This window comes from Rhinolophus hipposideros, assembly GCF_964194185.1.
Source record: "Rhinolophus hipposideros genome assembly, chromosome: 12".
Taxonomy (NCBI): Eukaryota; Metazoa; Chordata; class Mammalia; order Chiroptera; family Rhinolophidae; genus Rhinolophus; species Rhinolophus hipposideros.
The window spans coordinates 40924634-40996722 of NC_138058.1; positions in this window are offsets into that span (position 1 = coordinate 40924634).

The window sequence follows — 72089 nt, forward strand, 5'->3', positions numbered from 1 at the left end:
ACATACAATTGGTCAACAGATATATGAAAAAATGCTCAATTTCACTAGCTATTAGGGAAATGCACATGAAAACCAAAATAAGATATCACCTGTTAGAATAAGATATCACCTGTTATCAACAAGACAAATAATAACAATGTTGGAGAGGTTATGGAGAAAAAGAAACCCTTACATGCTATCCGTGGGAGTGTAAATTGGTGCAGCCACGATGGAAAACAGTATAGAGGGTCCTTAAAAAATTAAGACTAGAATTACTAGAAATCCCTCTTCTGGGTATCTACCCCCAAAGTCTGAAAACATTTTTCCATAAAGATATATGTACCCCTATGGTCACTGAAGCACCATTTCTGGTGGTCAAGACATGGAAACAGTCGAAGTGTCCTTCAATAGATGATTGAATAAAGAAGATGTGGTACATATATACAATGGAATACTACTTGGCCATAAGAAAAGATAAAATACTGCCACTTGCAACAACATGGATGGATCTTGAAATTATCATGCTAAGCGAAATAAGTCAGGCAGAAAAAGTCGAGAACCATATAACGTCACTCATATGTAGGATATAAAACTGAAAGCAACAAATGGCAAGACAAAGAAACACAAACTCATAGACACAGACAACAGTTTAGTAGTGGTTACTGGAGGGTAAGGGGGGAGAGGAGTGGTAGAAGAGGGTAAAGGGGGTCAAATATACGGTGATTGAAGGAGAACTGATTCTGGGTGGTGAACACACAGTGCAATATATAGATGATGTAATACAGAAATGTACACTTGAGACTGAGATAATTTTACTAACCAATGTCACCACAATAAATTCAATAAAAATTAAAATAAAAAGAAATTCCAATGCTTAAGTGCTTAATTTATGCTTAATTATTCCAATGCTTAATTTATTTTCTTTGCATTTTTTGAAAGGTTTGCCTTGGCCAAAAATTGAGTAAAGTATTCCAATTCTATATAATGGTTGAAGTGTTCTTGGGGATTAAGTAACAGAAAGAGTACCTGAGGATTAACTTATTGTGTATTTTATTTAAATGACTCTGGCAAAATCATAAAGTAGAAATAATAAAATCAAATATTACTTTGTTATAGCCCTGTATATCAGTGTAGCTGTTTATACTTCCAAAGCACTTATCTACTAGATGTTTCACATTTTTTAATTCTCGTAATGATCCCTTGAGATCTAGACGGGAAGTGCTCATAGTCCTACCTTACGCAGCGTGAAACTGGATATACAGCAATCCTTGATTGAACATGGACAAAAATTCAGGTACTCAACTTTAAAAACAATAATGATATTTCTGTTATACTTCTTTAACTTCCATTATATCATGTTAAAAGAAGGAAGAATAACTAAAGCAAGAGCTGCTTACACATCACACACTATATTAGTAGCTTCATAAAAGTCATCTCCGTTAATTTTCACCCTAATGCTTTGAAGTGGCTGATAATTATTTTTACATTACGAGTTTTAGGAATATGGATATTAAAATTCAGAGAGGTTAATTAACTCGCCCAATGAAAACCGCTAGTATACAGCAAAGCTAGCATGCAGCATTAGGGTTGGCTAATGTCAAAGACTACTACTTTTCAGGGGCATTATGCAAACCTTTCCGTTGACCTATGATCAGCAAACTTCACTCCTTTCCAAAGTTACCTGTTTATTACATCTTTTCTGGCTTCTCTTTGCAACTTTTCTCTGCCAAGTGTGATCTATATGCTGGTGTTGACAACCTAGATAGTAATTATCCTTTGCTGGTGGCTGTGGCAGTGCTTTTCCCATGAATTACATCTTATTCAAAACACTGTGAGGTGCTAAATTAAAATTTGTAAATACCTCATCTAAAGTCTAACAAAAAAATAATAGTGGATTTTACCTAATTAAGAACATTGTAGAATTTCAATTTCACTTACTATAAAATACATCTATAACTTAGAATTGATTAAGATTACACATTTAAAGTGTCAGGCACACAGTACACGTGGCACATAAGTTTTTCAGGTTTTTCCCCCTTTTCTTGCCTGACACAAGATGCCAGGCATATAGCAGTTTTCTCCTGTTTTCCTTTATTCTCCGCCTGCCTTTAGGGGTTCAGAGTAAAAATTCTATGTGTTGTTAGTTATTTGGGCTCTTTCTTTTTTCTTTTCTGTTTTCTAAACAAAAACAAAAACAAAGCTTCATCATATCGTGTATTATGAGGTCATTGTATAGATTCCCTTAGCAATAAAAAATCTGTCTGATAAATTTGATCTTGAGATGCTTCCAAACATAGTTTTTTTAGAAAATATGTACTGCTAGTGTTCTTTTCACAAAAATAGAACTTTTTTCATGCTTTGAAAATATTCAGTACAGCCTTGATTGGAGACTATTCTTAAAATATGTGAATATTATATTTGATTTACATCTCTAATTCAATCTTTGAGATTGCAGTTGTACAAATGTAACTGGAATGTTAACCTGGACTTGCAATCTTGGAAAGCTGCTACAGACCAGTTTTTGCCACCTGTTTATTTAGTGAAAGCATTTCTCAGGGTTGCCCTTCACTTTGTGGATATAGCTTTGTTTTAACATGTTCAGAAATTTCTCAGATTTGAAAGCCTTTCTAAACCTACCTCTATTTTCCTGAGGCCTATCTGCATCATTTTAGCCCAATGGATCACTCCTTCTAACTATATATAGAGGGTGCCAAAGAAACATATACACATTTTAAGAAAGGAAAAAAAAACCTATTAAAATTGTAATACTCAATATATACTAAAAACAAAAGATGAATATAAGTCACGTTTGACTTCTGCAATTACAAGAGGTCCTCAAAGTGGTTACCATCAGCATCCAGACACTTCTGATTATGGTGAACCACTGCCTGAGCAACGATGACCAAAGTGTCTCCTTGTATACAGTTTTTTGGCACCCCTCATATTTAGTAATCTGTACCACACATTGTATCACTTAGTTCTTTCTAATTACTGCATGAAAGTTATCTCCTCTCTCTAACTAGACATACATGTTTTGGGTGTTCTGTGAACTCTAGAGCTAAGCCTAGTATTAGAACAATTACAAGGCACCTGTGATGTATCTGTTTTATGGTAAACTAGAGTCATTGGGGAGGAATTACTATGCAAGGGTGGATTTTCCTCTCTAGTTTACGCTGTTTAGTTCCACGTTGATAAAGAACAGAAAATTAATTTTTTCTTTTGTACCAGTTATTATCAACTACAGGTAAATGGCTATGCTGGAGAGTTTTAGAGACTCCAGCAGGATTCACTAAGTAGTGCCATGATTAATTAGCAATCCCTTCCTTAAGCACAGAAAGCGGGGATAGGGTAAAAGATGGAACACATGAGTACCATTTTATTACACTATTACCATTTATTTTTTTTGGTTTTTTTCATATTTTTTTCACATCAGTTTTTATACAGGGGAGTTAAAATTATTAACTAAATAAATGGAATGATATAAAAGCAAATATAAGTAAACTATTTCCAAGCAAATCATCAATGCTTAAATCTGAGTAGTTACCTTTTAAACATATGCATTCCTTATAGACAGAATCAAATACCAAGAAAGAAGCCATAGAGGTATGATTTAAATATCCATACTGGTTCTTCCCTTCTATGCGTGAAGATGATAATATCATGCCTTTTGAGATGCCATAGAGAATGAAACCATTTTTTGTATCCCTTTTATAGTCTCTTCTTTTTCCTCCACAGGGTACTGAATTACTGAGACATTTCACACTTTTGTGCATAAGAAATCTGGATCATTAATTCATAGAAACTTATACTATGTAACAGAACATTTTTTCACTAGTGGATAAACATTTACACACACATTCCCCTCTCTCTATTATCCAATAATTTACCTCCATTTGGAATAATTCCTTGTTTTACCCAACATGGCTTAAGACTTCCCCAATAATCACAGAAATCTCCTAGTAACCACAACTATTTATATACACTGGGGATTATTGATTTGGTTATCTCATTCCTGACAGGTTCAGGTTCTACTTTCCTTTATTTCACATCCACCCCTTCCTCCCCATTATCTGTGACTTCAGTGCCAACACAGACACATTCCCAAATTCTTTTCATAGTCATTATTTTCAACTTGACGGAAAATTCTCCCATATATATGTCATTTTCTCCAAAATGGATGGGGCTAAACAAGTAGATCTGGGAAACAGAAAAACTGTGAATCAGAATCTGGCTTGTCATTCAGAATTCAACTTGAAATCATTTCTTGCAAAAAGTCTTTTTTGTGCTTAACCAGTTTCTCATGAGATTGTACTATTTTCTGTTCTTGCATACTTTTGTAAGACTCTATGCTTACCTGAATCAGCACATATATTTTATGTTTATTAGTTTATGAGTTAGCTCTGAGTGCAGGGGGAGAACATCTCATTTATTTTTGAATTCCCTGTATCAGTCATAGTACATGGCATATAGTAGTCTCTGTCTTTGTGGTTTTAGAATAACATTGTAACCATGGGAAAATGAGACATACTTTCAATGGCATAAGTAAACAATAAGTTTTATATCACTAAAATAATTTTATTCTAAACTTCAGTTTTGTTTCACATGAGAATATATACCAATACTCTATAAACCAGCACTTTCATTTTTATAATGATAATAAAATGTTTACAAGCACAGAACTATTTTGCATTGCTGGGATACTTCTTCTTTATAAAGCCCCAAGTATTTTATAGCCAATGATATAGCACTCTAATTACAGTGTTTTGAGGGACAAATAATTTACTAACAATTCCTTATAGCTCGTTAGCATCTGGAACAGAATATTGTAGTGAAGATCTGTGAGACTATGGAAACCAACCATCTCTTCTAATTAATAAGACTATGAAACTCCAGAGAAGTGGCAAAACCTACTAAGGTCTTACAGTTGGCTAGTTATAGTGTCAAGACCAAACCTTATATTTCAAATATAAAGGAATATAAGTTCCATGAATCTCAAACTGCCTGCCATTCCTCCACCTCTGTGTAAAGTCATTACAGGAGGAAGATTTGCATGAACTAGAATGACCTATGATGAGGAATATACTACTCGGTCTATAATAAGACGTACTAAGAAGTACCCTATACCCAAAGGGAGAATTTAGCAAGCTAAGTAGTTCCACGTCTATGAGAGATACATGAGGTTTACAAAGCATACTACACAGAGGTTAAGAAAGATTTCCCTGAACAAGTGAAGTACATTTGAAGAATGAACACTTATTAGTATTAAGATGGGAGGGAAGAATATTCCATGTAGAAAGAATAATATGTTCAAAGACTCTTGGGTGGGAGAAAAGGAGGCTATTTCAAGTGACTGAAAGATGGACAGTACAACTAGAAAGTTGTGAGAAGGGTATCACTGTTCCTAGTCCTTTCAGCAGACAGAGCTAGGAAATACATGTATGTATACTAATCTATGCATACACACATTCACATTTATTTCTGTACCTACCTGTTTATACATTTGTAAAATGTGTACTCATGCCAACACCTCAATTTCAAACACCACAAGGTTTATCCTAGCTTTCCCACTTTCTTTATCTGTAATTCTCTTCTCTGACACTGAGAAACAGTGCTCTCAGTATATACAATATATTTACTTATTTCTTGAACCATAGTATTTAGTTGAAGTATTTTCAGTTTCTAAATGAAATAATTGTGTGTAGTTCTTTTTTGTCTTTTGCCTTGTGATACGCAGGCAAAATATTATTTTCCAAATTAACTTAGGTTAGTTCTCTGATTCCACCCCATCAATGTGATTAAATTAATTATCAGAAGTAGATTTTTAAAATTACAGTTCGTATTTCATTTTTGAATTCTTCCCTCATCCCCGTCATCTGCTTTTTAAAACTTACGTACTATACAATTCAATCTTTGCGGTAGACAGTTCAGTTTGTTTCGGAAAATTCAGATTCCTGTGCCCACTACCACAGCAGGATACAGAAAATTTCCATCACCCCCAAAGTTCCCTTGTGTTCTCATTTACAGGCACCTCCTCTCCACACTCCCAACAGATGAGTGATTGTAACTCAGGAAGGGGACACTGGAACTCTATGGCACAACCTGCAGCTGCAATCTACAGGCAGAATTTTTTCTTCAGGAAAGCTTTAGCCTTTCTCTTAAGGCCTTTCTAGTGACTGAATCATGTCTACTCTAATTACCTAGGACAATCTCCCTTACTTAAAGTCAACTGTTTACGGACTTTCATCATAGGTACAAAATACCTCCACAACAACACCTAGATAGCATTTGATTGAATAACTGAAGTCTAGCCTAGCCAAATTGAAACAAAGAACAAAACATCATATTTGAAGCAAATTAAAAAAGATGGTGCAGGAAACGTTTGCCTTATGGATATCTCCTCTCTTTTTCTTAATAAAAACACAACTAAAATATTTTATTTTCTCAGCCAATATTATAGTGAGTGTGTGCAAGAGGCAGGATTCAGACCAATAAAATATAAAAGATCATATGGATTGTTTCCAGACAAGTACTAAAAGAAGACAGGCTTCTTTGGCACACATATCCACTTTGCCCTCAGTTCCATAGCCTCCCTATCTCCTGGACATGGATAAAGTTGTAGGCTTCATAGCATCCATTATGTATGTATAAGAAATAGGATGTAAGATGCTAAATCTAAAAAGAACATGGGGTTTCTGATAAATCATGGAACATCCATATCATTCTTGGACTACCTACTTTTGGACTTCACCAAGAGAATACAACTAATCTTGCTTGAGTTACTGTTCTTTGGGCTTTACATTACAAAGCTAAATGGTGCTCATATATGCAAGTTTAAGCCACATATATTTGTCTATAACCCAAAATTATAATCACATACATCTAGATAACCTTATTTTTCAAATAACATGACAAAAATATTGAAATCATCATGTAGTTTAAAATCTATTGGAACTTTATTTTCACTCTTTAAATAAAATACTTAATAAGAAGTAACCAGACAACATTATTCAAGACACACAAAAATGCACTTCAATAGAATTCTGAAAAACTTAACTAAATATACAATTGGACAACAAGTGGATAGACTATTTTCAAGACATAATTTGTTGTTTTCATGGAATTAGAAATTCGGGTTACTAAGGAATCACAGTGATCATTTAGATGCCACTACTTATTTTACAGGTGAGGAAACTGCACTGAGACATATGCAATAATGGGTTCCCTGCCACACAGGTCATAAGCAACAGAATTAGATTTAGTTCACCATATGTAGAATTATTTAAAAGTAATTATTTCTATTGTATCAGAAGAAATCATCTTAGTTTAAAATATAAAAAAGGTATTAAAAAGATTATACTTAGATTATACTTTTTTTTTTAGGAACATTGCGTCTTCATAGAAATCTAAATTTCACTTAGCTCTAACAACTTTACTGTATGCTTGAGAATGAAGTTTGCCATACAGGGATAAAACAAAGGGTAATTAATAATTCATGGATTACATAAGCAATAGTCAAGAATTAGAAAACAAAATATCTTGGATAATTCCGACTTGACATAACTTCAACTGTCAGGTCTATTGCTGTTTCCTTAAGGTGGATTTTGAAGAAATTATCCACAGTTACATAATTATGTCTTTTTACTTTCTGTACTGAGCACTTTTTGGATCTAAGCTTATATAATCCCCAGGAATCACAACATCTTTAGAAGAAAAAGAATTCCCTATTTGGAGGACTTGTAATTGCGCTCATGATATAATAAAACAAATACGCTGCAGTTGTACTGCTCCAATTGATTCCCCAAAGAGTAAATGAACTGGTTAGAATAATTCACTGTTTTTATTTTTGTGTGTATGTTATATTTTTGTATATAACATTCTACTCTAATAAAAAAGGCAAGGTTAAATTATTGAGTAACACATTGTTTCAATAATAACAAAAAAAGATAGTCTAAGCTTCTCACTTACAGATAGAAAGTTACAATCTAAAATAATAAAATGTCTTCTCATGGCAATGTAGAAAGAGGGAGAAACAGGAGAGAGAGTGTGTGATCACTAAAAAATATCTGGGTGTCTGCATTTCTAGCTTAATTATTCTTCTATTAAATCATAGGACTCATGAATGGCTATTATCAACCTACCTACCTTATGTGTCAAAATTTGTATGGTGATATCTGTACCTCAAAGAAATATACGAAAGAGGATAACTTTCAAAGTGAAATAATGATTTGAAGTAAACTCTATTTTCTAGAAAGCTTAAGTTGCATCTGTACCCTGTAAATATCTCCATGATACTCATCTAATTCATTTCCCCAGAGTTGTGATACTGGATTCAGTTTATAGCTATTGTTTTTTTTTTTTTTTTTTTTTTTTTTTTAAGTTTTATTAGAATATTTCCATATGTGTTTGGGAATTTAGAAACACAGATAAACTTGAAAATCATTTGGCTTTCCTAATTTCAGTTGTCTGTCAGTATTCTTATTCCTTTGAAGAGTGTCAAATTCTTATTTGTTTTTCCCCAATTCTGAGTTTGGTTTCGTCTTCAACTATTTAGATTCAAGTAACTCTTTTATCAGACAGGTCACTCAGTGTCCAATAGAATGAATGAGAGAAAAGAAGACATAAAGGAGTTCTAGCACTGTTGCTGACACAGTTTGAGATTGATCTGATCTGCAGAAAGAATATTCTCCCTCTCCTGCGAATTACCAATTTAATTTCTGTGGCTTATGATACATAGGTATGACTTAGAAACCTTCAACAAAAAGATGGATGATTGACTACAAGCAATAGTTAGAAGAAAACATATTCAGCTGTTTTCTCATTTGTCTCAGTTTTCGTGGCAGTTATAGATTTCCTGGGGTTCAGAAATTACTTTAAAGCCAGTTTTGATAAAATAAGAGCAAAACATCTGTTTTTCTATGAAAATTTTTCCTGGATTGAAAAATAATTTTATTATTATGCTTAGTTTAATTTTTATAAAATTAAATAGTTGGTTTCACTATCAATTTTTTGCAGAAGAGGTGTCAAATATTTTATACAAAACAAAATGCGTTTTATTTAAATAACATTTACTATATGTCACTGTAATAATCTCTTTCAAATATCTATTCAATATACACAATAAATCATTAAGGTAGGTATTATTATCATCCCACTTTTACACCTGAGAAAATAGCTAAATAAATAATGTAATTACTGAGGTCCTACTTATGTGTACTATTTGAATTTATTGTCTTACTATAAAATTTATGATAAAAAATGAAATATTTGATAAAGCTCCATTGGCAAATGGCTGGAAAAATAAAACTGTTCCCTTTAAGTTTGATGAGGAATTTTTAGCACATTGTAAGTATTCTTCATTTATTTCTTAGCTTAATTGGTATTTGCACTTCACAGTAGAGCTATTTATCTGAATAATAATGGGCAAAAATAAGATGTATCTTACTGCTTCCGGGTGAACATGGAGTATGTCTCTTATATGGAATGCAGATATCTACACACATAGCAATGTAAAAAGTGATTATAAATTACTTTGAAAAAGAGTACCTCTCGAATTAGCATCCATTACAATAAGGGAAAACTGGGAAAAGACTACTAAATAATTGATGTGTCAAAGATAAAATTTGTAATGGAATTTATGAAATATTTAGAAGTGAAAGACAACAAAAGCATTTCATAAATAAATTTTGGATTTTACTAAGAAATATTTAGATGGTTTTCTGACCAAAAAAGCATATAATAGAAAAGACAATAAATTAACATTAAAGAAATACATATTCAAGTAAAATGAAATTTAGAAAACAAATTTCATACTATACTCTAAAAATACACAGAAATAAAAGTGTAAAAGTAGAAATTAATGCATTGAGAAAAAATATAAAATAGTGAGGATCAAACAAAACTTGAAGATTCATTCAAAAAAGATTTATGATTAAAAAAAATACATTTAAATGATAGAAATTTAAAAAGGGAACATACTTATAAATCAATATACAATAGAGATTAGAATATCATAAAAGAATATTCTAAATAAATGTTAAGTATAGTTAAAAACTTAGATGAAATATACAATTTAAAAGAAAACATAAAATTTGCCAAAATTGTCTCAAGAAGAAATTAAAACTGAAGTAAACTTATGCTCATTAAAAGAATCAAATTAGAATAAAACATTACAAAAATAAACTAAAGTGGTCTTGAGAATCTTCAGTTAAGTTTGACCAAAGTTTAAGGAAATTCCAATCTCTCATTTATACAAATTATTAGAGAAAATTGAAAAAGATATCTTTCTACATCAGTTTAAGGGGCTTTTTGAATAATAGCAAAATTTGAAAGAATGTAAAGTGAAAGAAAAATCAGAAGCCAATCTAATGTAAATATTTGCAAAATTAATAAATCAAATAGCAAAGTTAAGCAATGTCTAAAGAATATATTGATTTAAAAAAGATTATTATAGGCCCATGAATATATTTAAAGTAAGTATATTTATTAATGTAGTTCAACACCTTAGGGAAAAAGAGAAACCTACAGTCATTTCAATAGGTGCAGATAAAGTATTGGCTGTAATTCAATATCTGTCACGTAAAAATTTAGAAAAAATGAATAATTTCTTAAAATAAATTTATTTTTCCAATATGTGACATAGATAATATTAGTGAAATATGGCATGCTTTGCTTTTAAAAAGTCACAAAGTATATGTCCAATGTTCCATTTCTATTTATCGTTGTACAAAAATTCTGACCAGGTTAATAAAAAACTGTATCAGAAAGAAATTTTCAAGATTAGTAGAAATTATGATTAGATGTCTATATAGACTCTCAAGAGAACATAAAAAGAAATTGGAATGTACAACTGACTTCAGAATGATGATTTAACTCTTACAAGAAACAGTCAGCTGCAAAAATTGCAATGTTTTCTTTGAAACAAGATATGCCTTAAATGTGGCAAAATGATACTTGATTTTTTGGTGAATACAGTGGTGTTTGTTTAAATATTCTCTCTATATTTCTTATGTTTGAAATAGCAAGGAAAAAAAAGAAAAATCACAATTATTTACATAGGTGTCTATGCTTTCTGAAATGACCATCCCTGTTTACATATTTAAAATTGGATTGTACATTAAAATTCATCTTATGTGAGCCTTTTAAAATTTAACTATTAGGTAAATAGGATAGTCAGAAAGTAGACTACTCGTATTTAAAATATGTTGAGATGGACTACTAATGATTTATTCTCACCTCTGATTAATTAAAGACAAACAAACAAAACAAAACACAAAAAGCCCTCCATAATCCTAGTCTTCCTGCTGTAGGGAGAGAAAAATGCCATTTTAGATTTCTAATGTACAACAAAGAAGCCAAAAGAATTTTTGAGGGGGAACTATAGAATATATGTGTACCTATACACCATATACCTATGATGTGATATACATCAGTGATATATATCTTAAGAAAATAGTAGATGACTAAAAAAGTAGTTGACTATAGTTTCACTTTGAAATTTTGAAATAATTTCCTCATACAACTTAATGTGTGGTGACAGATTTACTTTGCTGTAAAATGCAGGATATGTGCCTGATAATGGAACTACCTAACTGAGATGCACATACTAAGTTAAACATATTTAAGTAAAAAGTAAGCACCTCATCACGGTATTTATATGCTTGCCAATTTTGATCTATATTGTAAAACATTTTGATGCATAAGGAGCAAAAATGTAATCTAATTACACAGAACACCTTGATTCTATCATTTTATGCCTGCAGTCTTACCACTCACAACTTCCATATTTTAAACGGAGACATTCTCAAACAATGATGTATAGGTTGATCTATAAATTTATATTTCAACTTCAACTTTCTATTAATTTGGAAACTACTTACAATGAAATAATTGATGTGACATTAGCAAGAACAATCAGAACTGCTTTTGCTTGAAATATCATTCAACATTAGATCAATGAAAGAAATTTTGGTTCTATATAGTTGTAACAATAAAATAATAAAATCTTGTGTTTATAAAGAGTAGCTATGTGAGAAATCTTATTCTTTTCTCTATTAATTAAAAAAAACTCTATAAAATACATCTTTATTTTGAGCTGTTGGTGAACATATAAACAAGTAGACATTTAAAATGTTTTCACTGTTAAATTTGATATAATTTGTTAAAATTTCATCCATGCTTTCTATTTGATCCTTCAATTTACTTATAGGAAGTTTATTTGATAAGATTACTCAAATGCATCAACATGGCTTTTTTCTACAACACTGTTCTAATTAGTTTATTGAGACCAGCAAATATGGAAATAATGGTATCTTAAGGCAGAAGCTGTATTGATCCATAAGCAAATTACAATGAAAGATGAGATGCAATAGATTAAAGGTGGAGATGTCTTAAATATGTAACCTGCAGCAGGAAGGGAAAAAGTCCTCAACACTGCAGTTATAGCTCTATCAATAGTATCCTTTTGTGTGGCTCTTTAATAAAATAAAAAATAAGCACCTATACCAGGGCTGCTTACCACAAAAAGGACAAACCCGGCCCAGTAGGTCACTTCACTTATAGCAGGTTTCACTGCTGACATGCCTACCTTAACAGCCACTTCAGTGGCTCAGAGCTCTACTTCTGTCTTCATCTTTTTTCAGGAACTGCCTTTCCACTACACTGTATTTGTGTGTGTTATGGGTTGAAAATTGCATTCCCTGAACATTTGTGTTCAATGTGACATTATTTGCATATAGGATAGTTGCAGATATAATTACCAGTTAACATGAAATCATTAGTGTAGGTCTTGATCCCATATGACTGGCGTCCTTACAAAAAGGGGAAATTTGGAGACAGACACATGCACACAAAGAGTATGCGAAGACGAAGGCAGAGACCAAAGGGATGCTTCTATAGTCAAGGAATGTCAAGAATTCCCAACAAACAAACACAAGCTACTAGGTAAGAGGCATGGAACACATTCTTTCTCACAGTCCTCAAATGGAACCAACCCTGCCAACACCTTGATCTCGGACTTCTAGCCTCCAGAACAGTGAGCCAATACATTTCAGTTATTTAAGCCACTCATTTTGTGGTGTGTTGTTTATGGCAGCTCAAGCAAACTAAGATAATGCATTTTTAACATCTATTCAATCTCTAATTTCCTTAATCAGCCTGCGTGGGGAATTCAAGTTATCTCTGTAGGTACTAATTATTCTATAGTTTTATATATTGACTTCTAACTTGCATAATGCTTGGTTGCCTGCCACAACACAAATTTTCTCGTAAGTCTTGTTTCTTTTAGATTGTGATTTTTGTGAAAACTCACATTCTTTATTCCAACCATTTATGAAGAAAAATTTCAAACATGCAGTAAGTTTAAAGAATTATTATTTCATATATAAATGGAATCTAAAGAACAAGATAAACAAACAAAACAGAAACAAACTCATAGATACAGAAAATATTTTGATGGTTTCCAGATGGGAGGGGGATTAGGAATGGGTGAAAAAGGTAAAGGGATCAAGAAGTATAAATTGGTTACACAGTAGTCATGCGGATGTAAGCTATAGCATAAGGAACATAGTCAGTAATATTGTAATAACTATATATGGTGTCAGATGGGTACGGTGTCAGATCTATCGGGATGATAGATGGGAGGGAAGTTGGAGGCAGAGTGAAAAAGGTGAAGGGATTAAGAAATACAAATTGGTAGTTACAAAATAGTCAATAAAATATAAAGTAAAACATAGGAAATATAATCAATTATATGGCAATAACTATGTATAGTGCCAGGTGGGTAATAGACTAGTCAGGGATGTCACTTCTTAAATTATACAAATGTCTAACCACTATATGTGATGTAATGTACAGCATAGAGAAAGAATATAATCAACAATATTGTGATAGCATGGTACAGTGTCAGATGGTTGCTGGACTTATCATGGTGATATATGTGATGTAATGTACAGCATAGAGAAAGAATATAATCAACAATATTGTGATAGCATGGTACAGTGTCTGATGGTTGCTGGACTTATCATGGTGATCACTTCTTTAGGTATATAAATTTTGAATAACTATGATATACACCTGAAACTAATAATATTTACATTAGCTACATTTTAATAAAAATCTTTTTAAAAAGAAAAGAAAGAATCAATTAATGAACATATATACTTATTGTCAGTAGTCCATTATTGTTAATATTCTGCTATGTTTATTTCATTGCATTCCTCTTCATCTATCCATCAATTTGTCTTAATCATTTGAATGCACGTCCAAGTAATGTGAAGATATCTGTACACTCCAACAACAAACACTTTATCATGCACGTTATTAGCTGGAGTCCCATATTAGTTTTTTAAAAAAATATTGCACAAATTCCAGTGCACAATTAGATGAGCTTTGGTAAGTACAGGCATACCTTGGAAATATTGCAAGTTAGGTTCCAGACCACTGCAATAAAGCAAATATCACAATAAAATGAGTGCATGTACAAGTTATGTTGGCATTTTACTATAGTCTATTAAGTGTGAAATAGCATCATGTCTAAAATCCAATGGTCATACTTTAATTAAAAAATACATTATTGCTAAAAAATGCTAACCATCAACTGCGCCTTTTCGGAAAAACAGTACCAATAGAACTTGCTTGACATAGGGTTGCTACAAAGATTCAATTTTGTATAGGAAATGCAATATCTGTGAAGTACAACAAAATGCAGTACAATAAAACAAGGTATGTCTGTACATATTTCTGTGTAACCCACATATTCATCAAGATATAGAACTTTATCATCATTTCAGGAAATTCCTATGTTAATTAGTTTTAAACACTCTGATATCAGAGTCCAAGACTTCTGTGATTTGGGTTTTATAGAACAGTTTTGCGGGTTCAAGAACCTCATGCTAATGAAATCATACAGTGTATATTCCTTTGTGCAGATCTTATTTTATTTAGCATACTGTTTTCCAGATTCATTTGTGTTATTTTGTTACCAGCCGCTCTTTTCTTTGACAAGTAGTATTCCATTGTATGAATACACTATTATTCCATTAGTTGTTCACCTACTAACGGATGGTGGGGCTGTTTCCCTTTTATGACTGTTAGAAAGCTGCTACAAAATTTCTTATGTAAGCTTTTTTCCCTCAAATTTAGAAATTTTTCCTTTTATGTATCACGCTTTTGGTGTCAAGTCTAAGAACTTCTGTCCACCCTTGATTCCCAAAGATTGTCCCCTATTTTTCCTAAAAGTTTTATAGTTTTATATTCTACATTTAAGTCCACAATCTATTTCGAGTTAAACTTTATATAAGACGTGGCAGTTTGTTCAAGGTTAAGTTTTTTGCCTATGGATGTCCTATTGCTCCAGCATCACTTGTTGAAAAGGCGATGCTTCATCCATTGAATTGCTTTTGCATCTTTGTTGACAATCAGTGGGCTATATTTGTGTCGGTCTCTTTCGGAGTTCTGTGTTCTGTTCTGTTAAACTATATGTCTATCTCTCCATCAATAATACGTGGTCTTGATCACTGTAGCTAGACATTAAGTCTTGAATTTGGGTAGACTGATGCATCCCACTTCATTCTTCTTTTGCAAAGGGGTTTTAGTTACATAAGTTCCTTTGCCTTGCCATAGAAAACTTAGAAAAACCTTGTCTATACCTACAAAAAATTTGCTGGGATTTTTATAGGAATTGCATGAAATCTGATTATCAATTTGAGGAGATTTGACATATATACCATATTGGGTCTTCCAATCCATGATCAATATATGTTAATCATGTATTTAGATTATTTTTGAGGTCTTTGATCCAAATTTTCTAGTTTTTACCATACATCTCCTGCACATATTCTGTTGGAGTTACACCTAAGTATTTAACTTTTTGAGTGATAGTAAATGATATCATATTTTTAATTTCAGTGATCCTGTGTTTATTGCTAGTATATAGAAATGCAACTGATTACTGTCTGTTTACCTTGGGTCCCTGTGACATTGATGAACTCACTAATTAGTTCCGATTATTTTTTAAAATTCTTTTGGATTATCTACATAAATCATCATGTCTTCTGCATACAGACCACCTTTTACTTCTTGAACTTTCACATTCCTCTCTTTAGATTCCCCAAGAACCGAAACTCTGACTCACTAGGTCTCTGTCATCACAATTTTCCACATAGGGTTGAACTGTCTTTTTCAGAATGTAACTTTTCCTATTTTAAGCCTCTACTATTTTCTCATCATCTTCATGCATTCTCCATTTGATTCTTATCCTGTACTGGAATCCAGAGATGGTTATGATCATTTTGAAATATTTATTTTGTTTTTACTCAGACATCAATTAATTAAGAAAAGTAAGTTAAAATGACAACTCTGAATTCAATTTACTATTTTTGAAGCCCATATATGGAGTTTAATTATAAATCTTATATTATTTGGGCAATTACAACAATACCCTTAAACAAAAGTGAGTCAACTTGTCCTTTGTCATATCATTAGAATTAGTACCCATGGGGGAAAAAGTCTTTGACCAATGGGAAGAGGATCTGATGAATAAATTACTCTGCATTCATCTTTTGAGACAGACTTCTTGAAGAGGAAAAGTATTCTTAGAGTCTCAAAGAAGGCATTCTGTAATATCAAGTCATAATTTGAGCTTGATTCTAAGCAGTATTTAGTTAGTAATAAATCCAGTTATTTGTTTTTTTCTCCTTCTCTCACTCCCTTTTCCTCTCACTTCTGCTTTCTTGGGATTGCATTCCCTAATAAAGTAGCAAAATATAAACTTGTGTTTAAGGCTCTACATTTTTTAAGAAACATATGACTACAAGATACAGCCTATTGGAAAGTGATTGCATACGCACAGGAAATTTTAAATTATTTTTAATATTATATAGGACTCATTCAATCTAGGGGTGATATTTAGTCTCTCTCTCTCTCTCTTTCTCTCTCTCTCTCTCTCTCTCTCTCTCTCTCTTTCACATGCACACACACACACACATATATACATATACGAAGGTTGGACAATTAAGTTCATGAACTGACCACCATGCGCTTACAAGCGTGTGTGTGGGGGGGTGTGTGAATGGGTGTGAGTGTTGACACGTGTGTACCAAAGAGTTGTAACTTTATCATTGACGCCATTACTCAGAATGGTTTTGAGCACCTAGGAAGATAAATTATTTGAAATAGCAAGTTTAGAAGGGAGAGTATCTTCATTAACACTCTCAATATGCCAGGTGTCGTGTTGGATGTTTTCATACTCGTCACTGCTTGCATTGACATCTTACAGTCATTCTGCAAATTGGAGGAATTCAGTCATTGCTTTCAGTTCATATAATTTGTGGTGTGTTTTACAGCCTTATTGTCAACATTCTTATTTTTCTCCCTTTTATATGCCTAGCTACGAGAGAATTGTACCTCCCAGTCACATTGACATCACATTTGCCATATGCCTTGATTAAACTAATGAAATATGAGGGTCAATAACAAATCACACCTGTAAACAAAATGTTTAAGAGCCTGAAGAAGGTTTTCCATATACCCTCCCTCTTTTGCAAACTCTACATAAAACAAATTCACAACTCGCTCGTAAGGGCCATATAGTGTGAGCTAGAAATAAACCTCTGTTGTTGTGAATTACTAGGATTTTTAGGTCATTTGTACTGAAATATAATAGACTATTCTAACATATTCACTTAATAAATGGTGACACAAACATTCAAATGTTTAGGTCTTAAACTGAGAAGTATAGAATAAATATGTTGTTCTCAAAAGGCATGCAATGTCATTAGGGATACAAGATCAGAAAGATAAAATACAAAGGAAAATATTAGGAAATCCAAACAAAATCCTAAATGAGGGAAATAGTCAAGAGTTGTAAGAGGATTTCAGAGGAGACAGTGATTTTTAATTATACTACCGTTATCTTCCCTGTGCTATTATTTCTTCTTTTCCATACCCTAAACATATATTTTATTTCATACATTTATTTCAAAAATAAGCACATTCTCTGTCTGTATCTTTTTATTAATTATATGTCAGTCTCACTATATTGATATATACATTATAAAAATAAAGATATATCTTATATATTTTAAAACTACAAAGGTAAAATCAGTATACCATCCTTTTGACTTATTTGTTCCCTACTTAAGATTCTAACAATTGTACTTCTGTTACGACTTATAGACTCTGATTATGCATTGAAGAGTCATGATTTTGGTTGTAAGAAATAATGCCGGTACTAAGCCCAAATATAAATTATTATTTTAGTATCAGGGCCTCAAAGAAAACAAGGAAGGCCAAGTTTGGATAAGCTGCCAAATTCAAGGATGTGCTAGAGAGTCAAAAAATATGTATTCATTTTTTTGGCTTCATAAAATATGTATATATTATTACAGTGTGGCCAGTATAGGACCTGACTTCCACTAAGATTACAGAAAGTAGGGACTTTTCCAAAATGATATATTAGGTTTGATTGAAGGACAGAGCGGAGAAAAAGTCAAGTTCTAACAATAGTCAATTAAGATTTCTATAATCCCAGTTATTGCAATTTATGCACATTTTAGCTTCCTCTGCTAGGCATATCGCGCAACTTGCATTCTAACCCATTGAATGTTACTCTAATAGCTCTCACTCACTTAATCCACTTCAGTAGGTATAACAATAGTAACCATATATACATTTTTCATAGAGCTAATAAGAAATGATGAAACAATAGTTCAGGTCTATGAAAAATTAAACTTCCGTACCAGTTACTACTGTTCAATGTCCATTTAGATTGGTCTCACATATAACAGAATTAAACATCACAAGAATATTTACAAAAATAGTTTCATAATGCTTGTAATATAATTCTCTGACAACACTTAAGGAATGATCTTGCTTAACCTGAGCATTGAGAAACCAAAGTTCCATTAATTCATCTGCTCACACTATAGGTTAGATTTATCATATTTATACTGTAGAGAGGAAATTGACAGGACTATTCTTCTTCAGTTACAATTCTTTATTACTTTTCTCTAAAGATCAGCATCACTTTTTTGTATATTATTAAAGACATCAATCTAAAAATACCTGAAATGACTCTAACAATTGACTTGCTAGTGTGGTGGTTTGCTCAGCTGACTGATCATGTTAATTGGATTAGTGAACTACAGAAATTATCCTTAGTTTTAATGTGTACTCTGAATTTGACAGTTTGCGACCTCTAGAAAATCAATTTAGTATGAAGGAAGATGGGCCATTTTCACAGACAAAATTAGAGGAACTAATGTAAAACTGAATAGGTTATAGAATAAAATATTCTCACCCATGGAGTTCTTTAAGGACCTAGATATACCATTCCTAGGAAAACCTTTAAATGGAGTGTAATACAGTAGAATAGTTTACTCTAAAAATTTCGGACATGTCTTACTAGAATACTTTCTACTATGTTATTTATTTATTTATTTATTTATTTATTTATTTATTTATTTATTTATTTATTTATAATGTTATTTAGATTGGGAAAAAAATGTAAGGACAACTAGAACATAAATATAAAATAAATTAGGGTTTTTTTGAGAGTTATGGGGTGCTGCATCGTTTAAGAGACTGGAGCTGTACACACATTTCCATTCTTCCATGTTCTTAGTGCATGTTGATTAGAGTCTGTAGTGAAAGTTTAATAGACGAAGCTCCTGATGCCTTGGGGAGTGATTCAGTTTGGAAAAAACAAAAAAACAAAACAAAACAAAAAACAAACAAACAAAAAAACAAAAAAGAAAAACACATAAGGAAAACCAGAAGCTGAATAACTGCAAATCAGAATGGCAATGTTATAACATTGATAATCAAGGTATCAAAAGAGAAGCAAGATCAATAGTTTTGGAAGAGTCTTCCAATATATTTCCTAGTATTTTAAAAGGTCCAAGTATTCCAAATGTGTATTTTTTACACAAAATTGCTTTAATATTTTTTTTTTTTTTAAAGAGGCACCGTCATCTCTGACCTAGTTTGGAAAACACCCTTAACAGGTCTTCTCGCTTCCACTCAGGTTTCAAGACAGCACATTCTACAGTTCAAAAGTCACAGGTCTCTTTATATAGCGGTCTCTTTATTTATTAAAATGGCAACATGATCATGCCATTTTTCTGTTTGCCATGTCATTTTGAGTAGGAACAAATGCCTCATCAGATGTTTCTCTCCTGTCTCGTCCCTTACCTACATACATGGTACTTTATTTCCACACTGTAGATACGCTGGACTTCAGGGATTTCTAAAATATCCCCAGTCCTTTCTGCTGCATGAACTCTGTACATCCACCCTCACCTCACTCCTCGTGTTAGCATGGTTAACTCCTATCCTTCAAATACCAGTTTACATGGACTTAGTCAGAGGAGCCCGTGCCTACTATTTACTCTTAAGTAGCTGCCTCCTGCTATCCGCCCTCAAGAACTATGTTTTGGTCTTTATAACATTCAACACAGTTTACAGCTGTGTGTTTGTATTAATTAGGATACAAGCCAAGCTGCTGTCAAACAATATAAAAAACTTGACACAAGATTCAGTAGCTTAAATAAGGCACAATTTGATTTCTCACTCCCCAAATAGTCCAGAGGTGAATGATCCTGTGCTTGGTGTGGAGGGTCTGAATATTTATCATGTGCGCTTTTTAAAAAAATCTTTGAGTTAAAGAAAGTTCAGCTTTTCACCAGCATTTAGCTATCCGGCAAGGGTGAGGAAAGAAGGCTGAGGCAAAGAGCATTGTAATGGAAGCTATACATATTACTTCCACTGCATCTTATTGGACAAAACTTAACTATATGGTCACATCTAGTGAGAGAGATGCTGAGAAATGTAGTCTAGGTTGGCGATCACTTGTCTAAGTAACTCAGTGGCAAGAAAAAAGAGGAGAATGAATAGTGGAGTATAAATAATAGCCTTGCTAAGGTAAAATTTTTAAAGAGTTTAATGTCTGTCTTTTCCATTAAGTAGTAAGCTCCATAAAGACAGAAACATGACTGTTTTATTTTTGTTGTTGTCTAGCTCAGTGACTGGCACATAGAAAGTACTCAATAACTATAATTCAATAAATAAAATGAATTCAGAATCATTACTCTAAGATAGTTTATCACATTCTTTTATTACAGCCCTCATAAGTATCTGGTATTAGATAATTTTTGTATTTATGTGTGCATTTTCTGTCTTTGCTACTAAATTGTAAGCTCCAAAAGAGTAAGGAACTAGACTATACACTTCAAAGCTATATCCTCAATACATAGTACACTGTGGGCATTAAATAAATGCATGTTGAATTAATAAATTAATGTAAAAATACAATTGGTTCCCCCATTTTATAAATCGTTCACATTTTATAAATTATTTATAATATTTATAAAATATTCACAAGATTGGGCAGTTGACAAATTCCAGAGCTCTTTCCTGTATAATATGTTTCAATGTTTTTCTCATTATCAGCCCCACCCATCCAAGGCACCATTTTAGACATCCTACCCAATGCACCATGAACGTTTAATACCACAGGTCCACTATATATCTGTCTATATGCTGTGGCCCTTTGGAGAGCCACCGACCATTGTAGCATTATATTTAAGAATTTTTTTGTCTCTCTATAACTTGGAACCAATTTTTGTTCCCTTGGGGATGAGATAGCCCCTGTTGAGAATGCTTGCTTTATACCAGACCATTATTTTAATTTAAGTAAAGAATGGCAAGGGGTACCATTCATGGATGTCACTGATAGAACATATAAAATCAAACTAACTTTTGCTAAAGCACTGTGCAAAATTGTGGCATTGAAACCAAGAATATGGTCTAATAATAAATTTAATTTAGTTTACTTCTCCTTAGTTTTTAAATTACATTTCTGTCTATGGATATCTATAGCTGCCATCACTTGAGTTATTATAATTTGTTAGAACCTGGGCTAGCATTTTATGCATGTTTTCTGATGGAAAGCCTGTTTTGTGGATGAAATTGTTCAACATTTTTGGGTTCAGTATACTTCAAGGTATTTTTTTTTAATTATAGTTTACTGGGGTGACAATGGTTAATAAAGTTACACAGGTTTCAGGTGTCCTATTCTGTAATACATCATCTATATATCACATTGTGTGCTCACCACCCAGAATCAGTTCTCCTTCCATCACCATATATTTGATCCCGTCTACCCTCATCTAAAAACCTCCTTCCCTATTACTACTTCAAGGTATTTTGAAAAGGAAAACAGTCTAATGGGATAGCTGGAAGAGGCAAAGAAACACTGTAAAGTACGGGTATGGGCAAGGTTATTTGCAGTTTTTTTAATTCAAAATTGTTATTTCCTATGCACAGTATAAAATTTTATGCTAAATTTATTTATAATAGATGGTATTCAGGTCTAGATACAGGTCTAGATTCCACTATCATATTGCATGATTTAATAGAGGAACTTTTCATGTCAGTGAAATTGCATGTGCCTGACCTGTATCTTATTAGTTAATTACAAATCATAATTTTTCTTAACTATATTTTAGAGTAGATGATTTATTATTATTATTATTATTATTATTATTATTGTTATTACACACTACTGGAGCTAAATGTATAAACGATTTATGGATTTATGCAATTATATAGAATCCCAAACAAAGTGTTAAGCTACGTTCTGTTTGAAAATTTTCGTTTACTTTTAAAAATTCAATGATTCATGAGTTAATTTTGTTTCCTGCATACATTTTTGTAAACTTACTTTGATAAAAGTATTTTAGGTTATATTTGAGGTTGAAGATGGATGTTACTCGGACATATCATTGGCGGACCGCACAAAATAAAACTAATTTTGCCAACAGAACACGGAGAAAAATGTTGGTTTGAATAATTTAAGGAGTAATACCCAACTCATCCAAAAGTTAGTTTCCTGGCAACCTTAATTCTCTGGAATATAACCAATAGGCAACAAGTAAAGTAATACAAAAATGATGACCTGTTAAACAGCATTAACAACATGTGTATATTTGATACCTGTTTTAAAGTTCTGGTATTCAACACTCTCCCCTGCCCACATTACTGTGACATTAATAGTATTTATCACTCTTAGTTATAATCATTCATTTATTCTCTATCTTCATCCCATTAAATTATAAATTCACTAATGGTAAAAACTCCATTCAATTTAATATCACCTAGAAAAATAGAACAATGTTGAAATTAAAGTGCAGAAAAAACATTCCATAGGATCCCCGAAGATTACTAGTTCAGGTAGCATATCTTGTTCTTCCTTATTAACCCACTAATACTGACTTCAGTGGTTTGCATGTTATTGTCCAAGTTAATATATAACTGCAATAAATGTGATACCCTGTTTCCCCAGGTTGCACCTATTAAAAGCAGTGCGCCAATGGAGCTAGGCGTAGGCACCAGGGCTACGAACAAAAGAAACAGGAACAGAGGGCATAAAGAAACAAAAAAGAATCAGAAGAAGATGCCAATGACATAAGAAAATTAGTATCGTTACTGGAATCATTAAGAAAAGGTTGACTGATATTCCATATAATATCTTTAAAAGCAGACAAGTATATAATAAAATACAAAAATATTTTTAAGTAAAACTAAAGGTTCTTAAATCAATAAGCTTCAGTTACATGGAAAATTAGTTCCTTAAAACACATTATTTACATATGATGCTAGATGAAAGAGATTACTCTATTGTTAATTCAAGAATCTCTTTGGATTCACTTCAACTTTAGAAGAAAGATCATGTGAAAAGCCTATGATGAGTTCTATGATGAGCATTTTTTTTTTATTTTTTATTTTTTGCTTTGGAAGCTTCTCTAACATCAAAAATTCTTTCTTAAGCTTTTACTCTGCTAAAGTGGAGCTGTAATGGAAAATAGTATGACACTGAATTTGCATTAGAGATTAGAATAAAAAAAATCATAAAGATGATGTAATTTCTTAGTACTTAGTACTTAGTACTTAGAAAAATCCTGCCTTCCCAATTAATTAATTGGTAAGAGATAGTACATTAGCCAAATAGCAAAATATGGTATGGGTTTATTCAGTAAAGTCTAACCAGCTTACATTCTTTGTTGTATTTCTTGAAAAACTAAAACAGAGTGCAACTTTGAGATGTAGGTATACATGTCAGAAATTTTTATTTGTCTCTATAACCTAACACTTTAGGTTAGTATTTTTATTTTCTTTCTTTGTTCCATTAGCCAATTTCAGAAGGAGGTTCTAAATATATAATAGCCTGGTTCAGTTCAGGACAACCTCTAAATACATAACCATCCTCTCACTTATTGTGCTTTATAAAATAGTCAACATGGTCCCTTCCAGTCTTCAGATGGTGACTCCTCTGAACTATTTCCAAGGGTGCAAAAGTATTTGAAGTGTTACAGCCCTCCTTTCTCACCTGTAGGTTCTGATATATCATTTTGAGGTTTGATATCAATAGCCATCACCATAAAAGCATAAACTATCTAAAGATTAAAAATCATAAAAAAAAGTCTTGGTGATAGCAAAAGTAATTTAGAAATGATCTTCACTATCATTCTTATTTTGCACAAAATAAATTCGAGACTCAGAGAAGGGAGGTAATTTTCTCAAGATAACATCTGATGAGAGACAGCATACAGTGAATGCTTAATAGATATTCCCTATAGATGAGCCCTTTATATGGGTTGTTCTCTTTAATCATCTTAATGAAGCTGTGAGGTACATATTATGTTATCCTTATTTTACCAATCATCTTGTTGAGTATAAGAAAGTTTCTTAAGTGGAAGACTCTAGCACTAGAAATCAGCCTGTTGCTTTCTGAAACCTTATTCTTTATATCACATTGTAGTGCATGATTAATTCTCTATTTAGACAAACTTAAGATAAAACTTTACATTGTATCTTTATACAGATTTCATACTTAATTTAAGAACACTTGGGGAATGCAAAGCCTTGAGCTAACAAATTTGATAGCTTTGCAGCCATTGTCAATCATTTTGGGGCACATTTTAAAGTTAGAGACATCTGTGAAACACTCAATTTATTACATGAGTATCTATCTACTTCCATATACATAAAGCCAATTAAATCCTATTTCATTGGTTCTTAGTTGCACATTTTTATTTACTTTTTTAACTTTATAAAATCAGGATGTTCTTCAAAATGGAAAGCATCTTGTAAGTGATACTGGTTAGGAGGCACATATTACAATTACTGTTGCAAGTATGCACACTTGATCTGTTGCACATGAAGTGGCTGGACCACTGAAACATATATTTTTCTCAGTTTAAAAATGAAAGACCATTTGTGAAAAAATATGAATACCAGTTGTTCTCTGAATACCTTTCTTGATATTTTCTTGTGAGCACGAAAGTCTCACCATCTAAACTTGCAGAATAGAGGCAGTATGCTTTCTGTGAAAAAATGCTCCACCCAAAATATATGAACAACAGAGACTTTGATCCAGCACGGAAATTCCTTGGATATTGTTAACTAAGTTAAAGAAATAAGACACATCAAGTCCTGCCTATTAAGAAATGACAAACACATGAATGAATTTGTTACACTTACAATTTCCTTTTTACTATGTGTACAGATATGATATATAATAAAACATCAAAGTATGAATATGTCTACAGGAGCAACAACATATGACCCCATAACTTGTGCAGGAGTTGCGGGTGGAGTGGGAATCAACAATTAAAAGGGATACAGAAATGCCAGAAATGTACAGCTATTGTAAAGCTTATGAGTATATTCACAACATAAAAAAATTGATAATGAAGAAATAAATAGAATATTTTAGATATATATTAAAATTTTAGAGACAAACTATATAATATCTGAAATGAAAAATAGACTAGATGGAGTTAACAACAGATTATACACTAAAGAAAAGATTAACATGAAGACATAGGAATATAAACTATTGAAAATGAGCCAAAGAAGAAAAATAAATGGAAACAATTTAAATAGAACATAAATGACATATGGAACTGTGTCAAGCAGCCTCACATGGGTGGTGATGGGGAATAGCTGAAAAGGAAAGGTTGAAATTTTCCAAATCTGATAAAAGTTTTATGTCACAGATCCATGATGTTAAATGGATCCCAAGCCAAATAAACATAAAAGAAACCTTATCAGGACAAATCATAATCAAGTTGCCAAAACCAGTGATAAAAGAGAAAAATCTTAAAAGCAACCAGAGAAAGCAGGAGAAACATTTCTCACAGAGAAGAGAGTTAAAGTACCCTTCTCTTTAGAAACTGTGCAAGCCCGAAGGCAATGGATCAACATCTTAAAGTGCTAGAAGAAAAAAGAATACTCTCAACCTAGAATTCTATAATCATTAAAAATACCTTTTAGAAATAAAGGCAATACCAAGACTCTTTAAAACAATCAAAAGCTGAGAGAATTAATTACCTTTAGATTTCCATATTAAGAAATGTTAAAGTCTTTTTCAGGAAAAAGGAATAGTATCAGATGGAAATTTGCATCTGCACGAACTAAAATAATACAAGAGGTAGTAAATATGTGTGTACACATAAAATATATCTTTTCTCATTATTTATTCTTCCTAAAATATGACTTGTAAAACCAAAACAGTAACAACAATTTAGAATTTTCAAAAAGTATTATGGCACCCTGAAACCACATTTTTCTCTACATGTCTCATATCTATCTTAGTGCCTTTTAGTTCTTTAACGTTTTTTAAAGTTACCACCCTTGGAATATATTCATTTAAGCAATTGTGTTTTTATGTACAATATATAGACTTTCATATCAAACAAACTTTTGCCAACTCCCTTCTGTAGTACCTAGCAATGAAGGATATTGCAATAGTCCTTAACTCTGTGTGTGTGTGTGTGTGTGTGTGTGTGTGTGTGTCTGTGTGAATAAAACTGGGGATTCCTTTTTCTGTGTGTGAGTTGAAAGCCATAGTAAATGCAATTCATTGATTTAACCTAGCACTTTTTTTTCTTCTATGAGAATATTTACCTTAGTTGGATAGTTGTCTATAGTCTTTAAGACATAGCCCTTCTCAGTTTAAAGAACACTGTGATAACTAAACCAGACTCATTCCCATGCAATACATGGAAGGATCTTAGAAAATTTTACTATGTAAAACAAGCCAGAAACTAAAACTATATTTCGTATGATACAGATGATATGAAATTCTGGAAAAAGCAAATCTGTAATGACAAAAAGCTGATCAGTGGTTGCTAGGGGCGGAGTGAAGGGAAAAGATTGACTATAAATGATTGACTTTTTGTACGATGGGGATATCTCACATCTTGTATGTGATAGCAGTTACATATCCATAAATGTTTATTAAACTTAATGAATTAACACTAAAAAGGGTGAAGTTTGTCATATGCAAATTATACTTCAATAACACTGACTCCCTATCCATCCCCACCTCCAAATAAAATTATTTTTGTCATGGTCCTCAGACCTCATTTCTGGAGAGAAATTGTCTAGAGTTTTAGACTAAAGCATCAGCTCTGTCTTTTCTATGAATTCTATGGGTAGCTTTTGATCCACCCTTATTTATTATTCATGTTCTTGAGTATATCATCTGCATACTTAAGCAGTGCAATTTTTTTGAGCTGCTCTTTCCCTGACAGAATTTCTCTCTCTTTTTTTTTTTTTTGTTTATGACATCACTCAATGTATTACTGAAATCTCTGCTTTCAGTTATTTGATGTCTATATTTGGGAGGTGTGATACCAACTGCAAACCAATGTCTAATATGTACTAAACATTTCTTAGGTACCGCTGTTCAAAAGTCTTTACATATATTCATTATTTGTTGACCACAACAACCTTGGGAACTATATTATTCTCATTTTATGCATGAGGAAACTGACAAACAAAGAGAAGCATAACTTGCCCAAGCTCACAGAGCTAGTAAAAGTTGAAGCTGGGATAAGCCTGTCATAAGGTTAGTAGTGAGCAAATTCATCAGTCAATTTTTGGGTCCCATATTCCAAGTACACTGTTTTCACTGTCCTGGATTTTACTAGAAAAACCAAACAACATGGATCTCTATAGTCTGCGCCTTTAGTCTCATAACAATGTAAAAAATCAACTTTTCCTTTATATTTTGACATGATTTATTAGCCAAACAAAGGACATCAAGTTTCACAATGCCTTATCCAATTAAGAATGCTCTCTTTCTTAGAAATTGGCTTCTACTAATATTCTAATTAATTTTAGCTCTGGTAGTGATTTTACAGTCAATTTTTTCCCCGTATTAAATTATGACAATAAGCAGGGGCATTAAAATACCTCTTGTTAGCATAAAAGTATATTTTCTTCCTTCATATGCAAAACAAACGATTTGTGGAACCTCCTGAGAATGGATAGAAAAGAGTGTGTTAGTGAGAGTAGCTTGTTCAACCTTCCTCTGATTTGCTGCATGTTCTCTCCAATAGTAACTGTAACAGTGAAGTGATTGGGGAATGAGTTCTCTCAGCTTTGACAGTCACCAGGGCCTATCAGCTGTTGATGTTACTGGCCAGACAAGCCTATTTTATCAAGAGTTTGAAGGTATCAATACATTTACATGCATCATTTCTTTATTGAAAGAATCCAATATTCTTTGACCTCCAGGGAGTCTGAGCTATTTGAATTTTATCACAGCTCTCCACTTCAGTAACTCTAGAGGGTTTCAATTAGCATGTTCAATTAAAACTTGGTTAAGCGCAGATTTTGCTGTATCCTAGCCACCTGAGTAGAGTGGCTGGGTTTCCTCTTCACTCATGAATACTTACCTATACCTACCTATACTGATGTATTCTATTAGTATTAGAATAAATGTCATATCTCTCAAAACTGACATGTCACCAATATTTATATATCTGCCACTTTTTTCTACCCTTTTTATTAATGCATCCTCTTGTTCTGCCAAAAATACTATGGGGTATTTGTTAGAGCATCTAGGAAATACTGCAATTTGAACTCCAAGATTTAGAAGTCAAAGAAATCATCACTTTTCTAGGTGAACCCGACATAGCAGATGGCCCCAGGAGATCTCATGAGATTACATGTCCCGCCATCAATTGACTTTTTTATCCCTCTTCCAGGACTATTTTCCTTATACAGGAGGTTTGAAACTTTATTTCCTTTCTTGGGATTTTTGTTCCCAAGTATTTTGATGGTGTTCTCCTTAATTTGTCAAAATTAGGTTGGATGCTATCGGCAAGTTTTAGTCCAAACAGAGTAAAACAAAAAAGAACAAACAAAACAAAAACAGTCTCATAGGAACAAAGAACAAAGTAATGGTTGTCAGAAGAGTAGAGGGATGGATGAAAAAGATGAAGGGGAATACAGTCAATAATAAAATAGTGTGATAACTTTGCATGGTGACAAGTGGTTAGTACACCTACTGTATTGATCATATTGTAAGATACATAAATATTGAATTGTTATTTGTATATCTGAAACTAATATAATATTGGATGGCCAACTACACTTCAATAATAATCATCATCATCATCATCATCATCATCATCATCATCATCATCATCAGAGTAATCTTCACGGTCAGAGAGCAGTTGCTCCTATAGTCCATAAGGCGACACCAGCACATGAGGGGGTGGGGTCAGCCATCAGTAGCTTCTTTTTCCATTTCATATGGAAAATAGCCACCCAATGTATCCAATTTTAACTAATATTTACTTTACCCCCAACTCTTACTGTAATCTTTTTATTCCTCCAATTTCCTTTTGCTTCAATTGTTATATCAGTCACACGTCTGGCAAAATTTTGCCAAAACAAGACCTTGACATGAAGACTGGAACATCCATTTATGTGGGAGGTGAGCCTAGAGTCACAAATTAGATTAGGAGAAAAGTGAGACAGAGAAGGAAAGTAAAAAATAACAGCAAAGAACAGGTGTATTTATGAGTGTTACAGAGGACTGCCAGGTAAAATATAGGATGTCCGTCCATTTACATTTGAATTTCAGATAAATAGTAAACACCTTTTCATATATACATGTATGTGCCAGATTCTGCATGAGCATATTTACACTACAAATGATTTGCTGTTTATCTGAAATTCACATTCAACTGGGTACCCTGCATTTTTATTTGCTCAATCAGACAATCCTGGTACAATACCACCATGAACATGTAGGGGTAAATGCTGACATACCATAAGAAACATACCTGTATTTCAAAATCATCATCTAGAGGACAGCATGGCCCACTCCCTTCCCCACTATGTTTAGGGCTGCTCTCATTGCTCCCTTTCCACTCTCCCACCTTCATTCAGTGTCATGTCTGCTGCAGACCTCAGCAGGCTCCTCTGTGTGATGCTGGGGAAAACCCTCTGCAGAGAAGACAGACACATGGACTTGAAGGGGGAACTGCATCTCTGGCTGTGGCTTCATTCCTCTGTGACTATAAACTCCCACCACAAAGCTCTCTCTCTGTAGCTCCTTCCTGTGAGCTCCATATTCACCATTCTTCCCGCTTTTTCTTCAGCCCAAGGTTTGGTGATGGCTTTTAACTCATTGTTGTCTCTAGGTTTCTCAGTGTCCTTTGTCTGCCCCTTTAATTCTTCATTCCTCTCTATTCACTTGTTGAAGTATTTTCATTTGAACCATCTGAGTAAATTTTATTCCTTTCTAAGACTTTGAGTGACAGCCTATCAAATTTGATGTACATTTATGAACATGCACGTTATTATTTCTCAAAATAAAACAAGAATAAGCATGAGCGAGAGAGCGAGAGAGAGCGAGAGAGAGGGGGGTGGGCTTTCTGAGTGGCTGATTGGCAGTAGAGGAAGAACCCGTACAAGCAGAACTTGGTATTTACTCCCTTGGGACTGGCCTATATACAGGAAAGTTACATTCTGGTCTGATAAGTGAGCTCAGTGGGAAAGGTTAAAATAGTGGTGAATGTGTTCAATTCAAGGAGGTTTCAGCAAATCCATCTGGCTGCATGCCTAAGTCACATCTTCTAATATTTTTCATCAATAATAGATTTTTTTTTTATCATCATCTGTCTGAGTCCTGTGTAAATCTTTCAACTTATTTAGAAAACAAGTTGAAAGAGAAGTGTATTACATATGGAGTGCCCTAAAATTGTATTTGGGAAATAAAACAGAGAGAAAAAGGATTTTTGATGTGCATAAAACATGCTTGTTAGGCATTAGCAATTAGGAACCACACACATCTTTTACTTTAATGATGTTCACTGACTTATTTTGTGCCAGGAGGCTTGTGTTACACTTCTGTAGCTGGCTTTTAACTGGCATAGTCAAGGCAGAAGGTATGAGTGTTCAAGCTCTGCTAAGTATGAGCCATGAGGAATTTTTATCTTGTCAAGTCACTACATTTTATGTCTGCTTGTCCACAGGCAAATGGTTGTTTTCACATCGGTGAGAGCTTTTAACAGATACTAGCATTCAGGTTCTTGTTTGACCTTGAGCTTCAGATTCAGCTAGCCAGGGCATTGCAGGTGAGGCTGGGGCAGAGATTAGGTCTTTTCAGACATTGTTGGGAGATACAGTATTTTCTGCTCTTGCTCTGTCTCTCAGCCAGATTTTCAGGTAGTGCCTTTTAACTGAAAGACTGCTCTGTATGTTTCATGTGTACGTGTGAAAAATTCTAACTTATTTGCTAATGCCAGGCCATGGTAGTCAATACTAAACCATCTCTCACAAATAATAATAACCGTATTTAGAAATAAAGGAGTAAGCTCAGGGGCTAAAATGTCATAGTATTTGCCTTATTTGTAGGTTTTAATGATCATTTTGTCTACTATCATGCCCATGGTCTCAGATTGCTCAGACTGATTCTGGATTTGTTAACTACCTAACTATCGACACACTTTAGAATGCGTATCACACACCGGGAGAGACTTCACCCATAAAAAGCTGATAGACAGAGGGTAAGAGAGAAGGGGGTGGTGGATAAGGGTATAGGGGATCCAATATATGGTGATGGAAGGAGAACTGACTCTGGGTGGTGAACACACAATGGGATTTATAAATGATATAATGCAGAATTGTACACCTGAAATCTATGTAACTTTACTAACAGTTGTCACCCCAATAAACTTTAATTAAAAAAGAAAGCTGATAGATTATGTTAATGTACAGAAAAGAAGAGTGCGTTTTTATAACAACTATATATATCCTTTTATTATGTTGATATAGACAAATACTGAGGACTCAAAGGAGAAGGCTAAAATTACAAAGGACCATTTTCCATTAACCTCTAACTAGTAATCAGATTTGCTCAGGATATCAAAGAGAAACTTGTAAAGTTTGTAAAATGATTTTCAGTTTTAATATCAGAATAGTAGTACTAGAATAGTGGGAGGAAACAAAAGAAGTAGATTAATGAAATGAGCTGTAGAAAGTTTTAAAGAAAATCCTTAGAAAAAATATGTGTATGTCTAAAAGAATTTAGACATAAAACATAAATATTTAAGGATAGGCTGGATAGAGATGAAAGGAAGTACACATATAACTACCTATGTCAAAATATCCTTAATAGTGATATTAGAAAAAAGAATGTGTAGATGTTTGATCAATTATATGAAAAAAGAAAAACTGGGGCCCACCAAAAAATCTAACAAAAGAGAAAGAGTCGACTTCCAAAGAACTTAGAAGCTAGAATAAAGAACAACAACAAAATTAGTTGAACAAACCAAAACCTATTTCATAGATGGTCTTTTTTTCCCTTTCAATTTAAAATTATTTTTAGTTAGAAGTCTAAATCTACTTCTATTAAGGTAAAGCATTAATCTACTCTATGATGAATTTACCTTTTTATATTAATAGACTTTGTTGTTAGAGCAATTTTAGATTTTAGAAAAATTTAGATTTTAGAAAAATTGAGCAGAAAGTACAGAGATTTCCCATGTACTACAACTCCTCTGCTTCCCACACTCTGCCCCATCACACATGCAGTTCCCTACCATATTAGCATCTTTCCTCAATGTAGTAGTACATCTGTGACAATTCAGAAGCCAAGTTGATGCATTATTACTAACAAAAGCCCCCAGCGCATGTCAAAGTTCATTCTCGTTTTAGACATTTTATAGGTTTTGATTCATGTATAATGATATACTCTACCATGATGATATCATTACAATGTCATGCAGAATAGCTTCACTGCCCTAAAAATCCCTTGTACTCCACCTATTCGTCCTTCCTGAACTACTGACTACCAATGACTTTTTTACTATCTCCATTATTTTGCCTTTTCCAGAATGTCCTATAGTTAGGATCACTGTAAAACTTCTATTCACATTGGCTTTTTTTCACTTAACAATATGCATGCAAGTTCCCTGCATGTCTTTTCATAACTTGGTAGCTCATTTCTTATCATTGCTGAAAAACATTCCATTGTATGAATGTGCCACAGTATGTTAATCCATTTACCTGTTGAAGGACATCTTTGTTTCTTCTAAGTTTGGGCAATTGTAAATAAATCTGCTAGAAACATTTGTGTGTAGTCTATGTGTAGATAAAATTTTCAATTTATTTGGGTAAATATCAAAAATATGTTCCTGGATTGTATGGGAAGAGTGTTTTTACTTTTGTAAGAAACTGCCTATCTTCCAAAGTGGCTGTGCCATTTTGTTCTCACCAGCAATATGTGAGAGTTCCTGTTACTCCATGTGCTTGTCGGCTTTTAGTCTTTTCAGTGTTTTGGACTTCAGGCATTCTAACAGATGTGCATTCTAAATGATGTGGTATATCATTTTTGTTTTAATATTCAATTCCCTAATGACATCTGACATTGGGTATTTTTTCATATGTCTTTTTGCCATCTGGGTATCTTCTTAATTGATGGATTCAATATTTAAGTATCTTATATGTGCTTCACTTTCTAACTTACACATCCATAGGATGGATGTGTAATATTATATATGTATAAATATTATATAATAGCAGAAAGCTTTCATCATGAAATCATAGATAACAATTGCTTCATTACACACAATATTTGAAGTTCAAGTTGGTATATTATGCAATGTTCCTCATCCTAATATTTTTCAGTATTTGCTCCAAAGTGACCGTTGTGTATTTTCAATGCAGATGCTTAAAGAAAAAAAATTTATTTCAATGAGATAACGAACTATCATAGATTTTAGGACTATTCTATTTTAGCTTTTTTGAAAATTGTGAAGATGGCATTTAAAAATTCATTAGTAATTTCCTGGAACATATGATAGCTAAAAAAACAAAAACAAAACTAGTGAATATTTACCATATTAATATTTCCTATACACAAAATAATTTATTTAATGATACCATATATATAAAGAGATTTAAAATTATCCCTTTGAATAATTTGTGTCCCTACATAAGTTTTTATATTTTGGCCTATTACTCTCTTTAGGTTTAGTAAATATGAAGAGAAAGAGTATAGACAAAATCATCCAAAGAAACTAAATTATTGGTTAATTCTATTATGAAGGTGTTATTTCCATCCATATGAAGGTGTCTTCACAAACCAAGCCAGAGTTGCATTTTACAGGTTCTACAGATGTATTGAACTTGATAGTCTTAATACTAGCACAAGTAGTTTTAAAATCCATTGTAAAAGAAAGTTCTAACCAGATAAACCGTCAAGAAAATAGATGATTTAACTCAGTAGGGGGAATAAAGCTTAGAATTCACAAAAGTTGGTGCTTTTGTCTGTGTCTCAGATGGAACTTGATTTAAAAGCATACACAGAATGAGGTAACATAGAGCTGACGCTTATTTTACCTGTCAAGGACCTATATATAAATTACTTCACAGCTGTACTTTACTACTTTTACACGTCAGTCTAATAAGATTTTTGTTTTTGTTTTTGCAGGGCACAATTAAACTTAAATTTAAAAATGAGCAGGAATGAATGATCCATTTCATTCTCTATTTCCTCAGTAGACAGCTCAAAGGCTAGGTGCCTGTCCTTAGATTAAGAGAAATATACATTTGTTACTGTATTAATGATAATCTCTCATGTAGTCAATGAGATGGCCTACATGACTGTTGCCCTGATGGATCATTCACCATGATAGCTTAAAATGTCAGATACCTAACCTGATAGATTCTATTCATTCTTAATTATATTGAGGCACAAAGTAAACTGACTTAGAAATTATATTCATTTTATTTTTAGGTCACAGAGTAGTATGTAGGCACGGTACATCTAACTAGAAATTTACTTTTCATGGTAAAAGCAAAAGGTTTCATTAGTTTCTTCAAATTCAGTGTATAGTACTTCTGCTATATTTTCAAAAGTATAATTATGGATGATAAGTATCAATAACATAATAAGAATAAATGTGATTTAATTCATAACTTGTATTTAAGGAAATAGATAGTTATCATTTACCAGTTAATAAAATCTAATCAGTTATTTTCAAAATAAATTCAGCACAGTGGATTGAATTTATTTGTGCTCAGCCCTAAGAGTTAGCACATGGTTTCTTCAGAAGTTTGACACTTATTTTCAAAGGGGAAGAAATAGAATCATAAATGCTCTCTATATATCTTTTAGTTTCAAAATAGTAGATTTGTAGAATCTTTGAAAATATACTCAGACTTTCCTGAAATACCACATGTTGAGTGATTAAAATCTGTTAAAAATAAATTATTTTCTCCTAAATTTTTGAAAAGTTAAGAAGTATATAAAAGTGAAGAAATACTATAATTTGAAATCTACTCCCTGTGGGTATTTTGAGCTAAGTAATATTACATTACTGAGGCATTTTATGTTTCAGATGGTTTTAATTTAGAGATCAACAATATTTTTTTTTTCCGTGAAAGACCCAATGGTAATTTTCTTAGGATTTGCAGGCCATAGTGTCTCTGATGTTTGATGTGTCTGTTGAGGAACAGGACCTTGGAGCTATTTACTCTGCCATTTTTGCTGACATCACCCTATTTGAATTGCACAGTTTGGGAGGAAGACCCTTAGCTGGCTAACAAAAATGACCACGTTAAGCACTTTTGATGTATACCAATGTGATATGGTTGTTTCAGGGAAAAATAAGTCAAAAAGTGTGTGAAATTATTTGTGGTGCAAGCTGAAGTAGCAACTCTTTTAGAATTATCATTTTAATTGAAAGAATTATCTACACTCACATTATGATATTCAGTCTTGAGTATTTGACAGATAGTTCAGAAATGAGTGAAGTAAGCATTGTATTTGTGGCCAATAGTAAAAGTTGAGATTTTAAGTGAAACTTAAAGGTATGGAGAACTTATATTGACCACCATAAGCTTGATAGGTTCTCAATGAATAAATTGTTTTCTTATGAAATCTATACTTATATTAACAATTTCTTTTGATGTTACATGAAATGTCCTAACATTTGCAAAATTTGTATGTCAGTGAACAAATATTTTCTAAATAACCAATGTATGATGTTATAAAATCATGCACTGGTAAAAATCAAATTCATACAATGTACAACATAGACCAATGAATTTTAATATACAATTTTAATATATGTGATTTTTTGACTCCACATTGTAACTTTCTTTTAAAGAACTACCACTGGTCAAGTTTTGGTGTAGTATAGAAGAAAAATACTCATAGTTATCTGAAATGGCAATTAAAATACTCCTCCCTTTTGCAATTACATATCTGTGTGAGTCAGGATTTTCTTCATATACGCTAATTAAAATAACACATCATGATTCGTTGAATGCAGATAGGAAAGTCCGGTTGCTCTCAATTTAGTCAGATAATAAACTGATTTACAGAAATGCAAAAAAAAATGACAGTTTTCACTGACTTTTTGATTTGGAAAAATATAGTTATTTTCATGAAAATAGTTATATTAACATGTAATGCATTTGTTTTTATTTTTAAATGAATTAATAAATATGGCTTTACATTTCTAAGTTTTAATTTCTAAATTGGCTAATATGGATGTATAAAACTCATTGAAACACAAGCTCTTTAGAATCCTTAATATTTTTAAGAGCATAAATGTTGTACGATATAAAGGTTTGGGAACTGTTGCTTTAAGAGACTCTATAGTTCCCCGGTTATGCTCGCTTTGGCATTAGCATGTTGTTTTCAAAAGGGAACGCTAGTGCACTGTTAGTGGGATTGCAGATTGGTGCAGCCACTATGGAAAACAGTATGGAGGTATCTCAGGAATCTGAAAATGGAACTACCCTATGATTCAGTAATTCCACTCCTAGGCATCTACCCGGAGAAATCCAAAACTCCATTCAAAAATCTGTATGCACTCCTATGTTTATTGCAGCATTATACACAATAGCCAAGATGTGGAAACAACCGAAATGCCCATCGGTAGATGACTGGATTAAGAAGCTGTGGTACATTTATACAATGGAGCATTACGCAGCCATAAAGAAGAAAGAAATCTTATCATTTGCAACAACATGGATGGATCTAGAGAACATTATGTTGAGTGAAATAAGTCAGAAAGAGAAAGACAAGTACCATATGATTTCACTTATATATGGAATCTAAAGAAAAGAATATGTGAATGAACTAATCAGAAACAGTTTTGGGGACACAAAGAAAAAAAGGAGAGTTGTTAGATGGGCGGGGGGTGGGGGTTGGGGATAAGGGGAAAGGTGAAGGGATTAGGAAGCAGCTGGTAACCACAAGATGGCCTCAGGGTTTTTTGAAAATTAATTTGGGTAACGTAATCAATAATGTTGTAAAGATTTTGTTGGGTATCCGATGGACACGTGTCCCATTTGGGAGACCACCTCAGGGATACTATAGATGCCTTATCATGGCACTGTACACCAGAAGCTAAACAATAATGAATGCCAACTATAATTTTATATATATAATGTGATGGCTCGGTGCGAGGCCGGAGGGATAGTGGATGGGGGGAGGGGGGTTCACAGTGTGAAGGATATAAATGATGAACGTCTAAGTATTACCTTGTCTTGTACACCTGAAACTAATAAATTTTTAAAAAGGTAGATATCTAAGATGATGATAAACTTGTGTGACACTTCAGTTTTTTCATATATTTCATTCTATGCAAATGTATGTGTAATTAATTTTAAAGGGAAAATAATATTTTCTGAAATTGGACTTTGGTTTTCTTTCATTCAGAAATTGATGCACCTTTAACCAATGTAGATATGGGAGTAGCCCAGGCCCACTCAGATCCACTTTTATGAGTGGACTATTGTCCTGATTCATAATATCTTTGGCCTTCAGGGTAATTATTATTGGGTCTACATTTTTTAGTTAGTATTTCATCCAGGTATTATCTTCAGACCTCATATCTATTGAATAATATGGAGGTCAACAAGCCTGGCTCACATGCTCTGTCAATAGCTGCTTGTGATGTGAGCCCTGCTGCATCTCTCTCTCTCCCCTGAGGAAAGAGCTCTACTTGGAACATGTTCTAAGTGCTGTCGGACACTTTTTCTCCCAGCATTCATCCAACTGACACAAATAAAGGGAGTTATGTAGGGGAGGGCATAGGGTGCATCAGACCGTTTATTTCTTTTTGTTGGGAAGATTTCTGTACATATTACAGTGAAATGAAGGAAATTTTCTCAGTCTATGGATGAATGTATAGGACACCTGGATGTTACTGTGCTTCCTGTGCACTCATTAGTCATATCCAAGCAAAAACAACCACAGGTATCATTATGAAATCACTTCATGCTTATCACCATGTGGTTTATGTGTACAACTATGTAACAGTTTTAAAAGTATATTTATAGTGAAAAAGAAAAACTGTAGTAAGCTGCAATTAAAATTGTATAGAAATATAATTGCATATGCTAAAATAAAGCTGTCTCCCCATTTCTGAAAGACAGAAAAAAAGAAAGAAAGAAAGAAAGAAAGAAAGAAAGAAAGAAAGAAAGAAAGAAAGAGAGAGAGAGAGAGAGAGAGGGAGGGAGGGAGGGAGGGAGGGAGGGAGGGAGGGAGGGAGGGAGGGAGGGAGGGAGGGAAGGAGGGAGGGAAGGAGGAAAGAAAGAGGAGAAGAATAAAGAAAGAAAGAAAAAAGAAAGTAAATGAAAACAAGACTTTTTCCCTCTCACTTTAACTCTGAGAAAGCCTGGCTTGGTCAACCTGTGGACATTTTGGTGGCAGAAAGAATTAATTCTTTATTACTGTCTTTATTTTGCCTCAAATGGTCTGATCTATACCTAATAGAAATTTGGCTATTTAAAGACAACCTATCATGTATTCTCTAAACTACTTTTGTCTTTTATCACATACATTTTTTCCCTTTTGTCTCTAAGATCAAACAACGTAGGAAACTAATCTTGGTAACACTTGAATATTATAAACTTGTTAGTCAAAAATAATACCTGCAAACAGATTTTAGTGAAACAATGCTGACATCCAGTGACTACTTAAGCTAATGCTATTAAAAAAAAAAAAATAACAGGACCTAAGAGAGAGTGTTCATTTATTTAAAGGTCTAGTTAAGTTGAAATACTGTTGTTATCTGCCTGACTGATCAATGTATCTACGTCAGAATCTAGGAAACATCTTGCTTGGATAGTCAATATTTCTGAAGTCTCTGGATTATCCATGACTGCTATTCAATAAATGTCTATAAACCAACTACTGTTAAAGTTAATGTGCCTAGCCTATATGATATATTTAAAGTTTCCCCAATGTAGAAGTAGAATTAAAAATATATATAAATAGAAATTAATTTTATGAAAATGGACACTATCCTGTGGGGTTTGGGGGCTAGAAAGAGAGATAAAGAGGAAGAGAGAGGGAGGGAAAGAGGAAGGGAGGAAAACATTTTAATTTTACTATTATAATATATATGTGTCAATTCATATATTTTATCAGTATAATCATATATGACATTAAAATAGCCATTTTATGTATTAAATAAGGATTTACGCCCGCTAAATAAAATACAAGAGCTATACTAGCAGATATACTAACAAATATATTAAACCAATAATAAATATTTTTTAAAAATACAGTTCTGGTATATCCACTTCTCATAACCCATCTAGAGTTAACATAATTCCTTTAAATACTTTTATAATTGCAAAACATTGGTACTATGCGTACATGCCGATTTTATGTGGTTTTTACAATTCATTTCTTTTTATGGGTGGTTACTGTTATGTGCCTTCCAGTTGGCTGGACTCCTGGGGACTCTGAATGAGTGAGCTGTCTCATCATAAAGTTTTCAAGAAACATAAAGACTGAGAAAGAAAATGTAGCAGTGGTTTACCATTACCTTCTGCTTCACAGTGTGTGGGTCCAAACCACATGTGCTAGGGTCGGCAGTGTCACAAATTACCAAATGCCTATAAAATGTAAGCACCCCTTGGGTCTAATTGGTTGGTTAAATATGTAAAATATTTCCTAATTGCAACACTTGCATTCCTAGTTGATTAATGCTTTTGTACACCTATTAGATGCCACCTATTATATGTGCATTAATATTCTATGGTTCTTTACAATTTTCCCATGCAATTAAAAAAATTTTGTTTCTTGTTTTCCTGCTCCTCTTCTTCCATGTTGATGGTTGGGAATTATTAAAGCAATCTCTGGTAACTATTATTAGGATATCAAAGATGGGATTATGATGTTAGAGATGTTAGAGATGGGATTCTTTCAATATTTCATCCATAGCGATATTATTACATCTGACTTTAAAGATTGATGCTTCTTTACATGAACAATTACTACAGATTAATGCTTTTATCATTCAACTACCAACACTGAAATTCAAATTTTTGGTTGTGTATGTATACATCAAAATGCATATGCATATATAATATGTTGAGAAAAAAAATCCATGTATTCTTTTCTTACTAAGAGCATTTTTAAAATAGAATGAGTGTTTAATTTTGTCCAATTACTGATGAATCTATAAAGATGATAATAATAGGATTTATTTCTTGGCATTATTATGATTAATCTTATTATTAATAGATTTTCTACTATTGAAGCATACTTACATAGTACATAGGTTAGTTTTTTTACTTAGAAAGCTCCAAAGAATGCAAAGAAGTAAATAAAGATATGGCCTAGAAAGTGTGACAATTTCTTAGAAAGCGGAACACAGTGGATTTGTAATACATGGCAGCGGCCCAAACGACAGGGAGACTATCTGGTATGGTCTGCGCCATTGCAGAGTTTTCTTGTGCTCAGGATATGTTTAAAGTCAAGGAATAGTAAGAAAATACCCCTGCTTCAGTAAAATAGTATTCTTAACCAATGGAATGTGAAGAAAATGACAGGAAAGGTTATCAAAACAAGCCTTGAAATGTTTTCATTAATCTTGCAATGGAATATACTATTGCTTTTATTTTTAATCCTGTTTTTACAGTCTGGAAAAGGCAAAATTTCAAAGCTTTTACAATATTTACCTTAAGTTTTGTAATGTTGGATAAATATTTGTCCTGTTTCTCAGATTTTCTTCTCCAGATTCAATATTCTTTCTCTGGATTCCATAAAACTTACACATCATTCATTAAAAACAGTATCTAATGTATATGTAATCTGCAAGTCCCATATCTTCTCAACCCTACATTTAGAGTCATCATTTCTTTCTCATTATTTTGTTTTTCCTCATACTGTATGAGGAAAAGAAGATAAAATGACTGACTTTACAGACTGATACAAACCTTAATTAATTGTGAAATAGTAGTGAACATTTGTCAGTACCTTAATTGTCAAAAACTATTTTATTTCACATTTTAAAATTGTAAGACATCTTACTTTCTATTATATATTATAACATTCAGTAGTATTTCCTTTTTTTGACTGCTCTTTAGGATAAAAAAAAATGTATAAACTCTTGTTAATCCTTTATTTAAGTTAGATCATAAAGGAATTGGTAAGAGTTCATAAATGAAAATGAGGCATTTTTAGAAGTCATTTTAGTTGTTTTATCTTCATAAAGTAATGTATTTAAAACCAAATCATCAACAATTGCAGTTGTGAAAAAGTTTGCAAACAGATGCACTATTTGTACAGCACATTAAAAAGGACAGAGGGTGTGGAGGAGAGACTGTTCCATGACCTGACAGACTTCCTGCTAGATCTGGGCCAGAACAGAGATTGCTTCCTGTAAATCTCAGAAACTATCTGAGCAATCCTTCCCCCATCCCCCAAGTCATGCTGGTTCCTAGATGAGGCCGTTTTCCTGCCCTGGACAAGCATGTAAGTAAGGCATTTTCCCCTTATCTGGGGCCAGTCAAGCACCAGAACCACTACCCATCCTACTCAGTTCTATATAATACTTTAGAATCTGGCATATGGTGCTGAGGAGATCCCCTTTGTCTTGCCTGCACCCAAGATGTGTCCCATGTATAAGTTTACTAACTAAACTCTACTAATTGCCTCTTGTTTTCAGTCTTTCCCTGCCTTTTGCTTACAGAAGCAGATTTTTAGACCCTGGGCTTTTCCTGGGTCTGTGTGTACTAAAAGAGGGAGTTTTTATAGATGAAGTAGAAAAAACTCCTTAGTAAATAAAACGAAACATAGTCTTTCTTTTTTATTACTTATACTGAGAAACTGCATAAGGACTCATTCTACGTCATCACTTTGCACTTCTTCAGTAGAGATGAAAAGAGTTCATGAAAATTAATATTCACAAAAGTTAACTCTTGGCAATTAGAATAAGGAAGAATAGAAGGCTAAGGCATCAACACGATTGCCTCATCCTCAATCCATTGTTACTCCCAAGATTTGACTGATGCTGACTACCTGTTAGCAGCCTACACTGCACATGGGAATGATAGCCCTGAGGGTCAGGACATCCCACTTTTCTCAAGAAGGATTTGTCCAACTGCGCAGCAGAGTACCTAAAATTAGCAAGTATTCAATAAATATTAAATATATATATATATATATATCATGCTGTGTAGAACAATATTAAAAAGAAGAGTCTGCTATGTTACTGATTTCAGAGTTTATGTGTTATGATTTTTTTCTTAGTTATCTTTATGTAGATAGATGCCTTGATTTACCAACTGAAATGACAGGTATCTAAAACTAGGCACAATATTTATCACCAATTTTTCTTCACAGCAAAACAGCACACAGGATCTGTTCAACGGTGATTAGTTGAATAACCAAATACTTTTTTTTACAAGAAAGAAGTAATTTGTATATTCCAAATGCTATTATGAATAATATCAATAAATGATAGTAATAAAAATTTATAATAATTTATTTGCAATTTATAATATAGTTCATATATGGGCATTGTAGAAAATATCCATTTTACATAATAAGTTAGATGGATTGTTTCTGTGCTTACTATACTCTAATTTCCAATTAACTTTTCATTATACATTTAATTATATCACAGGTCATTTTAATTACCTAGGAGTAGTAATGGATTACTCAGTTTTCATGGTACTTCCCGTAGAATTACCAAATAAAGGGTTACTCTCCTTTCCCTTTCTGATAGAATGTGTCTCTAGTTACATATACTGAATGCTTTCTTGAACTAAACCAATCTCCTTTTTCAACTACTACAGAAAATATCTCTTATTTTGACAATGGAAAATGTCCAAGATTCTGAGGGTCATTAATGAAGTAATTTTGAAGACTATTTTGAAGCTCTGTGTTAATATTAAGCTTGCCAATATTTTCAAGAGAGGATTAGTATATAATTTAAGGTAAGTTCTAGAGCCAAATGAAACCACTGATTTTAGAATCTGACATGGCGTTTTACTAAGAGAAGTCTTGTCTGTATGGCAAACAGATGAAACAATGACTCTCTTGAGATTAATTTGCATACCACCCGATATTTTCATGCTGAGAAAGCATTGGCAACATCCTGATTTAGAGGCATTTAGCAATTTCTATACACAAAACCTATGAAAGAGGCAAATTTCCTTTAAATAAAATTTTTTCCCTTAAATGAAAAATTTTCCCTTAAGTGAAACTTTAGGCTTAGGTTAGGCTTGCATCCACGCAATTTGTAAATAATAAAAGTGGTATTTGACTAAACACTGCCAAACTACTAAAAACATAAAATTTATTCCTTGAATGCTTATTTAAAATAATATAATATTTTAGTATGTATACATGTAGTTTGATTTTAAGATGATAGTAGAAAAGAATCTAGATGAAAATCCTATAGGTGTTTAAAAACTATAGATGTTTAATGCACAATTTATACTTGTATAAAACAAAGTTTTGTTTCTGGTCATTTATATAACTAAACCATATTCCCATAGATTCAGAAAATGTATCTGGTGTCAAAAACAACCTCAGAGATTCATACTACTTGAAATGTAGAACTTAGAACCTGATGTACGGTAATGGGGAGAATCTGTATAATTTGGAGTATTAGAAGATCCAACATGATTGATAATAATAAAAGTAACATAATAATAGCTATTATTTGCTATGTATTTTTATGTTTAAATTATCTTTTCAAGAGCTTCTTCTTATTAACTCTTTTAATGCGAAACAACCTTATGCGGTTTGTTATCCTGAGTTTACAAATGAGGACTCTGAAGCAGAAGGATATTAAGATACTTGTGCAAGATTTTGTAAATAGTGATTTCAGGACTCTGGATTTGATCTCTGTTAGTGTATTTTATCACTTCAAAAGTTTTTCTATTAAGAGTGGAAATCTTGTTCCTTAAAAGCTGGACTCTTGCACCTTTGAAATAGTTGTAACATTAATAGAGACCTGATAGGTTTGTGGTCAGAATTAATAATGCTAATTTTAAAATTTTTATAGTCTAGAAATCTAGTTCACTCTTAACATATATTAATATGTATCACCCAATGGATATGCCAATGTGCTTACGTGAGTGCTTTTTCCTATTATAGTTGACCCTTAAACAACATGGGGGTTATGGGCACCCACCCCTGCACTGTGAAAAATCCATGTATAAACTTTGACTCCCCCAAAACTTAATAACTAATAGCCAAGTGTTGACCAGAAGCTTTACAGATAACATAAACGCAGTTGATCAACACATATTTTGTACATCACATGTAATATGTACTACATTCTTACAATTAAGTAACCTAGAGAAAATAAAATGTATTAAAAAAATCATAAAAACAGAAAGTACATTGACAGTATTTGTGGAAGACAAAAATCTGCATATAAGTAGACCCACGCAGTTGAAACAAGCTGTTCAAGGTCAACTGTACTGAGATTGGAGGCTGGCAAACTTTCTCTGTGAAAGGCTCTGTAAAAATATATACTGAGGCTTTGCGAACCTAAAAGTCTCTGCCTTAATTACTCATCTCTAGCACTAAGCAGCCATAAACATTATGTGAACATATGAGTGATTGTGTTCTGTTGATGTAAGAAAGGCCCAAACCTGTAAAGAATTATTATAAGAGTTTGTTTGAGCCAAACTGATGACAAATGCTGGGAAACATGGTCTCAAATTCTGGAGAGAATAACAGTTTTACAGTTCCTTTCATGGGTTTGAAATTAAGGAGGAAATGTAAGAGATTACAGGCAAGCAGGAGAAATCCCAGCAGGCAGTGGTTGGATTACAGGATAGTTAAGGTTATTTGCTGTCTGGAAGGTCTTACAAGGAGGCGTCTGAAAGAGCAGCTCATGCATTGGAAGGAGGGGGTCTGAAAAATAGACTTTTCAAAGGTGTGTTAACCTAGGTGCACAGAAACAATGGATAGGGCTTGCTTAAAAACCTTTCACTAAAGAAGTTACAGGCTTGGGGCATGACTAACCACCATGGTCAGTGAACGACAAATTTAAGATTTATTACAGCACCCTTTTTCACGCACAGTTTCAATGAAACTTTATTTACAAAAACAGATAAACAGACTAATTAGGCCCACAGGTCTAATAGTTTGCCAATCCACTCTTAAATAATGTTGATTTAGATGGCAGAAAGGTTATATTTAGGTCTTATATTACAGACTTTATAACTAATATGTAGCTGTGGAGGCACATTATATTGAATCTTAACTAGTATTTCCATCATAGTATCTCCAAATAGAGAAAGCTGCACTGCAGTTTGGTAGCCTTCCCGGCATGGTTACTTATGGGATTCTGATTATGTGGTAGCTCTCTCAACAACTCAAATGACACATACTGTATTTCTAAGATCCCAAGTGAGCAAACAGGTTGACACCTGAATTAATAATTAGATAAACCAAAGCTATTTTCACATATCCTTCTCATGCAGCTATTTTCAACTGTACATAAGACAACTGGAAGATGGAGATTTTATACACAATGTCAAGAACTTTGCAAAATGTAATTCTATGTAGAAACAAATTTCTGGGGAAGTCTCTATTATATTTAACTGGCAGCTTGACTGCTGAGCAGATGATACTAGTGCAGAAGGTGCTGCATAAATTTCTCATCAAAACAGAAACATAGACTTTTTTGTGTGAAAGCAATTTGACTCCCTGTGCCTATGTCTTCAGTTTGTTTCCCAGCGAACATCAAGTTTGAAAAGAGAAATCCTGTATGTGTGTTTATTACTATACACGAAAAATTAAAAAAAGATATGCTTGGAAAAACACATAGGGAACAGATATCGTGTGTTTTACATGTAGTTTGTACATGTAGATGCTTGATGAAAACAATATTTAACTCTATTTTGTTCTACATCAAAACTTAGATGTACTTTCACATGTTAGTTATGTTACAATATCCTGAGTGACTTTAATTTCCATGAAGATAATGGAAATTCCAAATTTTGAGCTTCATTCTCAAATGTCTTTTCCTCCAACTTTATAAAGTTGACACATAGACTAAAGCACCTTCCAGACACTCTGAAACAAAGATCTCACACATCTACACATAGAAACCCACGCATCCACTGCAAAAGTGTGGATTTGCCCCCAGACTTGTTTGCTTTCCTGTGTTCCTTAAAAAGAAGAGTACCTCTTCTCTTGCAAAGCTAAGTCCTCTTCAGTCTCCTTTCTAGCATGCATATACTTACTTAATAAAATCATTTGGAGAGTCATTCATTCATTCATTATTTTTTTAGTGTCTATCCTATTTGTGGAATTGAATTCTAACTTTGTTATTTGCCATCTTTTGACCTCTCTCTCTGTTAATTTCTTCATTTTAAAACACAGGAATTGGAGGTGTACCTAACTCATAGTGTCTTTGTGAGAATTAAGCTATTACATGTAATAGTGCCTGTGGTTTCTTGCCTGGTAAATAATAAGCATTATGCACATGTTAACTATTCTTATTATTCTTTCTTTTATTATGTTTTAGGTCTGTTTTAGACCCTGGCGATTTACTAGTAACCAGGATGACAAAGACCTTGATATAAGAAGCCCACATTCACATGGTGGCAGGGGGGAGGGCAGGTAATAAACAAGTAAATTGATAAATAAAATACTAACATCAGCTACTGACATGTACCATGTAAATAATCTAAAGTTGGTAAGCTAGACTAATACGAAGTGGAGGTGGGGCAGGTGATGTCTGGTAGAGTGCTGGGGAAGATCTCTGTGATAATGATGTTTGAACTGGTATGTAAAGAGTGCCAGGTAGCCTCATGAGGACGAGAGGAAATGTATTTCAGGTAGAGGAAAGAGGAAGTAATGTCTCTGATATGAGAATGAGTTTGATGTTTCATATAAAAGAAAAGTGTCAATGTGGCTAAAAAATTGTGTCAATTAGGCTAGGTGAGTGGGTAAGAGAGAGGAATATATTAATCATGGGGAGAATGTTTGTTATTGGCCATAATAATATAGCACCTGGCATTGTATGCCCTCCTACTATACACAACTATAAACTGGACAAACTCTATAGAGTAAGTGCTTCTAGTTGTTGGGAAACAGGTAATGTAAGGCTGTGTCCCATGTTCCCCTAGGATGTCTGACGAGCCGCTCTCTCCCTGGTGCAGTGCAGAGTACTGGAGCCTAAGAATAGGAGACATCTTGCTAAGCCAAGAAGGCAGACATCACAGTTCAGGGCTCCTAAAGCGGCTGAAAAGTGCAAAGTGGCCGAAAAGTGCAAGAGGAGGTATCTGTGCAGGAGGGTGAGGTGTGAACTCGGAATCTGCAAATGGGATTCAATGACAGATTTTTGGCAGAGCGTTGGGCTTCAGATACACCGGATAAGACTGCATGAGGCCTAGGCAAGAGCAGTTACTGTGGGGCTGAGGGCACAACAGAGGTACCAGCGGTCATTGTTTCTGGAAACTGGAGTTCCAGCCTCATAATTGGAGGGATCTTGCTGAGCTTCTCAGGTATTCAGATAAGAAAAGGAAAGAAAGATCAGGACTTTGGAGAAAGAACCATAAGGACTATGCCCTAGAACAAGGGTTGGCAAACATTTTCTGTAAAGGGACAGATAGGAATTATTTTTGTCACATATTCATCTTTTTCTTTTTAATACATTTTTATCAATGTAAAAAAAAAAATCTTAGCTGGGAACAAACACAGGCTACTGGATTTTTTCACCTGAGTATAGTTTGCTAACCTCTATTCTAATATAAAATCTACATTCTAAGGTTAACAGCAAAATTAAAATAGTCCAAGTCTAATAAATAACAAAATCAAGACTGAATCATTAAAAAGATCCCCCAATAATTCAACTGCTTCTCAGGAAAAAAAAAAACACATTCTTTAGAGAAAGATGTTTTATAACCGACTATATCATCAACAAAGTGAAACATAAACTCAAAAACATGTATAAAAGTAGAAAGATGTGACCTATAATCAAAAAGAAAGAAAAAAACATAATAAAATAACCAATAGAAATAGATGTCAAAATTGTCCAGATGTTGGAACTAGCAGTTAGGAATTTAAAACATCGATTTTAGATATGTTCAGAATTTAAGAAAAAACATAGTCATATTGAGCAAACATATGGGGGAATCTCAGCAGAGAAATTAAAACTATTTGAAACAAACCAAATTGAAATTTAAGAACTGAATTATAAAATATAGGAAAGGAAATATTCACTAGATAAGCTTCACATCAGATTGGAGATACCAGAGTAAAGGGTCAGTGGCCTGGAAAACAGTCCAATAGAAAGTGTCTAATATGAATAACAGTGAAAAAAAAATGAGTGGGATAATAAATGAATAGAGCCACAGTGACAGGTAGGACATTATCAGGCAGTAAGAAATCACGTAGCTGGAGTCGCAGAAGAAGAAAAATACACAATAGGGCAGAACAAATATCTGAGGAACTTATGAATTAAAAATATCTCAAATTTGGTGAAAAATATTTGCAACTTAGAGATGCATACATTTTAGTGCACTTCAAGTAGTGTGGATAGAAAGAAAAGTACGCCTAGGAATGTCATAGTAAAGCTACTGAAAAGCAAAGATAAAGAGAAACTCTTCAAAATCAGAAAAAAAGAAAAGAGAAACAGTGTAAAGAGGGAAATTAAAATGCTAATGATAGCTGCCTTTATTTCCAAAAATGGAAGTCAAAATACAAGAGAATGGCATCTTCAAAAAGCGAAAGAAAGAAAGGGAGAGAGGGAGAGAGAGAGAGAGAGAGAGAGAGAGAGAGAGAGAGAGAGAGAGAGAGAGAAAAGAAGAAAGAAATGTAAGTACACACATTTCTAGAAATATCCTCAAAAATAAGGTAAAATGATTTTTTTAAAAAATTGAGATAAATGAAAGCTAAAAAAAATCAAAGGCAAAAGATTTGTGCTACAAGAAATGCTAAAGGACATATTTCAGAATGAAAACAGATGGAAAATAGGGTCTACGTGAAGGAATTAAGAGCAGTGGATATGAAAAATTATAAATTTAAATAAAAACATATCACTGTATTTTTCTCACTTTGATTTCTTTGAAAAACAATAGTCTCACTAGCCCGTTTAAGTTAGAGGAAGTCCACCAGATCCTTTCTTTTCCACAGATTAAAATCTCTTCACACGAGAAAAACTACTTGAGGACTCTGGAAAATAAACAATAAACAAGTGAACTGGAAAGAGTGGTTAAAACTTGAGCGATAATGTGTTCAGAGGTGAGTTATTCATTCAGTTTTATTTTTCCAACATTTTATTGTAGCTTTGAGCTGAGAGCAGGCATCCTGTCAGAGCTTCCATGAAAGAATGATCAGATAAAACTTCAACAGAAAACCCATTTTTTCTGGCCAAAAGAATCTGGAAAAGGAATCTCTATGAATTGAAAAAGGTAATGGGAGAGTGTCACTTTTTCATTCGATTTTTAACTTTTTTTTTTTTTTCCTCTCAGCATTCACCCTAAGTCAACTTTTTCCCCAAAAGTTTTCTGAAACATCATCTAACCTTCTACTTTAAGGAAATAAAACATAGAAGAGCAAATTAAACTCAAAGAAAACAGAAAGAAGAAAAATAATAAAAATAGCTTACCAATGAAATTGAAGACATAAAAACAATAGGAAAAACATCTATGAAATGAAAAGTTGATTTACGAATTAGACAGATGAAAAATATGAGGGAGAAGACACAAATTACCAATATGAAAAAATGAAGGGACTATAGATATTTTGAAAGTTTAATAAGAAAATACAAGAAACAAATTTATGCCTAGTTTTCTTAATAATAAATTATCTCCTAATAAAGTTGCTATTATGAATATGTGGTAAATTCAGTAAAAATAGAACATTTGTATAGCTCCAGCAATGTAACCTTATCAGTTAAAACAGCAGAGAGAAAAATAAAACCAAACTTCATCAAAACTTTTTTTTTTTTTTCAATTTCTAGAGTTCACTGTCCAATAAAGCTTTCTACCATGGTATATACCAGAGGTGCCAAAAAATTGTATACAAGTGGACATTTTGGTCAACGTTGCTCAAGCAGTAGTTTGCTGTAATCAGAAGTGTCTGGACGCCGATGGTAACCACTTTGAGCACCTCTTTTAACTGCAAAAGTCAAACGTGACTTGTATTCATCTTTTGTTATCGGTATATATTGAGTATTACAATTTTAATATAGTTTTTCTTTCTTAAAATATGTATACATACTTTTGGCACACTCTGTAATACAAGCACTTCTCTGTTTTGTAGTGGTAGCTACTTGGGACTGAGGCATACTTAAACTATGGCTCGTGTATTTAAGAAATGGAATCTAAATTTTATATAATTTAATTGACTTAAATTCTGTTTATCTTAGATTTTTGATATGTCAAGATTATGGAAGTAAAAATGGTTCTTTATTTTATCCCATGTTTCCTTTCCTCGCAAAGGGTTCATACAGCTTTTATTCAACCACCATGATTCATGTACTGCTTTATAATGCCTCTGTTGATCTAGGCCACATACAACAATAAAAAGAATAAATTGTGTATGCACAGATATACACCTACATATACCACACATGTAAGTAACTACATGACTGATGTTGGAGAAGAATTAGATGTTTTGTCCCTTTATGTTTTGTTGAATTCCTTCAAAACATTAGATTATCTTTAGGCAAAATTTATGTGAAATAGATCCTAAAGTTTGCCTTAGCACAACACTTTTCACTAATTCCACACTGTATCTCAATTCTTACTAATCTTGCTAAAGAAAAATAAAAATTTTATAAACACAGTGGCATTTCAAGAAAAAGTGCTATACACACCCCATATTTCTTAGACAAAATCCTCTGTTCTGAGCCTAGTGAAAGCTTTATTAGGTAAACTGAAGTCAAATGACAATTGTTCTAACCAGTTTGTTTAAAAAGAAAATAAATCCACAGTGCTGTACTGCTACTATTTTAATTTAGTTTTTCAGATTTTATTATAAACTTGCCTCACATCGAACACAGCAAATGTGCAAAATCTATAAAATGTCTTTCCTTGATTATTGTATAAAACAAGTTATTGCCTCAAAACATATGTTACACTGAGCAATCCCCAAATGCTTCCATCAATACATCCTCTTTTGTATTAGGTTTCAAAAAGGTCATCAGTCTGCAAAAAGTAGAGCAAGCCCTGCCGATTTTCATGTCTTGGTTGGCATTAGCAGTCTCACTGTCATATGTGGCCTTTAGACAGAGTTTTGACCTACTGGAAAACAGGCAGTTCAGAAAAAAAGTCCTTTCTCTGCCTACTTCTCTGAAAGATTCTTTACATGCCATTTTTCCATTTTTTTTAGAAAAGAAATGAACAGAGTGAATATATGCATTCAGCAATTTTGGTCATTATGCCAACTCATAAATTTAAACAATTTAGAGCACACCTCTTGATTTAATCTACCCTACTGTTCATTAATTTGAGGAGGATAAAAAAGAAAGCATAGGGATAGGAGAAGAAAGCAAGCTGAACATTCGGTTTTGCATTCTGAGTACTTCGTTCATATTAAAAATGGGACCATCGCCATTTTGAAACTTTTTGCTTTGAAAAAAAAACATGATGTAAAATAGACAAGTGGTGTTACTAAAAATATTCTTGTATAAAGCTGATAATCTGAAAACAGTTTTTTCTTGCTTACTCTAGTTTTTTTGAAAATGAAGTATTGTTTCTTTTTCTCTAAATAGGTTTTTATTCTTATTTATATTAAAAAATTCACAAACATTTTATAACAATAATTTTCAAGTTTTCATTTTTAATTTTTTATTATATTTACAAAGAATAATATACTCATAGGAGTAGATGCAAGAGAGGAAAAAGTGCTAAGAGAAAAGTAAAGGGTAAATATTTACTACTCTTTTGAGAAATTATTCTGTGAAGCTGAGTAAATAAATGAGACTAGAAGTTGGATTATGGGAACATGTAATTTTTTAGTGTTGGGACTTTATATTGTGTTTGATATAATTGAGAATAATGCGGTAGCAATGAAGAGAATTACACTAAAGAAGAGATGGCGAGGAATGATGTCTGGGAGAAAGGGAGTGGGGATGGGACACAGAGCAAAAGTGGAGGATTTGGTCCTAGACAGCAGCCTAGAACACCTTATTCACTTTTAAAAAGATCTGGTAAAATATATGGATTCATATGCTGGTGGGTTGGAGGATTTGCTATTATAGTTATGTAGGGGTCCTATTCTGACAAACCCTAGGGATAGAAAGTGTAGAAGAGGTATTAGAGGTTTTTGAGAGGGGAGAAATGTCAAATAATCTAAAATAGTATAATACAGAGTCAATGAGCATCATATGGTAGACTTCCAGGCATTTTATAGGCTCATCTAGAGTTTCATTCTTTTTTTTTTCATCCCAGGGGACATGCTTATTTATTAAAAGATTTATTTTTTTATTAGTTTCAGTTGTACAAAACAACATAATAGTTAGAAATTTATCATTTACACCCCTCACAAAGTGATAACCCTTCTCCCCTAATCTACTACCCCTCTGACATCGCATAGAGCAGTTACATTTCCACCGTCCCTATTTATAATGCGGTACTCCACTTCTTGTGACTATATATAAAATTATAGTTGACGTACATTATTATTAAGCTTCACCTTCAGGTGTACAGCACAGTGATCAGGCATCTACACCATCTCTGAGGTGGTCTGCCTAATAAGACAAGCATCCATTGGATAGCCTACAAAATCTTTATAACATTATTGATTATATTCCTCGAACTGACTTGCATATCTCCGTGGCAATCTTGTGATTACCGACTGTGCTTTCTAATCCCATCACCTTCTCCCTCATCCCTATCCCGCCTCCCATCTAGAAACCCTCAGTTTTTCCTCTATATCTCTGAGACTGTTTCTGATTAGTTTGTTCATTTATTCTTTTCTTTAGAGAGTTTCATTCTTATAATCCAATGAAAATCTCTTGTCAGGGACAATTATTTCTATATTGGTCAACTGCAAATCAATTTTCATTATTCATCCTTCCATGTCACTAAGGAAAATCAAAACCATTATATGGCTGTATGCATACATCATTTTGGCTTAGTTTACTCTGTCCAGCATGGCCCTTTCCCTAGTATTCACATGCCCTGCTCCCTCTTGGTGGTCTGTTGTCTTCTCAAATACCCCCTTTTTCACTAACTTCCTGGTAGGAAATATCACCCTCTCTCCAAATGTTATTCTCCATCCCATTACTCTCTCTCTCTCTCTCTCTCTCTCTCTCTCTCTCTCTCTATATATATATATATATATATATATATATATATTATATATATATAATATATATATATATATATATATATATATATATATATATATATATATATATATATTTCCTTTTAGCATTTATTATTTTTGGTATATTATCTAACATACACTTTACTTATGCAGTTTGTTTATTACAAGTCTTCTACATTAGAATGTAAGATCTATGAAGGGAGGAATTTTCTCTCTTTCAATCATTACTGTATCTTCCAAATCTTAAAAATATACTTTACATATAGTTAGGTCTCATATATTCTTGCAGAATAAATATATTTTATCATAGCATCCTGAGCATTTCTCTATTACAATACCTAATCAATTGTTTTGTAAACAAAATAGTTATTTTTGTTTGTCTTTTTTGTCTGTAGTATACATCTATACATTATACTTACAGTATGTGATTTCATATATTTTATAAAAAGACACATTGCAGAAAATATGCTTAACAGAAGCTTAAAGGTATTAACTGATGGATGGTTGATGTTATATTTTTCTTAATCACTGTTCTAACTGTAAAAATATTTTTTTTCGAATTCACTTTTAACAAAGGCTTTAGGAGTCATTTGAGTAAATAATGTGTTATTGATTTGTATTTATTTATTGTAATTTTTGAATATTTTGAAATTTCATTCATATATTAATTTGTGTATGGATGTACGAATGTCTGACAATTAAGTAGGTGAACTTGTTGCAACGATGTTGCTAACCCTTTTTGATATCAGAGGGATTATTCATTTTGAATTTGTACCAACTGGACAGTTAACCAAGTTTACTGTTTGGAAGTGCTGAAAAGGCTGCATGAAAATGTAGACGACCTGAATTTTTCACCAACAATTCATGGCTCTTGTATCATGACAACGCACAGCTCTGTTTGTGAGGCACTGTCTGTTAGGGAGTTTTTAGCCAACAAACAAAAAAACGCATGGGAACACCCTCCGTACTCATCCTTACCTGTCCCCCAACAACTTTTTTCTTTATCTGAAGAGAAAGAAAATATTGAAAGGAAGACATTTTGATGACATTTAGGACACCAAGGGTAAAATGATGACAGCTCTGATGACCATTCCAGAAAGAATTCCAAAATTGCTTTGAAGGGTGGACGAGGTCCTGGTGTCGGTGCATAGCTTCCCAAGGGGTAACCATAGTGATATTCAGCAATGAGGCATGTAGCACTTTTTCTAGGATGAGTTCGCGAACTTAAATGTCAGACCTCATATGTATATACAAGTTTAGTTGTAGTCTGTAGGCTGTTTGTGTGCATGTGTCTGTGTACAGTACACACCTTCCAAGCTCTATGTATATTTGTGTTACTGACACAGTTAGATGCTATTCTGATATTTGAAGTCATTGAATGTTATATTTCAAAGTCTTTGGCCCATGTTCTTTTCAAGAGAGAATATTGTCTTTCTGCGTGTCCTATAAAATGAAATGAAATCACCAAGGACGTTTTCAGGTCAGCTTAAATTCACTCAAGTGATTTAAATATTAGTCTTGAAGTTAAACTATAATCTGTCATTTAAAACATAGGGTTAATGAAAAAATGCTGACAGTTTCACTGTGCTAGTGTCACTGCAATCTACTGCTTTATTCAAGGCACAAAGAAATGTCAAAAAGAAATGTGTTTAAAAATTTGATTCAGCTTTTATAATTTTAAGTATAGTTTATCTTTTAATACTGTTATATATGTTTATACTGTACTTGACTCTATATAGTTACTATCTATATAGACTGGCATACCCCATATAGGATACAGTGGAAGCACTAAAATAAATACATTAATGTGAATCTGACTAAAATATTGGACCAAGACTGAAGCATCCAAATGTATCTTACACCCAACCTTCTCTCGAGTACTAAGTAATATTAACCAAAATTATGAAATTGAATGTATTTTAGTATCCAGGACAGATGTATCAGACTATCATTGATAACAGTTAACAATACATTTATATTTAAAAATTCATTCAGATTTTCAAGTTTTACATGAGATCTTTCGAAATTAAATGCCCCAGCTCTACATTTTCTATTATTAAAATTTATTGCAATAGGGCAGAACACAGGACTGGGCATAATTAGAAAACATTTATTTTGTTAGTGTTCTCATTCCTACTGACTTAGTAATCACTAATAAATATTATTCAAATGAGGCTTTTCATACTTATCCACACATTTTTTTTGTTTTTTATGCTAATATTAATTTATTCCAGAGATTAAGCATATTACTGGTATGTTTAAGTTTAGTTGGAAAACAATTGATTATTCTCCATTATGTGCGACTTCCGTTGTACTAACTTGTTACTAATACTGTTATTAAAACTGACCATCTCATTGATATTTGGGTTTAAAAAAAAGTATAACAAAAACTTCTGAGTAGATTAAAATACATTATGTTATTTTTCAATTCCTGAAGAAGTTTGTGGAGTCTTCAAATTGTCTAGTATTTGGAAGGAAAAATATGAAACTTTCTTTTTATTATTGTTCTTCTTGGAATTGGAAAGACGGAAGAAATGAAACACGGTGAGAATCTGATCCAAGAATGTTCTAAAAAGTAGTATGAAATAGGCTCACAAGATATATATGTATATATAAATTTGGAACAAACATGTAAATTGTTAAATTTATTTGAAATTCAGTTAATTATTTCCCAGAGTCAGGAGCATGGTTTAAATACTGATTGAACAATGTTGCTTATATGCCTTTCTTGTTGAATAGCTTAATAGTAGGCAGAATAGAGCATACATTAAACATTTATTGGAGCAGTAATTGAACAAATGAATGGATGCAAAATTACAAAGAACAAGATAAAATATTGAAAGGAAAACGGATTAATAAGTAACAAAGAAACACTCCCTGGTTTTGAATTTTGTGACACCTTTGGAATGATTAAGTGATACATTGGATGATTTGGAAGAGATTAGATATGCTTCAGTGAAGAATAACGATAAAGTTTTAGTGACTTAAAACAATGAAGCTTTATTTGTAGCTTATGCTATCTGTCAAACATGTACCTGCTGAAAACGGACTGTTTCAGATGGATGATGGATGACGGGTTCATCTTATCAGGTGCTTCGATGGTCACCATGGAATGAGAATGACAAAGCTATAGGATATAGAACCTGCTGTTAAATGCTGTAGTCTAAAATTTGGTGCACGTCTATGTCCAGAAATAGTCACACAGTCCCACTTACTTTACGGGGCAGAATAGTACAGCTACTTGTTTGTCAGGGGGAGAGGGGAATTGGAGATCAGAGATAATGGTAATGTCTGCCATTGTCGAAATCAGGAGAGATACGGCCTAACCAAAGGCTAAGAGGTAGAATTTATTGAGAGCAGGAAAAACAAACAAACAACAAAAAACCTCCGGCCATTTGCCAAGCAAGACCACATGGACTATGATAGTCTGAGGAGCCTCTATTATTTATTAGGTTAATGGATTTGGGTTTGCTACAATGACTAATGAGAAGAGATTCTTAAAAATAATGAAATAAAGGGATAAAAGTATAAACCATACCTTGGGTTCAAAGAGCGTTTTATGAATTTGACTCCAAAGGCAAGGGAAGTGAAAGCTAAAATAAATGAATGGGACTATATCAAACTCAAAAGTTTCTGCAAAGCAAAAGAAACCATCGACTAAATAAAGAGGCAACCAACTGAATGGGAGAAGATTTTTGCAAACAGTGCCTCTGATAAGGGGCTAATATCCCAAATATACAAGGAATTCATGCAACTCAACAACAAAAAAACAAACAACCCAATTAAAAAATGGGCAGAGGACCTGAAGAGACATTTCTTCAAAGAGGACATACAAATGGCAAATAGACATATGAAAAAATGCTCAACATCACTAATCATCAGAGAAATGCAAATAAAAACCACAATGAGATATTACCTCACCCCAGTCAGAATGGCTATCATCAACAAGACAAATAGCAACAAGTGTTGGAGAGGCTGTGGAGAAAAAGGATCCCTCATACACTGTTGGTGGGAATGCAGACTGGTGCAGCCACTATTGAAGGCAGTGTGGAGGTTCCTCAAAAAATTATGAATAGAATTACTATATGACCCAGCAATCCCTCTCCTAGGTATCTACCAACAAAATCTGAAAACATTTATACATAAAGACAAGTGTGCTCCAATGTTCATTGCAGCTTTATTTATGGTGGCCAAGACATGGAAACAACCAAAATGTCCTTCGCTAGATGAATGCATAAAGAAGTTGTGGTATATATACACAATAGAATACTGTTTAGTGCTAAGAAAAGATGAAATAAAACCATTTGTGACAACATGGATGGATCTTGAGATTAGAATGCTAAGCAAAATAAGTCAGACAGTAAAAGCAGAGAACCATATGATTTCACTGATATGTGGTATATAAACCAAAAACAACAAAAGAACAAGACATTCAAATGAGAAACAAAAACTCATAGACACAGACTATAATTTAGTGGTTACCAGAGGGGTAAATGGGGTGGTGGGTGGTAGATGAGGGTAAGGGGGATCAAATATATGGTGATGGAAAGAGAACTGACTCTGGGTGGTGAACACACAATATGATTTATAGATGATGTAATACAGAATTGTATACCTGAAATTTATGTAAATTTACTAACAATTGTCACCTCAATAAACTTTAATTAAAAAAAATAAATTAAACAAACCATTACTATATATATTCAGTGCTTCATAATTGTGGCAGTTTTGCTTTGAGTAATTGTAGTAGAGTGGGAAAAGGGAAACTTATAGTAAAAAGAGCCAATAAACTTATTACAATAATTCAGGTATTAATTATGATTTCAATTTGGCTTGTAATTTTGACGAGCAAATACGAAAGGAGAAAATTTAGACCTTTCTATGAGGGAGGTGCACCGGACTTGACAATATATTTAATTTTAAAAGAAAATGAGAGAATTAGAAACACAGGCCAAGCTTATACATTTTAGGGATTGAGAGAGTGTATTTGTATGTTTATACATAGGCACAAGAGAGACAAGACAAAACAAAGAAATTTTCAAACAAATCAAAGCATTTGAACAATTTCAGTATCCGTGAAAATGATATCAAAATAGAAATAAGGTAAGACAAACAAGGCTTCTCTCTCTGCCTTTGAATAGCAATATGAAATTAAGGGTGAGATAATTTCCTATTCATGGAAGCTATTCTGCTTTGAAATTTACTCATACACTCAGATATGTTAGAAAGGTAATGCACTCTGTAATGTGGTCTTTATAATGCACAGTGTGACTGGCATGCTTTAAACATAACGTTTAGTTGCAATATTACCCCAAATTATCATAGCAGGGAGAGCCTAGGCAAACCACCAATTTTGACTCCACATGTATTTCAGATACAGAAAAATGGATAAATTGGCTTCTTTTGTACGCTCCTTTCAGCTTGTCTTTAGAGCAGTGAAATTGTGTGGATGGGGATTTCAGCTCACAGATAAGCTTCTAGAGGAAAGCTGCAGGAGTTGTTAGCACCTCACAGGGCAACCTGGACTGCAATGGAGCCCAGCCAGCAGTCATCATGCTAAAGAGGGTGGGTGTAGATTCAAAGGAAGGAGGTAGTTATTTCAAGCACCGAGCTCCAAGTATCTGAACTCCAGTGGGGTAAAGGGAAAGCTCAGTGGAGAATTGTGAGCATTCTATGAGGAAAGATTGATTTGGCTCTTCAAACAGCTATTACCCAAAGGGTTATCAATAGGCTCCCAAGACTTAATAAGGAGTGGTTTTACAGTTTTCTATCACTGTAGCTAGCTACATGACCTTCAACAAGTCGCTTAATCTCTCTGTGCTTCAGGTTCTTTCTCGGCAATATGGAGATCATGTCTAAAGATCAGGGAGTAATCAGAAGATCACACAAGGTCTCTCTTCACTTTAGGACATATAGTTCTATGATTCACAATGGGCTTTATTTATGTAGTGCACAAAGGCCTATGACTATAATGAGTCATCCTTATAACTCTGTAACCTTTAAAATTGTGACCACTTACCTCCTACCTGTATGTTTAACACCATTCTAGGTCTTCAGCTAGTTCTGCTTTGACTTGTGGATAATTTAAGAAATCCTTGATTGGTAATGCCTATGCATTAAGTACCTATCTCTGAGAGTGGTTATGAGAATTGAACGTATTAATGCATTAGAGTTCTTAACCTACTGCTTGACATATACTTACTATTCAATAGGTGTTAGGGGGTATACTGATGGTCATCAGTGAAATGGCCATTGTGCGAAAGGTGTCACAAACCTTTCTGCTAATCCACTACAACATAATATACTAATTCCTTGATGCCAGTAATAAGCCCTTAGTTTCTTCTTCCCACTGTGCATTATTATTCTCTTACCTTCCTTATCTTCTGTTCTTTGGCCTCATTTCCTGTGCTAGATCCTGAGCTGGACTTCTCAGTCCTAGAATAAAACATCTGTGCTCTGGGGTGTGTGGTAAGCTTGGATGCTTGGTGTCTGTTTGACCTTCCTGATGCAGGTGATCACATGGGCCTCTGATGACTGAAGCTTGTAACCTGGTATCCAGCTCTTTCCTCTGTTACCACTTCTCTCTCACTATACTTGCCCAATTTTTGTAGCTTCTAGTGAAGCTGCTAACAGATTGCAGTTCCTCCCTCATTTCTGAAAAATGTAGGAAGTAAGAGAGAAGTCAGAATACTACCTTTCACACGGATGATACTGGAGAGTGGGGGGGGGTAGGTAAGAGTTAAATGAACTTCTAACATGGAACCTCAGAATTAGGCAAAGCCAGGTTGGGATGGCTGCTGCTGGAATAAAGAGATTGAAGAGGAGAATGATGTGGGACTGAGTCTGGTTTTCTTTGAATTTGTCAATTGGATAAGTGAATAAAGGTGTGGAAAAGATTAGAAGTGTCCTTAAGAGAAAAAAAAAAAAAAAGAATCCCTCCTTCTGGAAACTAGAAGTTAGGAATATCCATGTCCTTTATGTGTCTGCCTGACATCCTCACTCTCTCTTGATTGTCTGCACTTTCTCCTGCAAGGCATTATCTCTAGGTCTTAGCCACTTTTGGACTAATGCCTATGCCACTTATTAAGATCTTCTACATTTTATTTTGGGTAGCAGTAAGAGAGTAATTTAAGCCCTCCATAAAACCATTACCTTTTTATAGGGTTTTATACTAGAGTTAATGGGATATGTTTGTGTTCATAATATCAATTTAGCAAAAATAATATTTGGGTTTAATTAAAAACAGACTGCAGAGAGATGTTGAAAGTGCAATGTCTTCCAAGTAGATAAAAAAGCATATATATATATATATATATATATATATAAAAGCATATATATATATATATAAAAGCATATATATATATATATATATATATATATATATATATATATATAGGCTTACAATCTATATGTAAAGGCAAAAAATAAAGAAAATAATTTTCTGAGTAATGGGCATAGATTTACTATTTGTCATATTTCCCTATGTTGTGTTCCTCTCCTTTCAAATATGTGATACAGGGTATCATTTCTGCTGCTTTGTCGTAGTGTTATGTCCTCTAAGAACTTTTCCTTTTCATTGTATAAAATAGTGCTGCTGGTCTTCATCAAGCATTTTCAGGATTTGAATTCATTAAAATATTTTAATAGGGATGAAAAATTGTTTCACTTTGAAGAGTGTCCTAAGCGTTCCACAGAAACTAGTAACAAACAAGAAATTAACAGAGAAGAAACTTAACATAATGTCAAGCAGTAAAATAATGCAGAAAAGAATTATATGGGTTTTATCTCTAGTAATTATGAATAAGAAAAATAGAACAGGAAACCTGATAGGACTTACCTTTCTTGCTTTCCACTGTTTGCATCTCAGCGGCTGTGTGGTGCTGGTGGTGTGCGTATCTCACCCTGAAAAAGTATCGGTCAATTCTGTTCCTACAACCATATTCTTTTATGCACATTTACAGCCATTCCCAATGTTCCAGAGGCTGACAGAAGTCTTCCTGATCTAAACAATCATAATTGATAGCCTTCACTGAGCAAAACATGAGCTAAGCAGTTTGCTTAGGATATCTCACTGAATCTTTCAACTATTCCTAAGCTAGGTACTACCAGGCTGCATTATCCCCACTTTACTAAAGACACTAAAACAAAAAAAAACCCCTGAAGTTTAAATAGCTTATGTACTTTGTACAAGAAACATACCACTAAAAGTAGTTAAAGATAGAATTTTAAATTCTTGTCAGTCTGACTCCTTAACTATTGCCTAAGCCAATAGATTACAAATTTATTTACCAAGGCATGAGCAAAAGTAATGCAATAGACGGTGGAGAGAAGTATTAAGGTATATACTTTTTAATTTAGCTCATCTGTTTACATTTTTATTTTTGTGTATGTTTTAGAACACAAATGACATATTACTAAAGTATAGACAGATATATATATATATATATATACACATATATCTATTTATTTACATACACACACACACACACACACACACACACACACACACACACACCAGGGGTGCCAAAAAATGTATGTAAGGGGACACTTTGGTCAATGTTGCTCAAGCAGTAGTTCGCTGTATTCAGAAGTGTCTGGACGCTGATGGTAACCACTTTGAGCACTTCTTGTAATTGCAGAAGTCAAATATGACTTGTATTCATCTTATGTTATTGGTATATAGTGAGTATTACAACTTTAATAGTTTTATCTTTTCTTAAAACGTGTATACTTTTTTTTGGAACCCTTTGTATATAGTATATTGGCTCAATTTTAATTATTTTTTTTAATTTAATTTTTATTGATATGGGTATACATGATAAATCTGGAGGATGGCTCTGATTCAACTATATTTTCAAATATAACAAAATACGTTTCTGAGATCTACCCTACCTCTTTCTGCCCTTTCACTTTCTGGCATCCTCACTTCCTTAATCTCTAGGCAGCCATTCTCTTCATGCTATGTGCGAGGTATCTACAGATGACTTTGCTGTCCCATAATAGCTTCCTTTTAAGATCAGGTTTCCCCAGCTTGCCCTGCTTCCTCTATTTCAATCATTGGGCTTGCTCTTCATTCAACATTACTGCCTGGATCTCAGTGTAAAACAAATAAATGATTCATTAATGTGATCATGCAAATTGCTGATGAGTAACGGCATGAAATCTTCAGATTATATTTAAAAGTAAAGTATTTCACATCAAACAAAACTTTTGGAATAGAAAATGGAGGGAAAAATCAGTTTTCCCCTCCTTTTCTCAAAATTATGGATTATCAATTATGTGGAATATGTCCAGAACTTTAAAATGCACATTTTCACTTTGCAATATTGATGAAATTTAATAAAACAGACGTTTTTAAGGTAATACCCTAAATTAATTTTTATTAAACTAGGGATTATATAAATGCTGTCTTTTATATCTATATTTTCTCTTGACTATTTTTTTGCGGTTTGCATGTGGAATTTGATAATTTCTATGTGAAAATATAATAATGTCTTTAGCATAAAAACATTCACACTTAGGCCAAGATTCAAGTAAGAATATTCTTAACCATACTTCTTACATGGCAGGAATTAACTTCTAATATCATAAGGGTCTTAGAAAAAAGGCCTACATACAATCTCTTTGAAAAACTGATGCTATGTCATTTTATATTAGTTGTGAAAAGGAAGACCAGACTGAAGTGAAAACAACTAGATACGTCATATGGTTTTTTTTTTGTTTCTGAGAGCACTTCTTTACTTAAATCCATCATTCTTGAAGAATATGCAGTGAAGACAGAATTTTTTTTCTTAGTATATAGAGGAAGAGAGCAAAAGACACCTATGGAGTCTGAAAAACGGTAGTAAAGAACATTAGTAAATTCAGTTAAGATCTGGTAAGATTGTTAAATTATTTGCAAAGCTTGATTTGAATGTAATTCTATTCATTTCCTTTATCAACAATGAGCATTTTCACTGCCATGCTTTCAGATGACATCCATATTACACTGATCCATTTCAGCAAGCATTTTATCCCACCGCTCTAGAAAGCACGCAGATAGAGGAGACTCAAAGGACTGACAAAACATTCCCACGTGAGGCTGTGAGGAACTAAAAAGTCCATTCAATGATATGTCAGAAAGTTAGACTACAGAGACAAGCACAGAACGTCTCTGTAGACTTGGGATGAAAGCGATACAAACGTACATATATTGAATACTATGCATCAAGTACACATAATGAATGTGTGGTGAATTACACTAGCAACCCATTTCAATATTCAGTTGCTCTTATCAGAATTTGCCCGTATCAAAATATGAACTACAGTAATCCTGTTGGTATATTTAAGCTACATAACCTATTCTATTTATGTATCTTCAGGAAGACTGAATTATTCTCTCAACAGATTTAAAGCATCAAACATGTATTCTGACATTTTCGTATTTTATTACCTTAAGCCTTAAAATGTTGATATTTGAGTAAGTCTTTTACTTTTATGTCTTAGACAAAATAGACAAATGCATTTTAACTAACTTCAATTCATTACAGAATAATCCTGCCTGTTTATGGCCTGGCACCATCTATCATTAAAAGAACTGTAGCTAGTTCTCTAAAAAAATGGAGTTTTCTGTATTTGTTTACTGAATGATAGGTTAATTATCTCCATTTTCAGGTGCCTGAAATTTAATTTATTAAATTCTATGTTGAGCACAAGTTTGTAGCTACATTATTTAAAAATAGCCTGTTTTTTTGTTGTTTCTGTTTTTTTGTTGTTGTTGTTGCTGTTTTGCTGCAACCATTTCCTGCCACTACATATATTATAAATGAAAGAAGAATGGTTCTGTAATTTATTGATGTGTTGGTGCAAGACAGCAACACACATCAATAAAATAAAATAAAAACTTTGAAAATGTGAATCCAAATTGGAAGAATAGAGAAGAACCAATTATAAATGGAAATCATCAGTATTTGTTGTTGGGATAAAGATGAGTTATTCTGAAAATACACTTTTATTTAATTTCATCTGAATCAGCTTTACAAAACCAGAATTTATATAAGAATATAAAGAGAGCACACACAACACTATAACTTTGAAACATCGGTTATTCTACACTTCTCAAATCCTGAAATACATCTATTAAATCAATTTCATACCAGATTTACATGTTATGAACGGAAAGGTTTTAAATTTTTTTCACTCAAGAACATGAAATCACCAAAATCCCAAAGAAAAAGGTAGGGTCAATATACAATGGATATTTTTAAGATGAATTTACTTTTTGTGGGCTTCTGCCTTGGGAAAACATAGAATAGCTAGAATCTAAAGATTCCTCAGTCCTTTATAAAAATTTTATCAATTAAAGGCAAACTATCATGTCATGTCAATGGGAGGTACTAATATATTCACTAGCCTAGAATTCTACTGATCCTTTAACATTAAATTTACTTAAAAATGATACGTTTTTACAATTACTGAAGGGAAATTGATACATTATTATTAAAAAAAGTCCATACTTCATTTAAGTTTACTTCATTTTTACTTAATGTCATTGCTCTGTGCAGGATTTCATTCAGATCATATTACATTTAGTTGCCATGTCTATTTAGATTCCTCTTGGTTGTGACAATTACTAAGACTTCTTGTTTTTTGATGACCTTGACAGTTTTGAGGAGTACTGGTCAGATATTCTGTAGAATGCCCCTCTGTTGGAAATTGTCTGACCTTTTTCTCATTATTAGCCTGTGGCTATCTGTTTTTGAGAGGAAGGTGACTAAGATCCAGAGCCATTTTAATCCTATTATATCAGGGGTACATATTATCAAACATGATTTTTCACTGTTAATGTTGACTTTGCTCATTTTGGTGAAGTAGTGTTTCCCAGAAAGTGTCTCCATTGTAAAGTTACTCTTTTTTAAATTAAGTTTACTGGGGTGACACTGGTTAATAAAATTATATAATTTCCAGTGTACAATTTCATAATATTTCATCTGCATATTGAATTATATGTTCTCTACCCAAAGTCAAATCTCCTTCCACCAACATATATTTGACCCCCTTTACCCTTTTCTACCTCCCTCCCTTTCCTCTTTCCCTGTGGTAACCACTAAACTGTTGTCTGTGTCTATGAGTTTTTGTTCATCTGTTTGTCTTGTTCATTTTTCCTTTCAGTTCTGTGTCCTACGTATGAGTGAAATCATACGGTTTTCGACTTTTTCCTTCTGATTTATTTCGCTTAGCATGATATTCTCAAGATCCATCTATGTTGTCTCATATGGCAGCATTTCATCTTTTCTTATGGAAGAGTAATTAATATTCCATTGTATATGAGGTCTGACACTTAAATTTGCAAGCTTGCCCTAGAAAAAGTGCTACATAGCTCATTGCTGAATATCGCTACAGTCACCTTTGAAGTACTCCCCTGGGGAAGCTATGCACCAATGCCAGCACCTAGCCCACCCTTCAAAGCAATTTTGGAACTCTTTTTGCTGGAATGGCCATCAGAGCTGTCATCATATTACTATTGATGTCCTGAATGCCATCAAAATGTCTTCCTTTCAATATTTCCTTTATCTTTGGATAAAGAAAGAAGTCATAGGGGGCCAGATCAGGTGAGTAGGGAGGGTGTTCCAATACAGTTATTTGTTTACTGGCTAAAAACTCCGTCATAGACAGTGCCCTGTGAGCTGGTGCATTATTGTGATGCGAGAGCCATGCATTGTTGGTGAAAAGTTCAGATCGTCTAACTTTTTCACGCAGCCTTTTCAGCACTTTCAAATAGTAAACTTGGTTAACTGTTTGTCCAGTTGATACAAATTCATAATGAATAATCCCTCTGATATCAAAAAAGTTTAGCAAAATCGTTGTAACAAGTTTGTGAATGTAATTGTCAGACCTCATGTATGTACCACTCTAATATCCAAAATATATGAAAAGCTCATAGAATTCAACAACAACAAAAACCCAATTAAAAAATCGGCAGGAACCTGGCTAGTCACTTCTCCCAAGAAAATATACAATGGCCAACAGATATATGAAAAAATGCTCAATTTCACTAGCTATTAGGGACATGCAAGTCAAAACCCCAAGGAGAGACCAACTCACACCTGTTAGAATGGCTATTATCAACAAGACAAGTAATAGCAAGTGTTGGAGAGGCTGTGGAAAAAAAGGAACCGTCATACACTGCTGGCGGGAATGTTAATTGGTAGAGCCACTATGGAAAACAGTATAGAGGTTCCTCAAAAAAAAGTTATTGTTTTCTATCCTCCTTTCCATATTGCACTTTTTAGAAGGAAATTAGTATCAGTTCTGCAAGTTTTAACAAATAGTTAATATCATATATCCATCATTATGGTATCATACAGAATAGTTCCACCATACTAAAAAAATCCACTGTGCTCCACCTAGTCAAATCTCATGCCCTTGCTTTGAACTCTGTACCACTCATCTTTCACTTATCCAATATGCATTTTAGGTTCCTCCATGTCATTCTGTGTTTTGACAGCTCATTTCTCTTTGTTGCCAACAAATTGTCCATTGTATGAATATACTGCAGTTCGATTATCCATTCACCTGTTGAAGGATATCTTGGTTCCTTCCAGTTTCTCACTACTGTGAATACAGCAGCTGTAAATTTAAGCTACACAGTTTTGTGTGGACATAATTTTTAGATCAGTTCAAATACCTTGGAGTGTGATTATTGAATTATGCAGCAAGACTACGCTTAGCTTCGTAAGAAACTACCACATTCTCTTCCAAGTGGCTATACATTTTACATTTCTATTAGCAATGAATGAGACTCTTACTCTGCACTCTAACCAGCAACTGGTATTGTCAATTTTTGGGGAGAGGAGGATTTTAACTTTTCTCATAGGTTTGTTGTGGGATTTATTGTTGTTTGAATTTTAAGTTCCCTAATTATAAATGATGTTGAGCTTCATTTGTTAATGCTTATTTGCCATTAGTATGTCTTCTTTGGTGAGGTGTTTGTTCGTATCTTGTCTATTTTTAAAAATTGGACTGTCTCTTTTGTTATTGTTGAGTTTTTGAGGGTTCACTGTATATTTTGGATACCAGTCCTGTATTAGATATGTGTTTGGAAAATATTTTTTTCCTCTAGTCTTCAGCTTATCTTTCCATTCTCTTAACAGTCTTTTTCAGAAAAGAAGTTTTTGTTTTAATGAAACACAACTTCACAGTTTTTTTCTTCATAAATCATGTTTTTTTGTATTATCTAAAAACAGTGCCACACAATGAGATACCATTCCATATATGCACTAGCTGAATACAATATGAGAAAAAAAAGAAAATTATAAGTATAAAATGGTTCAGCCAGTTTGGAAACAGTTCGTCCATTCCTCAAAAAGTAGAATTTAAACATTGATTTTCATATAACCTAGGAATTTTACTTCTAAGTATAAACTCAAAATAATTGAAAACAAGTACTGAAACGAATACTCGTGCATCAATATCCATAATAGTGATATTCACAATGTCCATACAGATGAATGAATAAACAAAATGTGCCATATCCATATAATGGAATATCATTCAGTAATAAAATTAAATGAGATACTAATACATGCTATAACGGATGATTCTTGGTAAATGCTAAGTGAAAGAAGTCAAATACAAAAAAAAATCACATATTGTATAATTTCATTTATATTAAATATCCAGAAAAGGTATGTAAATAGAAACAGAAAGCAAATTAGTGTTTGCAGGTAAATGGGGAGTAACAGCTTAATGTTATCCTTTTGGGATGATGAAAATATTTTGGAACTAGACAGTAATGATGGTTGCACAATATTATGCATGTACTAAGTGCTACTCAACTGTACATTTTAATATACATAGTTAATATTATGTCATGTGAATTTTGTTCTAAGAAAATGAAAAAATATATTTAAAAAAGTGCATTGTCCAACCCAATGTCACGTAGTTATTTTCTTACGTTTTACCTTAGAATTTTTACAGTTCTGTCTAATGAGCTTTAAACTAATAGATGTTTTGAAATAATAATTAATATTTTGATCTACATATGTTTTTAGAGCATATTTTCTTAGACACCTAGTAATGTAATTGTGTACATTCTTCAAAAAGTTTTTTCACAGCAAAGGAAACCGTCCACAAAACAAAAAGATAACTTACTGAATGGGATAAGATATTTGTGAATGATACATCTGATAAGGGCTTAATATCCAAAATTTATAAAAAACTCAAACAATTCAACACCAAAAAGACAAGCAATCCAATTAAAAAATGGGCAGAGGACATGAGGAGACATTTCTCCAAAGAGGACATACAGGTGGCCAATAGACATATGAAAAGATGCTCAACGTCACTAATCATCAGAGAAATGCAAATTAAAATCACAATGAGACATCACCTCACTCCTGTCAGAATGGGTATCATCAAAAAATCAACAAACAACAACTGTTGGTGAGTATGTGGAGAAAAGAGAACCCTCACGCACTGTTAATGGGATTGCAGATTGGTACATCCAGTATGGAAAACAGTACGTAGGTTCTTCAAAAAATTAAAAATAGAACTACCTTATGAATCAGCAATTCCATTCTTGGGTCAAAGAAATACAAAACACAAATTTGAATAAATATATGTACCCCATGTTTACCGCAGCACTATTTACCATGGCCAATATATAGAAACAACTGAAATGCCCATCAACAGACAAATGGATAAAAAAATTGCGGTGCATTTATACGATGGAATAGTACTCTGCCATAAAAAAGAATGCAATCTTACTATTTGCAGCAACATGGATGGACCTAGTGTGTATTATGCTAAGTGAAATAAGTCAAAATGAGAAAGACAAATACCATATGATCTAACTTATATGTGGAATTTAAAGACCAGAATAAATGAGCAAACAGAACAGAAATAGACTCATAAATACAGAGAACAAATTGATGGTTGCTAGATGGGAGGGGGTTCGGGAAATGAGGAGAAGGTGAAGGGATTAGAAAGTACCAATCGGTAGTCACAAAAATAGTCCATGGATGTGAAATACAGTATGGGGAATATAATCAGTAATGTTGTAAAGATTACGTATGGTTTCAGATGGGTACTGGACTTATTGGGGGCATTACTTCATACATTATATAAATGCTTAACCACTGCACTGTACACCTGAAATTACTAAAAAATAATATTGAAATATATATATATATGAGGTTTTACATATATATATATATATATATATATATATATATATATATATATATTGGTGAGGTTATCACTTTGTGAGGGGTGTAAATGTTTACTCATTGTGTTGTTTTATACACCTAAAACTAATAATTAAATTGAATTAAAAAAACATTCAAACACTAAAGCAATTAGAATTTATTAAGATAATTTTTGTGTACATTAATTTTATTTTTCTATCTTGTTTATTCTCATAGTTCTGTTTGTTTTTATAATAAATTATTTATAAAGTTTTCAGTTGAGCTTCTGGGGTAATATATAGAATAAAACCCAGCAACTAGCTAGTATATGGTGCTTGTTATAAGTTAAAATATACTGAAATGGGGATGTTCTTGATTGACCTAATGAAAGGCAAGTTCAATTAAAATTTGTTGATTAAATAAATTGGACGTCTTTCATATCTGTAAGCATACAAAACTTATGTCATACAATTTTATATAGTTATGTTATAAAACTTCATAAAAGAAATGCAAATCAATTTAAAATACTTTTCCAGCTTGATTGTTCTCTTTGAAACAAAAAAAATTATCAATATGCAATGCATATTCAGAGGGATTAAACCAGAATATACATTTTACTTCTATTGGGAACCAGAAAATTAATATTAGGATGCTGGTGTCATCCCCAGTGTGGTATTAATAAGCGATTATAATGTAGTTTTAATATTTATTATCCTTTAGCTATGTTTTCATCTTTAATATAAATCTTTAAATCATTGAAAATGTTGCATTTTATTGTTTGGATATACACCTTAGTTCATTAAAGTTAGAAAAAATATATAATAGAAGTGACTCTAAACCAAGAGCATGAAGACATTAATAACATCATCAAAGGATCTTTCTTTACTGTATTCTGGGTAGCACTGGCAGCCCTTCACTAGGATGCAATAGTTATTTCAGTAGTTGACATATTCTTCACTGAATTTTTTCAAAAATAATATTAGGATATTTGGGGGTATTTATATATTTTATTCAAATATTTGACACCTGTCAAATTTTCAGAAGTTGGAGATGTTAATTTAGTTCGTTAAAATAATATTTTAATGGTGATAGAAAGGTACAATGTTCTAAAGAAGGCTGTTTTATAAGGCACAGAGAACAAAATATTTCCAAGAGAATAAGGATAATTTTTCTATGAATGAATATGAATGGGTATAGTAGCTTCAAAGATAGGAGTAATTACATCAAGCTACATTTGAAATCCTTAGAACTCAAGATCTCAGGATACCTCAGATTATTCAAATAAACAACTCTACATAGAGGTTTTAATGTTAAATACTTTCTGGCATGTTGGGTTTAATGAGAGCCTCAAAAAGCTCTTTTACTCATTCTGTACCATGCTGACCTTGGCACAAATCATATACCATGACCCATGAGAAACATCATCTTTGCTTGCTTCCTGCGGAAAGCCCTGCTCTTCTTCTTTGTTTCCTATGATCACTTTCTCACTGAAATTACTAGTCATTCCAAATGGTAGACTGGTTTTGTTGCTAAAGTCTGAATAGTGAATACACAATACCTTTAGAAACGATCTACTTAGATCTGAATAAAATAAGAAACGGTTTTCCTGTGTTACTCCCTATATTGCTCCCTAATATATTTACCTCATATCAGAGGCTTATGATAGGAAATGAAAATATGATCAGACTCATAATGTTCAAACCTATTTTGAACAACATTCAGTCTGTTTCTAAGATATGCTGATTCTTGTTCCAAACTCTCAACAACTATTGAGGTTTGAGAAGAGCCAATTGATATCACTCTTTTTCTTCCAGATTTTAGAATAACACAGAGATGAAATCACAGGTAAAGAGCATTTTCCTGATTAAAAAAAAAAATTGCTCTCACCATAAAATTTTGTAAATAGTCAAGTTGGAATGATTTAGATCAGGTGTGATTGCTGGCTTTAAATTCAGGCACTCAAGCATTTCTCACACCGACATTGTGAAACCTTCTCTTGTGCCACATAACAATGCAATGATTCAGACTAACATCTCACAAGTCAGCACATGGCAAAAGGTTCCAAAGTGGCAATG